This window comes from Aotus nancymaae, unplaced genomic scaffold (assembly GCF_030222135.1).
Source record: "Aotus nancymaae isolate 86718 unplaced genomic scaffold, 86718_ANA_hifiasm-v0.15.2.pri h1tg000036l, whole genome shotgun sequence".
Taxonomy (NCBI): domain Eukaryota; kingdom Metazoa; phylum Chordata; class Mammalia; order Primates; family Aotidae; genus Aotus; species Aotus nancymaae.
Window position 1 is genome coordinate 857,015 of NW_026988450.1, and position 71,765 is coordinate 928,779.

At 47.7% G+C, this 71,765-nt stretch overlaps 1 pseudogene; it reads right to left on the minus strand.

The window, feature by feature from the left end:
- Positions 1-20,119: 20,119 nt before the first annotated feature.
- LOC135278106 (5S ribosomal RNA) lies at positions 20,120-20,229 on the minus strand (annotated as a pseudogene).
- Between the last annotated feature and the right edge of the window lie 51,536 nt (positions 20,230-71,765).

Genomic DNA, 71,765 nt, shown 5'->3' on the forward strand with positions numbered 1-71,765 from the left:
GCAGCCTTGAACTCCTGGGATCAGGTGACGCTCCCACTTTTGCCTCCTGACTTGCTGGGACTACAGTCATGACAGTGTGTCTGGCTAATTTAAAAAAAAATTCTTGTTTGGGGACAAGGTCTCGCTGCATTGCCCAGGCTGGTCGGAAACTCCTTGGCCTCAAACCATCCTCCCACCTTGGCATCCCAAAGTGCTGGGATTACAGGTGTGAGCCACCGCGCCCAGCTCCAGGTCTCACCTTCTAGTAGGAGGCCAGGCTGGCCTTGGCGGAGGTGAGGATGGAGGCCCAGGAGCAGGGGGAGCAGCCAGGGTGGGGGGAGGGGTCAGAGCATGTGGGCTGGTCCTGAGCTGAGGAGGTACACACGTGGACACACTTCGTGGCACTGTCCAGGGTCAAGAAAGGGCCCTGGAGGACTGCACAGTCAGCTCGTGGAGGAGGGAGAGGCGCTGGGGTGTGGGGAATGAGAGACGCTCAGACAAGCGCCTTTTCCCGCATTGCAGATGTGGGCCCGCCTGTGCCTTGTACCTTTCTGTCTGGCGTGGGGTTTCATCTCCTTGAGAACTAGCATCCCTATGCTATAAACAGAGGAGGGCTCTGGAACACCAGCGGGCTCAGGAAACTCACAGGTCACTTTTATTTATGCTGTGACAAAATGGTCTCTTCAGTATTTTGAGCTGAAGATGAATTTGCACAGCATCTGGATTTTACTTTTGACTGCTTTGTGAAAGGGTCCCTGTCAAGGTCATGCAGCTGAGGCCTGGCCTCCAGCCCCAGCCCCTCCCCGCCTGCACAGTGCTGATGTTGCCTGGGAGCCCCCACGTCTCCCCGGATGCTGTGCATTTTAATAAAAACATTGGTGTAGTTTTTAGAACTCAAAAACACCATGTTGGTCTCTTTTTAAAAACTTTTAATAGGAGTCGCAAGAAATCTGGCTTAAAAATGGGGTGAAACAAGGTGAAATGTGACAGAAATAGCAGTGCCTGAAGATGCTGACACCCTCTCAGAGGCTGGACATCGAAGGGAAACATGCGCCGAGGTCTGCGCCGAGCTGTTACTTGTAAAGTGCTGGACGTGAGCGCTGGCCTTCCGAAGTGTCATCTGCCCAACCAAGAACAGAAAAGGCCTTTCTCTGGGGAGCTTTTCATAAGCTGAAGACCCACGGCAGGGCCGAGCGCACCGCACGACGTGGAGCGCGCGCAGGCGAGACGGTCTGGTGGGTGGTCTCCCCCAGGGACTAGGGAACCCGTGCTTCCCAGTACCGAGAGTCAAACATGGAGCGGATGCGACTTGGGAAAATCTTCTTTTTATTTTCCCCAGTTTAGTCACTAGGAGGAGCATGCACATAGCAAGTCTGTGTTGCTTTGCAAATCCTGATGAATTTCGGAAACTTTAAGATTAAGTCGAGTAAGTTCTGAGCTCCAGTGTTTCCCCATCTATGGGTGACTGTTTTAGAAACGGTTTCATTTGCTGTAAGAACTAGATGAGATTATGGTACAGAAGGTGCAGAAACCGTAGAGAAGAAGGCTGTAAGTTTTGCATTTGCTTTACGAGCCAGCCTTACTCTAGTGATGGAATTGACTGAAAGTTAATTGTAACTTGGGTTGCAGCCTCGGGCTCTTTACACATCTGTTCCCGACACCCGGGGTATTTGTGCAACTCCTCCTGGGCATGTTTGGAACTGAGAGAGAAATGTAGGTGTGTTGGGTTTCAAAATACGGTGTGTAGGAAGCATGCCTTGTTTTGATCAATCACTTTCCTAGTTCTTATTTAGGGGGATTGTTTTCTCTCAACTGAGTTTTATCAAATCTGGAAGTGACTTTTTTTCTGTGTGCAGTTTATGGAATTATCTTAGGGTTGAAATGTTTTGAAAATGTGGAAGATAAAAGTGACTTTTTTTTTTGAGACAAAGTCTCTGTCACCAGGCTGGAGTGCGGTGTCGTGATCTCAGCTCACCGCAACCTCCGACTCCCTGACTCAAGCGATTCTCCTGCCTCAGCCTCCCGAGTAGCTGGGATTACAGGCAACTGCCACCCTGCCCAGCTAATTTTTGTATTTTTTAGTAGAGACAGGGTTTCACCATGTTGGCCAGGATGGTCTCAATTTGCTGACCTCATGATCTGCCCACCTTGGCCGCCCAAAGTGCTGGGATTACAGGCATGAGCCACTGCGCCCGGCCTAAAAGTGACTTTTTAAGGTGGTGGGATAGGAAGTTACTATAAACTACTTTCATTAATTTTGGAATGGTTTTGTTAGGGCAATACTAACAATATTAATGACTTGAGAGTTTTTTTTTCCTTCAATTTTAAAATCAAGTGCTTTTTCTTGGCTGTGTCAGGTAGGGAGGAATTAGTACGGCACGTGGATTTTACTTTTGGTTGTTTGTTATGAGAGAGTTCCTGTCACTGGTCACTGTCATGCAGCTGCAGGATGAACTTGTTGCTGGAGCAGTTTCTCCTGGAGGTGGAGCTGGACAGGCTTCCCTCCCTGGTGTGCCCTGGGGAGACTCATCCCTGCCCCTGTTCTCCACGTGGCCTGTAACATTTGTATTTAATAAGTAGCAAAAATATATCTAAACACGAGAATGTCACTTTAATTGCATGGGGATCCTGCAGCTTTTTCTTTCTTTCTTTTTTTTTTTGGGAACGGAGTTTTGCTCTTGTTGCCCAGGCTGGAGTGCAATGGCATGATCTCGGCTCACTGTAATCTCCACCTCCTGGGTTCAAGAGATTCTCCTGCCTCAGCCTGCCGAGTAGCTGGGATTACAGGCATGTGCCACCACACCCGGCTAATTTTGTATTTTTAGTAGAGATGGGGTTTCTCTATGTTGGTCAGGCTGGTCTCAAACTCCTGACCTCAGGTGATCCACCCGCCTCTGCCTCCCAAAGAGCTGGGATTACAGGAGTGAGCCACTGTGTGCCTGGCAGCTTTTTCTTTTCTTTTCTTTTTTTTTTTTTTTTGAGACAGAATCTCACTCTGTCACCAGGCGCCAGGCTGGAGTGCAGTCACACGATCTCGGCTCACCGCAACCTCCGCCTCCCGGGTTCAAGCAATTCTCCCGCCTCAGCCTCCCAAGTAGCTGGGACAACAGGCGCACCCCACCACGCCCAGCTAATTTTTGTATTTTTTTAGTAGAGACTGGGTTTCGCGTGTTGGCCAGGATGATCTCGATCTCTTGACCTAGTGATCTGCCCGCCTCGGCCTTCCAAAGTGCTGGGATTACAGGCGTGAGCCATGGTGCCCAGCCAGCTTTTTCTTTTCTTTCTTTTTTTCTTTACTTTACTTTTTTTTTGTTTTGAGACAATCTTGCTCTGTCACCCATGCTGGAGTGTACTGGCACAAACACAGCTCACTGCAGCTTTGACGTCTCGGCTCAAGCAATCTTCCTACCTCGGCCTCCCAAGTTGCTGGGACTATAGGAGTGCACCATTGCATCCGGCTAATTTTTGCATTTTTTGGTAGAACCTGGGTTTTGCCATGTTGTCCAGGCTGGTCTCCTGGGTGGAAGGGATCTGCCTGCCTTGGCCTCCCAAAGTGCTGGGATTGCAGGCGTGAGCTACTGTGCCCAGTCCTATTTGTTTTTTAATATGAGGTTGTGTTGTATTGCAATATGTAATCAATTGATATAATTTTTAACTATGTATTTAAACATGTTTTCGAGTCTTGTATGACATTGCCTTAACTTACACATTCATTTTTGATATTCACAATATGCTTTTAAAGTACTTTATATGTGCTTTCAAAAATCATACTCATTATTTTCCAAATTACAATGAAAAAAGTAACACTGTGATTCAGTGGGACTCAGTCAATGCTACCTTTCTGATTTCAGGGATTGCTTTTATGTGCTGGGTGACAGGTATTGTTTTCTGTTGAAGTGAATGCTCCTCTGAAATATGTTACTGTACCTGACAAACTCAGACATTTTAACGTTCTCCATCCTGTGCAAACATCCAGATTTTCCCAAAGGCTTTTACTAAAATGTTTCCATTCCCAGTGGCTAAGTATGTGTGGGAAGGGGAAGAGCACAGAAACTTTTATAGCAGAGGAATGGTTTTTAAGAATGTTTTATTCTTGAAAGTAATAGCTTTTCTTCGTGACAGTAGATTCTGACACCACGACAGGAAACTTTTTTTTTTTTTTGAGACAGAGTGTGGCTCTGTCGCCAGGCTGGAGTGCAGTGGAGTGATCTCAGCTCACTGCAATCTCTGCTTTCCGGGTTCAATCAATTTCCCTGCCTCAATCTCCTGAATAGCTGGGACTACAGGAGCGTACCACCACACCTGGCTAATTTTTTGTAGTAGAGACGGGGTTTCACCATTTTGGCCAGGATGGTCTGGATCTTCTGACCTCGTGATCTGCCCGCCTTGGCCTCCCAAAGTGCTGGGATTACAGGCATGAGCCATCGTGCCCAGCCCTGACAGGAAACTTTTCTGTCTCGGAGCAGGATAGAACCCTGTTGCCTGGGACAGGGATTCAGCCTGGTTTGCTCTGTTTTCCTGGATGGGCTGGAGAAGGAAGTGGGGTATTCAAATCAGTGTTCCACAGCAAGCGGAAGTGAGGAGCTTTCTCCCACCTGGAGGAAGGGGTGATAGGGACAGACTGTGTAGAACAGCTCCCCATTCCCCACAACCTGGGCATAAGCGAGTCCTCTGCAAGTGAGTCCAGGCTGTGATTTGGCTGTTTTTTGTCATTTCTTGGGAACCTGTCGGTGGCCATGAGCCCTTTGGGAGCTCCTTCTTCCCTCCAGGCCCTGGGCCAGAGTGGAGGCTCTCCTGGGAGCAGCATAAGTGGAACGGAATAAAGGCAATTCTTCTGAAGTTAAGCGTTGAACTCTCCAGTGGAGATCACTGTGGCTGCTCAACGCAAAAGCCCTGTTGACGTCAGAGGCAGGCGGCAGCGACCAAGTAGGCGCCTAGATCCTGTTAATTCATCACGGGGCCTGTGACTTGATGAGAAGTGGTTTGGAGCCCACAAACAATGCTCTCAGCTCTTAGATGAGGGAAGAATGTTTCTGTGATGGTCAGATAACATGTTTTACATTACTCGTTCCCTGTAGTGAATGTCGGCTGCGATACAAAGGTTATGTTTTTCTTAAGGTGGTCTCTTTGCCATTAAACGAAGCTATGTGCCCCTGCCCTGCCCTCTCTGCTCCCACGGCCTGCTCGGCCGCATCTGTCTTGAGCAGAAATCTTTGCTTCCATAAATACGCCTTTCATTTCTGCTGTCGCTCATCTCTAAGGCCTCTGCATCCCATCTGATTTTCCATCTACTGACTCATTATGATCACACGAGATGGTCGTGGTGAACCCCAGGAGTTTAGGAGAGAGACAGCTTTTTCAGAAGAGTAAGATATTAAAAAGTCAAATCTCAAAGAGCAAGTGCGTTCCAGACCCAGAGTGTCCTGGGAGAGTTTCTGGTCTGTGGGTTTGGCCCCCACGGCCACAGGCGCTGCTGGGAAGTGCCTGCAGACCCCTGGCAGTCCCATTTTAGCCCCAGTGGTCTGCCCTAGATCTCGACTGTGCAACAATCAGTAGCCATGTTAGAGGAGGCTCGGTGCATCTATAAATGCCAACTTTTAGTCCCCAGGAAGTGGCTTCTTGTGGGCCCCTCCCAGACCAAGTCCAGTCCAAACCAGAGGGCTTTGGAAGATGCCTTGAGTGCTTACCTAGATTTTGACGAATCTGTTTCTTGTTGCAGTGAATACGCCTTTGAAATATCTTCCCGTGTCTGACAAATCCATCCCTTTGGTCTGTGCTGCTGGCAGGCTTGATGGCCTGCCCTGGCTTCTGCTGCCTGAGAGGGTAGCTGAGGGGCTTTGGCTGTGAAACCACGAGCCTGAGGTCCAGTTTTTGCTGGATGGAATTGTGGAGAGCTGAGGCCCCTTCTCTTCCTAAGCCATCCAGATTTATGGGCTGCGGCCCCAGGAGAAGGAGAGGGGGAGGTTTGGGCTGCTCTTTGGATAAGGGAGCCAACCCCCAAGACACTCGTTAGCTTGAATTACGTGGGTGATTTATTTGGGCTCCGGGCTTCTGGTCTGAGGTGGGGGCTCCTGGACACACACTTAGCCCTGCCCTTCTGGCAGAAGCGGGCCGAGCCCTCCCCAGCTGAACACACCACGTGCTGTGGATGAACGAGCTCAGGTTTGCAAAGGGTTCTAATACTCCCCAGTGAAAGGCGCCGCATGGGTCAGGGCATTCGAATGCGTGCTTTACCGGACTGCTTCAGAGACACAACGCGGCAGAGGTGCCGTGAACAAGCTTAAGGTCCAGGGCTCTTTGGAGTCCGACATGTAGCTGCCCGGGTCACCGGAAGTGACTGTCAGACTCTAGGAACACCAGGCCTTACCTGTTTTGTGGCATTCATCAAGTATGTCTATGACATAAACGCACATGGAAAGCTCGTGGGTGGAGAAGAATTTGTTGTCTTCAGTTTTGCTCTGTTGAGTCTAAGGTCACTGGAGGAGGAATTCACTGCCCTGCCTGGCCCTGGGCACCTTGGTTCTCCTAAGGAACGAGGTAAAACAAAACCAGGTGCTTAGAAGTCGATGGAGTTTATTTTGTTGGTTTAAGCAATGGGTTAATTTTAACATTCGGATTCTCTCATTTCTTTCTTTTTTTAAACAAAGCTTCAAGGTGTTTCCTGAAAAGGGAGAGTCCAGAAGCTGTTCTAACACTAATGAAATCAGGGACTGCTTCTCTGCTTTGTTGAAGTCAATAGATAAGTTTATCGTGCTGTTTTTACTAAAGAGCAGCTTTTGGATTTAACCTTGGTTCATGCTCATGACAGCTTTGTTGTTTTTAACTTTTTATTTTTTATTTTTTTTGAGATGGACTCTCGCTCTGTTGCCCAGGCTGGGGTGTGCAGTGGCACCATCCCGGCTCGCTGCAACCTCTGCCTCCTGGGTTCAAGCTATTCTCCTGCCTCAGCCTCCCGAAGAGCTGGGACCACAGGTACGTGCCACCACCCCCTGCCAATTTTTGTATTTTTAGTAGAGATGGGGTTTCTCCATGTTGGCCAGGCTGGTCTCGAACTCCTGACCTCAGGTGATCCTCCCGCCTCGGCCTCCCAAAGTGCTTGGATTACAGGCGTGAGCCACTGAGCCCAGCCCAAATGCTTGTTAATTCTTTACACTGGAGACATTGGGACTTTTCTAGCTATTTTGAAAGGCACAGTGGGTTGCTGTTGGCCACGGTCACCCTACTGATGGGCTTTGGGTTCAGGCGCCTGCTGCAGTGCTGGCCCGGTTGCCACGCTGACCAAGAGGGCTGTGCTGTGTTCATTTTCAGCATCCCTGGGGCCTGACCAGGGGCAGTTGAGGAGTGCACGCGCTGCGTCACATGAGCTCCGCGTGTGCTTTATTCTTTGTGTGTGACGTGGTACCATCCTCTCCAGGCAGTAGACAGTCTGGCTCTCTCTGAAGGGCATCTATGCTTCTGCATCCCCTGCCCCCATGGGTAGCCAGGGGCTCCTCCTCCTCTCTGTGCAGGTGTCCCTTTTGTTCTCTGAACTTTGCTGGAAGCCAGGGCTGATGGAGAACAGCCTGGCTTGGGCATCCACAGGACATGATTTGAGTTGGATGGCGTGGGGTAGGGCTGTGACATGACCAGGGCCAGAGAGAAAGGGCGCTGCCTCCTGTTGGGCCTCCATCTTGGGAACAGGAATTGGTTGGGAGGGAGAGAGACCTCTGCCCTTTGATCAAATATCTTTTCTCCTTCCATTTTCCTAGTGATCAACAGAAGGCAGTGCCTGTTCTCATAAAGGAGGGAAGGCCCCTGTGCTCCATGAAAGGAAGTCCATGCCAGGTGAGCACAGACACATCTGGATGGAGCTGGGGTGTATCTCTCCTTTGTTCTTCTCAAAACCTATTCTCTGGTGCAGAACTTATCACTCACACACGTGGGCATGGCAGACTTTCCTCTCCTCACCATTTAGCATCTCTAGCAGGTCACCGTTATTTCTCTCTGTGAATGTTAATAAAGCAGAGGAAGTGTATTCATGTGTTTCTGAAGACAGTCTTGAGGGAAAATAGGCAGGGTTTGCGGGGCCGTATGTTTCCGGCAGGTGCAGAGTCTTATTTCCTTGGTTAGGGAAGAGCACGTGATGGATAAGGGTGAATCAGGCATGCAAAGAGCCTCGCTGCCTGCTGCCTGCTTCCCGCCCAGGCCCTGCTGATAGTCGAGGGTCTGTTCTCGAATCAAAGTGGAGAAGTAGGGGGCACAGCTATGGCTGGGAGGCCTGAGCCACGCCAGGGGCTTTGGCCTGTTCTGCATTGTGTTACTTTCTTCCTCCATCCGTGTTTCAGGTCCAGAGCACAACCTCCTCTCCTAGTGCCTGTGTCTTGGCAAGGTGCTGACGTCCGCAGGGAGAGATGGAGTGTGGCCCCAGCCGTATGTGGTCCACAGACTTCGTGAGCACTGACGCGCCCTCGCCCCATCCATGCTAGACATTGGACTTCTGCCGGCTTTGAAATGCAATGCTGTTCCGATTCTGTTCTCTACTTGGCTTGTCATTTCTTTGCTTTATACATTTGAAAGATGCTCATTCTTTGGAAAATAAGAAATGTTTTTGGTAAGTTCAGAATCTGCCCTTGTATGGTTTATTTATTAATTGCTATTATTTTTTTTGAGAGGAAGCCTTGCTCTGTTGCCCAGGCTGGAGTGCAGTGGCGTGATCTTGGTTCACTGCAACGTCCACCTCTCGGTTTCAAGCGATTCTCCCGCCTCTCCCACCTGTGTAGCTGGGACTACGGGTGCATGCCACCATGGCTGGCTAATCTTTTTTTGTATTTTTAGTAGAGACGTGGTTTCAGCATGTTGGCCAGGTTGGTCTCGAATTCCTGACCTCGGACGATCCACCTGCCTTGGTCTCCCAAAGTTCTGGGATTACAGGCGTGAGCCACGGCGCCTGGCCCCCTTGCACGGTTTAGTAGCTTTCATGAGTATGGCAATCTGGAATAGTCACTTTTTGCCCCAATAACCAATAGGAGGAAATAGCTGAAGAGGACACATGCCTTCTCTGTGGACAACCAAGACAGGGTCTGAAACAAACTCCGGGCTGAGCCTGTGGGAAGATGCTCAGTTTCCACACAGACGTTCACCACTCCATGTTCCTCTGCAGGAGCTGGGGAGAGGAAGGGCCTGGGCTCCTGTGTTGGGTGAGCTGCAAGGCTAGAGGGATAGAGTTAATCATGTTACATAATTATCTACCAGGATATGTTCTTTTTTTTTTTTTTTTTCCCCTGAGAGGGCATTTGTGTCTTTCATCTGAAGCCCAAATATGTCAAAACCTTTTATTACCATTTTACAAACTTGGTTATTTCCCACTGTCTCCTGCAAATACCGTTCCAGCCCTATCTTGTATTAATTTAATCTTCACCTGCTTGAGCTATTTATTGTACTTAGACATAACAGTAATTCGCAATGAGGTCTTTGTGTGCTGGTATTTCTCCCGGAATGCCTGCAGCGCTCTCCCGGCCCAGAACCTAGCTGTCAGGTCCCACCCTTGGTGGCCCCCGCTGCACCCCCAGCTCTGTCCTGCACCCCCACATTGTGTTTATCCAGTCATCCATTGACTAACATGAGGGCCACCTCCACCTGGCTGTTGTGAATAATACTGCTGTAAACATGTGCGCACAAGTCTTGCCCTCAGTGCCTGCTTTCACTTCTTCTGGTATTAGAATTGGAATTGTAAAGTAAGTTCCCTAAAGGAAGGAGTAGTGAAGTGTGCCTATTGGATTGCCCATGGATTTAAAGTCCACTGCTCCCAGTGCACACCTCTTCCTGCCCTCCTATCAGTCTCCACCTCAATCTCACTGCTTCACTGGCTCCTTCTTGGAAGGAAGGATCCTTTTATATTTCTGGTTACCAAGATTCGCTTTCTTATAGAAGTGATAATCTTAATTGATATATTTTCCCCAAATGCCACACATTTCTTTCTTTCCTCCTTCCTCTCTCTCTCTCTCTTTCTCCTCTCTCTCTCTTTTTTGAGACGGAGTCTCACTCTGTTGCCCAGTCTGGAGTGCAGTGGCACGATCTTGGCTCATTGCAACCTCCACCTCCCAGGTTCCAGCAATTCTCCTGCCTCAGCCTCCTGAGTAGCTGGGATTACAGGTGTGCAACACCATGCCCTGCTAAATTTTTTTTTGTAATTTTAGTACATATGGGGTTTCACCATGTTAGCCAGGCTGGGCGCGAACTCCTGACCTCAGGTGATCCACCCACCTCGGCCTCCCAAAGTGCTGAGATTACAGGTGTGAGCCAGCATGCCTGGCCCAAATGCCACACATTTCTGATCATTCTTGAGACTGTTTAATCACCATGCTGTTTGTCTAAGTTTAGTTGCTGTCCTTGCCCTGGCCAGAGTGTTATAAACATGCATAGGTCACATGCATTTTGGATTTGACCCCTCCATCCTGCTTTCTTTTGGTTACTTGACCTTATTGACCTTCTAAATAATGAAAAAAGTGGCTCAAAAACATAATGGATGTTTGAGCACTGAAGACTTCCTTCTCAAGTCTTTGGAAGCCTCTTTGCATCCTGCGTGGTCAGCTTTGAGGACACGGGGTAGAAACAGATGCCGCTGTTTGTTACAAGCCTTTCCTTTTACAGATTTATGGGTGATTTTTTTTTTTTTTTTTTTTTTGAGACAGAGTCTTGCTCTGTCGCCCAGGCTGGAGTGCAGTGGCAGGATCTTGGCTCACTGCAACTTCCGCCTTCCAGGTTCAAGTGATTCTTGTGCTTCAGCCTCTTCGATAGCTGGGACTATAGGTGCGCGCCACCAAGCCCAGCTAATTTTTGTATTTTTAGTAGAGACGGGGTTTCACCATGTTGGCCAGGATAGTCTCAATCTCTTGATCTCCTGATCCTCCCGACTCAGCCTCCAAAAGTGCGGGGTTACAGGCGTGAGCCACCTTGCCCGGCCTATGGGTGAATATTTTTTAGGAGAAAAGCACTAAACCTCTGTGATGCGTTGGTATAGACTGGATTTGCCTTGTTCCATCCCCCTTTTGCCAACATGATTGTTTTTTCTTTTTAGGGAGAGGTAGAGGAGAAAGAGGAAGTGCCGGCGGGAGTCACTTGCGGCTCCTTGGAGACCCAGCCACATTTGCACGGAAGCAGCAGCCGCCCAGGCCCCACAGGCACAGAGCGCTCAAGGCAGAGCTCGGGACTCTGTCAGGGGAGAGCTTCAAATGCGGAGCTTTGAATAGTTGAAGGAGCCGCGAAGAATGTTTCACAGCCTTTGCTTTGGAAGCGCCTATGCTGTGATTTCGGGCGCCCAGCGGTTATCTTCCCAAAGGTCAGAGGGCAAACGGGCCATCTTGCCCGAGCAGACGCCGCAGTCCTGGTGCTCACACGAGGCGATGAAGGCCTCCTCGGGTTTCCCGCCGTCGATTCCCGGCACCAGGGACGCTACGGCGTGGCGGGGGTCTGGGGCCACAGGCACGGGCGACTGCGGGCGACCTCGCGCGGTGACCCGTGTGCGGAGGGGGCTGGCGGGGCGCGGGCGCCGGGACCCACAGTGGAGGAGCGAGTCCCTGGAGCTGACGTGACGCGGGCGTGAGGCGGGGCGGAGGCCACGAGCTGACTGCAGGGTCTCTCCACCGTCCCGTCATGGCCGGCCCCGTCCCAGAGCACCCCTTCCTCCTCCTCGCGGGCGGTCCCGAGAGCTTCCACTGGGAGGAAACGGGAAGGCTCACGGCGGACGCTGAATCTGAGGGCGGCGGCGGCCGGCCGGCCTCGAGGAGGAGCGTGAGGGAGGACCGGCCTGGAGGAGGAGCGTGAGGGAGGACCGACCTGGAAGAGGAGCGGGCGGGGGGGGGGACCGGCCTGGAGGAGGAGCGTGAGGGAGGGACCGACCTGGAGGAGAGCGTGAGGGAGGACCGACCTGGAAGAGGAGCGGGCGGGGGGGGGGGACCGGCCTGGAGGAGGAGCGTGCAGGGGGGACCGACCTGAAGGAGGAGCGTGAGGGAGGACCGGCCTGGAAGAGGAGCGGGCGGGGGGGGGGACCGGCCTGGAGGAGGAGCGTGAGGGAGGGACCGGCCTGGAGGAGGAGCGTGAGGGAGGACCGACCTGGAAGAGGAGCGGGCGGGGGGGGGGGACCGGCCTGGAGGAGGAGCGTGAGGGAGGACCGCCCTGGAAGAGGAGCGGGCGGGGGGGGGGGGACCGGCCTGGAGGAGGAGCGTGAGGGAGGGACCGGCCTGGAGGAGGAGCGTGAGGGAGGACCGACCTGGAAGAGGAGCGGGCGGGGGGGGGGGACCGGCCTGGAGGAGGAGCGGGCGGGGGGGGGGGACCGGCCTGGAGGAGGAGCGTGTGGGGGGACCGGCCTGGAGGAGGAGTGGGCGGGGGGGGGGGACCGACCTGGAGGAGGAGCGTGAGGGAGGACCGACCTGGAAGAGGAGCGGGCGGCGGGGGGGGGACTGGCCTGGAGGAGGAGCGTGCGGGAGGACCGACCTGGAAGAGGAGCGGGCGGGGGGGGAGGACCGACCTGGAGGAGGAGCGTGCGGGGGGGACCGGCCTGGAGGAGGAGCGTGCGGGAGGACCCACCTGGAAGAGGAGCGGGCGGGGGGGGGGGGACCGGCCTGGAGGAGGAGCGTGCGGGAGGACCGACCTGGAAGAGGAGCGGGCGGGGGGGGGGGACCGGCCTGGAGGAGGAGCGTGCGGGGGGGACAGGCCTGGAGGAGGAGCGTGCGGGGTGACCGGCCTGGAGGAGGAGCGTGCGGGAGGACCGACCTGGAAGAGGAGCGGGCGGGGGGGGGGAGGACCGACCTGGAGGAGGAGCGTGCGGGGGGGACCGGCCTGGAGGAGGAGCGTGCGGGAGGACCGACCTGGAGGAGGAGCGGGCGGGGGGGGGGACCGACCTGGAGGAGAGCGTGAGGGAGGACCGACCTGGAAGAGGAGCGGGCGGGGGGGGGGACCGGCCTGGAGGAGGAGCGGGCGGGGGGGGGGGGACCGGCCTGGAGGAGGAGCGTGTGGGGGGACCGGCCTGGAGGAGGAGTGGGCGGGGGGGGGGACCGACCTGGAGGAGGAGCGTGAGGGAGGACCGACCTGGAAGAGGAGCGGGCGGCGGGGGGGGGACTGGCCTGGAGGAGGAGCGTGCGGGAGGACCGACCTGGAAGAGGAGCGGGCGGGGGGGGGAGGACCGACCTGGAGGAGGAGCGTGCGGGGGGGACCGGCCTGGAGGAGGAGCGTGCGGGAGGACCCACCTGGAAGAGGAGCGGGCGGGGGGGGGGGACCGGCCTGGAGGAGGAGCGTGCGGGAGGACCGACCTGGAAGAGGAGCGGGCGGGGGGGGGGGACCGGCCTGGAGGAGGAGCGTGCGGGGGGGACAGGCCTGGAGGAGGAGCGTGCGGGGTGACCGGCCTGGAGGAGGAGCGTGCGGGAGGACCGACCTGGAAGAGGAGCGGGCGGGGGGGGGGAGGACCGACCTGGAGGAGGAGCGTGCGGGGGGGACCGGCCTGGAGGAGGAGCGTGCGGGAGGACCGACCTGGAGGAGGAGCGGGCGGGGGGGGGAGGACCGGCCTGGAGGAGAGCGTGAGGGAGGACCGACCTGGAAGAGGAGCGGGCGGGGGGGGGGAGGACCGGCCTGGAGGAGGAGCGTGCGGGGAGAGGGGGACAGGCCTGGAGGAGGAACGTGAGGGAGGAGGAGGGAGAGAGGGGCGGCGAGGGGGGTCAGAACCGCCTCCCCTCCCGCTTCCCCGCGACACGCAGTAGGACCGGCTGGCGAGCGGAGGAACGGAGACGTCGCTGTGGCTCCTTCCCTGCCGCCTCTCCCGGTGATTCCCGGAAATGATGGGGCGTGGCCCCGGGCGGGGGCGCCGGCCGGAAGCAGCTGCCTGAGCGCGGGCCCGGGCACGGCAGGGACGTGGCACCCCTTCCCCTCCATCGCTGCCCGTGAACATCACGTGCTTCCCGCCGAGCCTCTCGGTTTCCTTTCAGTTTTGAAAATGTGCATAACGTGCCCGTCACCACGTGTGTGATGCCGGTAAACCCCATTTCCACTGTAAGTAAACGGCCACCATCCCGTCTGAGGTCTCTGGGTCTCTCCGGAGCCATCCTCTTCTTCTGTGCCTTCCAAGTAACTATATTCTAAATTTTATGTTTATCTTTCCCTTGATTTTCTTCACGTTTATTCCACACCATTGTTGTTTTAGACAATAGCAGTTAGGTTTGTCTTATTTTTGAGTTTAAAACAAACAAAATGATACTTTATGTTCTTCTGTGATTTCCGGTTTCACTCATCACCCGTGTTTGTTGTGTAACTGTGATGTATCTACTTTTCCTGCCGTCTGGATTTCCGTTGAAGGTGTGTACCGTCCTTTTGCTGTGGACATTGGGTTGGCGTCTGGCTTTTCTGCTACTACAGAAAGAGCCACTGTGCACGTGCTCTTCCATCTCTTCCCGCACAGACACAGCAGGTCCCCACGGCCCTCATTTCCCCAGGGCTTGAGTTGAGGGGTCATAGAGCACGTGGCCTCTTCACATTTTCCAGACTCTGCCCAGTTGCTTTCCAAATGAGTTGTAACAAATTACTCTCCACTGGGCATGCGCACAGAGTTCCACATCCTTCCAAAGCATTGTTACTGTCGACGTTAAAATCTTTGCCAGTCTGTTTATATATACTATGTATTTTATGCTAAATATAATGTCTCTGTTATATTTAGTATATATTTTAATACACAAACATGATTGCCTATTTCTCTGTTTAAATTCTTTAGAAAGGTATTTTCCTCATAAAAATATTATTTATCTTTTGTTAGATTTAGTGTTAGCTGTTTTGTCTTTTTTTTTTTTGAGACGGAGTCTCACTCTGTCACCCGGGCTGGAGTGCAATGGCAGGATCTCAACGCACTGCAACCTCCACCTCCCGGATTCAAACAATTCTCTGCCTCAGCCTCCCTAGGAGCTGGGACTACCGGTGGCCACCACCACATCCGGGTAGTTTTTGTATCTTTAGTAGAGACAGGGTTTCATCATCTTGGCCAGGCTGGTCTTGAACTCCTGACCTCGTGATCCACCCGCCTTGGCTTCCCAAAGTGCTGGGATTACAGGCATGAGCCACTGTGCCCGGCCAGAATACATTTTCAAACTGTTTGTCACTGGGATATTTTTGCTGAGTCTTAGAGTATATGCATTCTTCACATTTTCTAGATTCTGCTCAGATTTTAAAAAACTTTCTATTTGAAATAATTATAGGTTCACAGGAAGCTGTGAAAATACAGGTAGATTCAGTGCTTCCTCCAGTTTCCCCTGGTGGGTACAGCCTTTGCAAACATAGTGCAGGATCAAAGCCGGGCTTGACACCGGTTTGAGGTGTGTGCAGTTCTGTTGAGCACGTGGCGGGTTAGGACAAGCAGCACCAAAGCCAGGCTGGAACTCCTCCAGCCCCACGACAATCCTCCTGTCCTGCCTTTTCACAGTTCTCCTCCCACCTCGGCCCCCCGTCATCACTCACCTGGTTGCTTATCTTTTCTTCATTTTTGTAGTTTCATCATTTCAAGGACTTTATATAATGGAATCATACAGCATGTGACTTTTGATATTGGCATTTTCCACTCAGCCTAATGCCCTTGAGACACACCCAAACTGCTGCAGGTATTAAGCGTTAGTTCTTTTTTCTGCTGAGTAGGGGCCACGGTACAAGTGCATCTCAGCTTGTCTAAACATCCACCTGTGTAGGACATGTGAGCTGTTGCCAGTTTTTGGCTATCACAAATAAGGCCGTCATCAACAGTTGTGCAGAAGCTTTTGTGTGGGTATACATCTCCATTTCTCTGGTATGAATGCTCAGGACTGGTTGTATAATAGGTGTATCTTTCTTCCTTTTTTTTTTTTGAGATGGAGTTTCACTCTTGTCGCCCAGGCTGGAGTGTAATGGTGAGATCTTGACTCATTGCAACCTCTGCCTCCTGGGTTTCAAGTGAATCTCCTGACTCAGCCTCCCGAGTAGCTGGGATTACAGGCACATGCCACCATGCTTGGCTAATTTTGTATTTTTAGTAGAGATGGGGTTTTACCATGTTGGCCAGGTTGATCTTGAACTCCTGACCTCAGGTGATCCACCTGCCTCATCCTCCCAAAGTGCTGGGATTACAGGTGTGAGCTACCGTGCCCGGCCGGCTGTATCTTTCATTGGTGACTATCCTTTTACATTTCCACTAGCAGTGTATGAGAGATCCAGTTTTTAATGCATCCTCACCTGTGTTTGGTATTGTCACTGTTTCTAATTTTAGCTACTATAATAGGTGTGTGGTGATTCTCATTGTGTTCTTTTTCTTTTCTTTGTTTTGAGACAGTCTCACTTTGTCACCCAGGCTGGAGTGCAGTGGCATGAACATGGCTCAGTACAGCCCTGACCTCCTGAGTGCAAGTGATTCTCTCGCCTCAGCCTCTTGAGTAGCTGGAACCACAGATGCATGCTACCACGCCTGGCTAATTTTTGTATTTTTGGGTTTCGCCATGTTGCTCAGGCTGGTCTCGTACTCCTGAGCTCAAGCGATCCACCTGCGTTGGCCTCCCAGAGTTCTGGGATTACATGCATGAGCCACTGTGCCCGGCCTCATTGTGTTCTTAATGTTCATTTCTCTAATTGCTAATGATGTGGAGCATCTTTTCACGTGCTCACCGTCCATATGTCCTTTTTAGTGAAATGTCTCTTCATATGTTTTGCTCAGTTTTAATTGGATTTTTTAAAATGACCATTGAGTTGTGAGAGTTCTTTATGTATTCTAGATAGGAGACCTTTGTCAGACAGGCAATCTGCAGATACTGCCTCCCTGTCTGTAGTTTGTCTTCTCATCCTCTTAACAGTCTTTTGCAGAGCAGCAGATTTGACTTTTTTTTTTGAGACAGAGTTTCACTCTTGTTACCCAGGCTGAAGTGCAATGGCGCGATCTCGGCTCACCGCAACCTTTGCCTCCTGGGTTCAGGCAATTCTCCTGCCTCAGCCTCCTGAGTAGCTGGGATTACAGGCACGCACCACCGTGCCCAGCTAATTTTTGTATTTTTAGTAGAGATGGGGTTTCACCATGTTGACCAGGATGGTCTCGATCTATTGACCTCGTGATCCATCCGCCTCGGCCTCCCAAAGTGCTGGGATTACAGGCGTGAGCCACCGCACCCGGCCCAGATTTGACTTTTGGTGAAGTCCCACTACTGATTTGTTTTTCTTTTATGGATTGTGCTTTGGTGTCAGGGCTAAGAAATCTTCCCAAGCCCTACCTAGTTTCTGAAGATTTTCTCTCTCTCTCTTTTTTTTCTTCTGAAAGTTTTGTAGTGCTGTGTTTAAATCTGAGATCCATTTTGAGGTAACTTTTATATGAAGTGTGAGGTTGAGGTTAATTTGTGGATTTCCAATTTGTTGAAATAACCACTGTTCCTCCATTGAGTCACTTTTGCACCTTTGTCAAAAATTCTTTGGCTGTACTTTTTTTTTTTTTTGAGACAGAGTCTTACTGTCTCCAGGCAGGAGTGCAATGGCGTGATCTTGGCTCACTGCAACCTCCACCTCCTGGGTTCAAGTGATTCTTCTGCCTGAGCCTCCTGAGTAGCTGGGACTACAGGCATGCACCACCACACTAAGCTAATTTTTGTATTTTTAGTAGAGATGGGGTTTCACCGTGTTGACCAGGATGGTCTTGATCTCTTGACCTCCTGATCTGCCTGCCTTGGCGTCCCACAGTGCTGGGATTACAAGCATGAGCCGCCGCGAATGCCCAGCTGTACTTCTGTGCATCTATTTCTAGCTCCTCTGTTCTGTTCCATTGATCTGTGTGCCTGTCACTCCACCAACAGCACGTGGTCTTGGTTAGCGGAGATAGTAAGTCCTAAAGTTTCATGGAGGGATTCCTTCCACTTTATTCTTCTTTTTCAGAATCTTTTTCTTTTTGCTATTCTAGTTCCTTTCCTCTCCATATGAATTTTAGAATAAACTTGTCTATATCTACAAAAAAATTTGCTAAGATTTCGACAGGATTTGGGTTGAAGCGATATGTCATCGTGGGAAGAATTGGTATCTTGATGATGTTGAATCTCATCTATGAACATGATGTGTCTATTTAAATCTTTGATTTCTTTTGTCAGTGTTTTGCAGCTTTTTGCATACAAATTTTATACATGCTTTGTTAGTTTTTTTCCCCCTAAGCATTTATTTTTTTTTGAGTGATTGTAAATGGTGTTGTATGTTAAATTTCAGTTTCCATCTGCAATTTTGCTTAACTCACTTTAATTAGTTCCAGGATTAAAAATATAAGTTCCTGGGCTGGGTGTGGTGATGCGTGCCTGTAGTCCCAGCTACTCGGGAGGCTGAGGCAGGAGAATTGCTTGAAGCTGGTGGAGGCTGCGGTGAGCCGAGGTCTCACCACTCTACTCCAGAGCAAGACTCTGTCTAAAAAAAAATAATAAAAAAAGTTCCTTTGGATTTTCTGTTGGCCATCATGACATCTACAAACGAGGACCGTTTCATTTCTTCCTTTCTGATTTGCATGCGTTTTTATTTCTTAGGTGAGCCCAGTCTAATCATGTGGACAAGATGGAAGAAGAGTCAGGAGAGACTGGAAGCAGGAGTGGCAAGACGCACAGGTGCTGGCTTTGAACATGACGTCCATTCTTCCCTTTCACGTAATGTTGCATGCCTGTTGGTCAGATTTTCTGGATTTCCTCCTTATGATACCTCTCACAGTGGGAAGTTATGCATCACCACACTTTAAAACTCTGAGTATCCAGGTGATGTACCCCGGGCCGATGAAGTGTGCACAGAGTGAACGTGAGCCATTTCCAGGCAGATGCTTTTGCAGCTGGTATGGGGATGGCCTCTATTCTTGGCCACAAGACTGGACGTGCTTTGGATAGAGATGCTCTGGGCTCCTGTTCTGGAGGAAGGTGTCATGGAGCAGTGCTGCACTTGGCGCTGGAGAGTGTGGCTGCTAGAAAAAGCTATCGTGGGTTGTTGGTCATGACCAATGCCCGCTTCCTTCTTGATATCCAGGTCGCTGTATTTCCACCTTGCTCATCCTGCTCCGTGTGATGGAAAGGCTGGTCTCTGTTGCCTGCATCTGTGAGGCTTCCTTTCCTTCTGGCTTCTCGTTAGGCTCAGCCAATGGGTGGCCCCGGTGGGACAGTGGAGAGGGAGGAGAGAGTGCCCAGGGTGTTTATCCCCTGGCTTTTCCCTGCCAGGTGGTGGGTTAGGGATGGCCGTGTTCCTCTCCCTGAGATCTCAGTGAGCCGGTAGGCACCACTCCCCTCGCCCCTCGGGCACAGAGGTAATGGCCTTCTGCTGTCGCTTCATCAGGTCAAACCTTCATCTCCCTTAACTTCACCACTTCATTAAACCCCTCAATTACTCCCTGAGACCTGACTGGTACCCTGGGGATTGTTGCAGCGTGGATGAAACAAGTGAGAATGAGCCCATCACGTGGTCGCTGCTCCTGGAGGGACCTTCAGAACCGGTCCCTTCAGTGGGAAGGGCAGGTGCTAGAGAGCATCGTGGGAATAAGGGTCAACACAGCACGTTCTGCCTGCTGAGGGTATGTGCTGCACTGCAGCGATCATGTATTTGCAAACAAATGTTTGACTTGAATTTGCAATCATTCTTATGATGTGCTGAGTCCTGAAAAAGGCTTGTTATCTCAAAATTATAGGAAAGAAAACTGCCAATTTGGGAACTTCATGACATCCTACAGGCCACCTACAAGGAGGCATGTAGCCATGTTCATAGCTGTGGTAAGCAGAATTTCTAAAATTACCCTCAGAGATGCCCCACTCCGCCCCCTGCAACTGCTCAGCAGGAGGAAATACCCCCTTGTTATCTCACGTCCTGTGGCACAGGCAGTAATGAGATCAGCCTGGGCTACCTGGGCGGGGTGGCTACTGTTATCGCAGGAGCCCCTAACAGCTGGGAGGGAGCTCAAGAAAGGGCTGTGGGCAGAAGTTGGAGAGATTCAAAGAATGAAGATTCCCTGCACCGCGCTGCTTCAGTAAGCTGAGAAAGTTTCCCATTTCGTCACGTGTCCCTGCCTGATCTGGTGACCAGAAAAGCTATGCAAACAAATGTAGGGCAAATTCAGGAGGGTGGAGGCTATTCTTTTTTTTTAAAAATTTATATTATATATATATTTTATATTTTAAGCCTACAGCACCCAGTTTTCCCAGGTGGCCTCCCATCCAAGATACTAACCAGGCCCGACCCTGCTTAGCTTCCGAGAGCAGGTGCGTTCAGGGTGGTATGACCGTAGATGGCTATTCTTTTGGCTGGCAGCAGCCTGAAGGACATGGTGGCTGTTGCTCCTTTAGACTGGAGAATCTCTGCTGTGAAACTGGCACCTGGAGTGTATTCGAGGCCCTCAGTCTCCTAGACAGGGCCATGTGGGGTTGCCACGCCATGCCATAGCATGATGGTAACTTTTCCTGAGTTTCCAAATAGGACTGACACTAGTCTCCCCGTGAGCTCTGGTGTCAACGAAGCTCTGAGCTACTTGACTCAGTGGAATAGAGAAAGCTCCTTTATTCATGGAAAGTTGCGCCAAGTCACCTGCACATGGGAAGAGTCAAATTCCAATTTCAGCTGAATGTGTCACGTGTGGTCACAATGGAGAATGAGGGACTCATTGCTACTACAAAATAATTCAAAAAGGCGTGTTCTTCAGACAGTGGGTGGATATGTTAGAACCTGGAACTTAGCATTTCTAATTTTTTTGGCTCAATATGAGTTTATGCTATTCATGCATGTGACCTATTTAGCAATCTGTGCTCTTTTAAAGGTCTGCAATGCTGGTGCTCATTTTCAATCATTTGTTCAAATTATTGTGTATTGCTTGATTGATGGTAGAACTTCCTCTTTCTTTGAGACAGAGTCTTGCTCTGTCTCAAAAAAAGATGGTATAATTAAAAGTTGCAAACTGAAGGAGATAGAGACACAAAAAATCCTTCAAAAAAATCAATAAATCCAAGAGCTGGTTTTTTGAAAAGATCAACAAAATAGACAGACCACTAGCCAGATTAATAAAAAAGAAAAGAGAGAATAACCAAATAGATGCAATAAAAAACAATAAAGGGGATATCACCACAGATTCCACAGAAATTCAAACCATCATCAAAGATTATTACAAACTACTCTATGGACATAAACTAGGAAACCTGGAAGACATGGATAAATTCCTGGACACTTGCCTCCTCCCAACCCTAAACCAGGAAGAAGTCGAAACCCTGAATAGACCAATAACAAGGTCTGAGGTCGAGGCAGCAATTAAGAGCCTACCACCCAAAAAAAGCCCAGGTCCAGATGGGTTCACAGCCGAATTCTACCAGACATACAAAGAGGAGCTGGTACCATTCCTTCAGAAACTATTCCAAATAATCCAAAAAGAGGGAATCCTTCCCAAATCATTTTATGAGACCAACATCATCCTGATACCAAAACCCGGCAGAGATTCAACAAGAAAAGAAAACTACAGGCCAATATCCATGATGAACATAGATTCAAAAATCTTCAATAAAATACTGGCAAGCCGATTGCAACAGCACATCAAAAAGCTTATCCACCATGATCAAGTAGGATTCATCCCGGGGATGCAAGGCTGGTTCAACATACGCAAGTCTATAAATGTAATTCACCACATAAACAGAACCAAAGACAAAAACCACATGATCATCTCAATAGATGCAGAGAAGGCCTTCAACAAAATTCAACGGCACTTTATGCTAAAAACTCTCAATAAACTAGGTATTGATGGAATGTATCTCAAAATAATAAAGCTATTTATGACAAACCAACAGCCAATATCATACTGAATGGGCAAAAACTGGAAGCATTCCCTTTGAAATCTGGCACTAGACAAGGATGCCCTCTCTCACCACTCCTATTCAATATAGTACTGGAAGTTCTAGCCAGAGCAATCAGGCAAGAAAAAGAAATAAAGGGTATTCAAATAGGGAAGGAGGAAGTCAAATTGTCTCTATTTGCAGACGACATGATTGTATATCTAGAAGACCCCATCGTCTCAGCCCAAAATCTCCTGAAACTCATAAGCAACTTCAGCAAAGTCTCAGGATACAAAATCAATGTGTAAAAATCACAAGCATTCCTATACACCAATAACAGACTTAAAGAGAGCCAAATCAAGAACAAACTGCCATTCACAATTGCTACAAAGAGAATAAAATACCTAGGAATACAACTAACAAGGAACGTAAAGGACCTCTTCAAGGAGAACTACAAATCACTGCTCAACGAAATAAGAGAGGACACAAACAGATGGAGAAACATTCTATGTTCATGGTTAGGAAGAATCAATATCGTGAAAATGGCCATACTGCCCAAAGTAATTTACAGATTCAACGCTATCCCCATCAAGTTACCAATGACCTTCTTCACAGAACTGGAAAAAACCACCTTAAACTTCATATGGAACCAAAAGAGAGCCCACATAGCCAAGTCAATTCTAAGCAAAAAGAACAAAGCTGGAGGCATCACTCTACCAGACTTCAAACTATACTACAAGGCTACAGTAATCAAAACAGCATGGTACTGGTACCAAAACAGACATATAGACCAATGGAACAGAACAGAGGCCTCAGAGGCAACACAACATATCTACAACTATCTGATCTTTGACAAACCTGACAAAAACAAGCAATGGGGAAAGGATTCCCTGTTTAATAAATGGTGCTGGGAAAACTGGCTAGCCATGTGCAGAAAGCAGAAACTCAACCCCTTCCTGACACCTTACACTAAAATTAACTCCAGATGGATTAAAGACTTAAACATAAGACCTAACACTATCAAAACCCTAGAAGAAAATCTAGGCAAAACCATTCAGGAAATAGGTGTAGGCAAGGACTTCATGACCAAAACACCAAAAGCATTGGTAACAAAAGCCAAAATAGACAAATGGGACCTAATCAAACTCCACAGCTTCTGCACAACAAAAGAAACAATCATTAGAGTGAATTGGCAACCAACAGAATGGGAAAAAATTTTTGCAGTTTACCCATCTGACAAATGGCTGATATCCAGAATATACAAAAAACTAAAACAGATTTACAAGAAAAAAACAAGCCCATTCAAAAGTGGGCGAAGGATATGAACAGATACTTTACAAAAGAAGACGTACATGAGGCCAACAAACGTATGAAAAAATGCTCATCATCACTGCTCATTAGAGAAATGCAAATCAAAACTACATTGAGATACCATCTCACGCCAGTTAGAATGGCGAGCATTAAAAAATCTGGAGAAAACAGATGCTGAAGAGGATGTGGAGAAATAGGAACACCTTTACACTGTTGGTGGGAGTGTAAATTAGTTCAACCATTGTGGAAAACAGTGTGGCGATTCCTCAAGGACCTAGAAATAGAAATTCCATTTGACCCATCAATCCCATTACTGGGTATATATCCAAAGGATTATAAATCGTTCTACTATAAGGACACATGCACACGAATGTTCACTGCAGCACAGTTTACAATAGCAAAGACCTGGAACCAGCCCAAATGCCCATCGATGATAGACTGGACAGGGAAAATGTGGCACATATACACCATGGAATATCATGCAGCCATCAAAAATGATGAGTTTACGTCCTTTGTAAGGACATGGATGAACCTGGAAACCATCATTCTCAGCAAACTGACACAAGAACAGAAAATCAAACACTGCATGTTCTCACTCATAGGCGGGTGTTGAACAATGAGAACACATGGACACAGGGAGGGGAGCACTACACACTGGGGTCTGTTGGGGGGAAATAGGAGAGGGACAGCAGGGGGTGGGAAGTTGGGGAGAGATAGCATGGGGAGAAATGCCAGACATAGGTGAAGGGGAGGAAGGCAGCAAATCACACTGCCACGTATGCACCTGTGCAGCAATCTTGCATGTTCTTCACATGTACCCCAAAACCTAAAATACTATTAAAAAAAATAAAAATAATAAAGGTATGTGAAAGACAAAAAGTAAAAAATAAAGTTTTACCCACCAAAAAAAAAAAAATTTTAAAAAAAAGTTGCTTATACACACGTAGAGACTTTGGACAGCATGAACCACGCATTTGAGGAATTAAAAAAATACAATAAAATATACAGTAAAAAATAAACAGAAGTATAAGTTTTTTTGTTTTGTTTTGTGACAGAGTCTTGCTCTATTACCCAGGCTGGAGTGCAATGGCGTAATCTCAGCTCACTGCAGCCTCCGCCTCCTGGGTTCAAGCAATTCTCAATTCTCCTGCCTCAGCCTCCCGAGTAGCTGGGACTACATTTGCGCACCACCACACATGACTTATTTTTATATTTTTAGTAGAGACGGGGTTTCACCACGTTGGCCAGGCTGGTCTTGAACTCGTGACCTCGTGATTCACCCACCTCAGCCTCCCAAAGTGCTGGTATTATAGGCACGAGCCACCATGCCTGGCCTGTGGTAGAACTTTTTAAAAGATGATATAATTAGGTTGGGCATAGGGGATCACACTTGTAATCCCAGCACTTTGGGAGGCTGAGGTGGGCAAATTGCTTGAGCCCAGGAGGCGGAGGTTGCGGTGAGCCGAGATCGCGCCATTGCACTCCAGCCTGGGTAACAAGAGTGCAACTCTGTCTCAAAAAAAAAAAAAAAAAAAAAAAAAAAATATATATATATATATATATATATATATATATGGCATAATTAAAAGTTGCTTATAGATACCCAGAGACCTTGGACAACATGAACCTGTGCATTTGAGGAATTAAAAACATACAACAAAAATAAATAGAAATATAACTGAAAGCCCATTTGCTCTTGTTCACCGTGAGAAGGAAGCTCTGCCAGGTGGCGGTCATGCATTAAGGACAATTGCACAACAGAAATAAGCTGCAGCACGTTTCTTTGATCCACTCAAATAAATCAGTTTGTGGTAATAAAGTGTTTCCTTTCCTTTTGAAAAAGTCATGAAAACCATGTCACCTGTAGAATCTATTGTTTCACTAATCTCTTACAACTTTCTTGACTATTCTTGGGAAGAAAAGCTTTTCCTCTTGAAATAGCCCCTTTCTTACTTTAAGCCCTAACAACTTGCAAATGTCAGTGAAAGAACAATGGCCTTAGCTGGGCACGGTGGTGCATGACTGTAATCCCAGCACTTTGGGAGGCTGAGGCGGGTGGATCACGAGGTCAGGAGTTTGAGAGCAGCCTGACCAACATGGCGAAACCCCGTCTCTACTAAAAATACAAAATTAGCTGGGCGTGGTGGTGCATGTCTGTATCCCAGTCACTCAGGAGGCTGAGGCAGCAGAGTCACTTGAACCGGGGAGGTGGATGTTGTGGTGAGCCGAGATGGTGCCATTCTACCCCAGCCTGGGCAAGAAGAGTGAAACTCCGCCTCAAAAAAAAAAAAGAAAAAAAAAGAACAAAGGCTTTTCACAGAGAAGCTGCCATGGAGGAAAATCGGTGGAGGTGCAGCTGTTTGATGAGGGCTTTCTTGGTGGCATGCCAGCAGTCACCCTGCCCTTTCCATGTGGCGGGCACAGCCTCAGAGGCAGTGAAACTGCCTCCCTAAGTGGCTTTTCCTAGGTGGGAAGACAGAGTTTTGAGGCTGCAAGGAAGTTGGCAAAGCCTGGAAACCATTGCTGGACTCTCAGTAAGACTTGGAAATATATTTACATTTCCAAATTGATGTGGTCCAAAGGCTACCACATCACATCACCTGTCCTTGGCTATAGGGAAGTTGGAGCCTGGGAGAGTGTGTAATGAGGAGTAGGAAAGGGATGAACGATCCAGTAAATGCCTGTGGGAAGTTGCCTCCTCAGTGGGGTGAAAATGTTAGAGTCCTGCCTTTCACCAAATAACACGAGTAAATTCTAGACGAAATACATTCTGAAAATGGAAAACTAAACTTGAAAAAATGCTAAAAGAAAATGTAAGGGGATATTTTCATGACTTTGGGGTCAGAAAGGATTTACTAGGCAAGACTCAAAATCCAATAGCCATAGAGGAAATGATAGAGTTGACCAACGAAACCAAAGCAAAACAGAAACCCAAACCACTTCTTTTTTTTAATTTTTAAATTTTTAGTAAGGATCTATCACTTTTGTATAAAAGTATAATCTACAAGAACCTATATTTAATCATTCCCTTCAAACATCTGCCCAGAAATAGATCCTAAATCTAGAAAACGTGCTTTGAGAAAAACATGATTTTGGAATTTTACCAACAGATGTGAATTCCAGGTGAGGTTTCAGTTACTCACTGGGTGATCTTGAGCAGGTAACCTCTTTTAATGCCTAAGATTTTTACTTCTAAAAAATTAGAAATAATAATACCTATGTCATAGAGATGCTATGTAAGAGACAACATGTGTAATTGTTGGTGATCAATAAATGTTCCTTCCCTTTCCCTCCTTGAACCAAACCACTTCTGATTACTGAATGAAAGCAAAGTTCAAGCACAAGCCAAAGAGCCAGAGAAAACACCTGCCACACATGTGCCACAGAAAGGATCATAGCCGGAATAGTTGAAGAGTTCACACCCATCAATGAAAGAAGAAGATAAATGATGAAAGTAGCAGCAAAGTCAAGCCCAAGGGGAAAAAAAATTACTCCTAATGACCAACACTGCAAAGATGTTCACCCTCACTAAAAATGAGGGGAACGTAAATACAAACATCTGTGAGATGCCATGGTTCACTGGTTAGACTGGACAACGTTCAGGAGGCTGAGCCTGTATCTGAGGAGGTGGGGCCCAGGGAAAGGTGCCCTCTCACACTCTCCGTGCATTCAAGTGCGACTGCTTGGTGCCATTTTGGCAATGGCCATCAAAATTTGGCAGGATCTGGAAAAGTTAAAAATGTTCATTTTGGACCCAGTAATTCTATTTTTGGAATATGTCTTATAGGAATACTTGCCTATGGACACAAAATGAATAAAGAATAATATATATCTTGCATTATTACACAGTGAAAATTGGAAGCAAACTTTGTGCTCATTAATAGGGGAATAGTAAACAATTTTTGGTACATATATGGATCTTGTGAAATATTACAGGGCACTGCAAAACACAAGTTAGATATATAGATACAGACGTACAGTATTCTCCAATATATATTTGGTGAAATTCTTATTTATCTCAAAAGCAACAAGATAAAATCTCTATGTACAAAGGATCTAGCAGATTACAGGCACTCAGCATGTGCTTGTTGAATGAAATCTATGTAAATGCATAGAAAAAGTTCTGGAAGGTCATGCAGCCAAGTGTCCTCAGCAGTAACCCAGAGAGAGGGGACAGGATTTGGGAGAGAGTGAAGAGGACTTGGACATCATGCATTTCTCTATTGTTTGCATTTTAATTTTGTGACAGTTTTAAGGAAGTTGCAACCTTCCAACAGGAGGTGACTTCACTGTTGTTTACACAGTAAAGATGGTCATGGTAAAGCAGGAAGAGCCGCACGATAAACCTCTCGGACACCGAACTGGGAAGGAAGGCGTGTTTATTCAGCCGGGAGCAGCAGTGGCATAGTTGCCTAACAGCCGAGCTCCCCAACAAAGAAAGTCACTGCCCTTTTAAAGGCTTACAACTCTAGAAATTACATGTGAAAGGGTCTTGATCCATGAAGTAGGTGTGCAGTACGTGACTTAGGTGGGGGTTTGATCCTGTTTAAGTAAGAATAATGCCTTCAGAAAGATTCCTCCATACCACATCCATGATCCACAGAGGGGATTGTGGTTAGTAGTAGGGGTCTTATCCTTAACCCGGCTGGTGGTGCCAACCAGTCCCTCCTCTGGCTAACTTCTAACTTCTCCTTTTGAGATGCAATGTAGAAGGTTGAAGGTGATTAAGGATCTCCTTTCTCACTGGTGCCGGTGACTTCAGAGCAAATGTTGTTTCCCTTCCTGGTGTTTGGGAAAGAAGCCTCAGAGCTGGAAGGCTGGGGAATGCTGGCTGCAGCTGAACGCCCAGGAAGGACGCGGTTTACCTGAGTCAATCCCGCTCACTCATCTCTTCACTCCACCACCAACAACAGTCTGGGTTTTCCTCCCACTGTCCCCAAAATGGTTTTGCTCAGATTACCAAAAACTTCCTAGCGACCAAGTCAAATGGGCATATTTTAGTTCTCATATCACTTGACTGCTCCTCTTTGCAATATTCTCTTAACTTCCATAAAATCATGTAATTCTGGTGTTTTCTTCATCTGAGCTACTTTTTCTCAGTTTCTTTGCAGTTTCTCTCGCCACATGAGGCATACATTCTAGCAGGGGAGGCAGAAAATAAGTGTGCAGGCCAGGCGCAGTGGCTCACGCTCAGGTATTTCTTTATAGCAATGCAAGAGCAGCCCAATACACTCTGTTTCTAACAAACAAACAAACAAACAAAAAACAGAAACAAAAATTAGCCGGGCGCAGTGCTGTGTGTGCTTGTGGCCCCAGCTACACAGGAGCCTGAGGAGGGAGGATCCCTTGAGCCTGGGAGGTTGAGGCTGCAGCAGGCTGTGATCGTGCCACTGCACTCACCACTGCGCTCAGCACCGCGCTCAGCACCACACTCAGCACCGCACTTACCACTTCATTCAGCGCTGAACTCAGCACCACACAGCACCACGCTCAGCACCGCACTCAGCACCGCGCTCAGCACCACGCTCAGCACCGCACTTACCACTTCATTCAGCGCTGAACTCAGCACCACACAGCACCACGCTCAGCACCGCACTCAGCACCGCGCTCAGCACCACGCTCAGCACCGCACTTACCACTTCATTCAGCACTGAACTCAGCACCACACAGCACCACGCTCAGCACCGCACTCAGCACCGCGCTCAGCACCACGCTCAGCACCGCACTCAGCACCCCGCTCAGCACCCCGCTCAGCACCACGCTCAGCACCCCGCTCAGCACCGCGCTCAGCACCCCGCTCAGCACCGCACTCAGCACCCCGCTCAGCACCCCGCTCAGCACCATGCTCAGCACCCCGCTCAGCACCACACTCAGCACCCCGCTCAGCACCCCGCTCAGCACCATGCTCAGCACCCCGCTCAGCACCGCACTCAGCACCGCGCTCAGCACCCCGCTCAGCACCGCACTCAGCACCGCGCTCAGCACCACGCTCAGCACCGCACTTACCACTTCATTCAGCGCTGCACTCAGCACCACACTCAGCACCACGCTCAGCACCGCACTCAGCACTGCACTTACCACTTCATTCAGCACCCCGCTCAGCACCCCGCTCAGCACCGCACTCAGCACCCCGCTCAGCACCCCGCTCAGCACCGCGCTCAGCACCCCGCTCAGCACCGCACTCAGCACCCCGCTCAGCACCGCGCTCAGCACCCCGCTCAGCACCCCGCTCACCACCGCGCTCAGCACCCCGCTCAGCACCGCGCTCAGCACCCCGCTCAGCACCCCGCTCAGCACCGCGCTCAGCACCCCGCTCAGCACCCCGCTCAGCACCGCGCTCAGCACCCCGCTCACCACCGCGCTCAGCACCCTGCTCACCACCCCACTCAGCACCCCGCTCAGAACCGCGCTCAGCACCCCGCTCACCACCGCGCTCACCACCGCGCTCAGCACCCCGCTCACCACCCCGCTCAGCACCCCGCTCAGCACCGCGCTCAGCACCCCGCTCACCACCACGCTCAGCACCCCGCTCAGCACCCCGCTCAGCACCGTGCTCAGCACCGCGCTCAGCACCCCGCTCAGCACCGCGCTCAGCACCCCGCTCAGCACCGCGCTCAGCACCCCGCTCAGCACCCCGCTCAGCACCCCGCTCACCACCCCGCTCAGCACCCCGCTCACCACCGCGCTCAGCACCCCGCTCACCACCGCGCTCAGCACCGCACTTACCACTGCACTCCAGCCTGGGTGGCAGAGCCAGTCCCTGTCCAAAAAAAAAACAAAAAACAGCCAAGCCCTGGGACACAAGAATCTGAAGGCTAGGAAGAGGAAGGGGGCCAGCAAATACGCACGAGCTCAGCAGTCAGGCGAGTGAGGAAAACAGTCTCCCAGGAAGGGCGCAGTCATTGGTGGTTTCAAATGCTGCTGAGAGAGCAGGTGCTCACAAAGCAAAGGATAGGCCGCTGTGTTGGGGATTTTGAGGACATGGGTGGCCTGAAAAAGCTTTTTCATGGAGAGATAGAGACAGAATTCTTACTGGAGTGCAATGAGGAGAAAGTGGGAGGTGAGGGATTGGCCATAATTTGTTGGGGTTCAGTCAAGGAAGCAGCAGCACTGTGTGTGGAGTGGAGTGAGGTCGTGGGGGCAGGGAGTGTTCTGTAAAACTGTGGAGAGGCTCGGGAGGCGAGGGCCCGTGGGAGGGAGGCTGCGGGGTGGGGAGGGGAGGGGAGGGCGGGTGGATGGAGAGAGGGGAAGGGAGGGCAGGAGGAGGGTAAGGAGGGGAAGGCGTGTGGCAGTGTGGGCAGAAAATGAGCACGGTCTCACCAAGGCCACAGGGCTGGGGTGGGCTGTGGAGGTGTCGGGGTGCTGTTTCCTCCGCCTCAGGAGAAATATTCCACCAGTGACGTTTCCGCCTCCCTGGCCCCTCCACTGGGCTGTTTTCTTTCTTCCTTTGTTTTTTGAGATGGAGTCTCTCGCTCCGTCACCCAGGCTGGAGTGCAATGGTGCGATCTCAGCTCACTACAGCCTCTTCTTAGGCTCAAGCGATTCTCTTGGCTCAGCCTCCTGAGTAGCTGGGATTACAGGCACCCGCCACCATGCCCAGCTAATTTTTTTGTATTTTTAGTAGAGATAGGGTTTCCCCATGTTGGCCAGGCTGCTCTCAAACTCCTGACCTCAGGTTATCCACCGGCCTCAGCCTTCCAAAGTGCTAGGATTACAGGCATGAGCCACAACCCCCAGCCCCATTTTCTAATCTCCCTTTAAAATTCCACTCGTGCTACACCTCCCTGAAGCCTTTCTCGAACTTTCCGGTGCTTCCTTCCACCTGGCTGATGGGTCCTGTGTGTGGTCAGGGAGCCCTGTGCGTCTTAGCAGCCCCCACCACTATTGGCGCTGCTCCCCGTGATTAGAAGTCTCCCCAGATGTTTGTAGGATTGGCGCAGATGCTTCCTCCCGAGCTCCTGGAGGGCGGGTACCGTGCGGCTTCATTAATAGGGCCCTGAACGCGCTCTGATGGGGTAGCAGGGAGGGGCAGTCAGTGGCATAAGGCCGGGACCTCCGGCTCTGCGTTCTCACCCACTGCTCCTTTCACTTGTGCTAAAATGACCCCTTAATGTTCATGGAGCCCTACTTCCCAGGAATCAGAAATTCCGGGACTCAGCGAGCACATTCACGCTTGGCTTCTTCAAATCCTTCGTGATACTATGTTTTGGGTCCTTCATCATCTTTGTGAATTATTTTCGTGGAAAGCCCCTCCCAACACTTTAACTGATGTCCTTGGCAAAGGTTTCTCATTTGATCTGCCCTTTGCAGCGTGAAGCGCCAGCACACGCTGTGGCATCAGAGCTGCCAATGTGTAATGCTCTCGTGCGGCTTCGAGGTCTGTGCTCTGGGTAAACCGTGGAGAGACCTGTCAGAGCAGTAGCTTGTAAGTCAGTTATGCCTGGTGTGTGTGTTTAAACAAGGCTAGTAAGGGCACAGCCTGAAGCCCTCTGACCCTGCAGGTGGCAGCGGTGCGTCCTCCCTGAAGCAGGAACAGCTCTGCTCCCAGGGTTCTCTGAAGGCTGCCCTTTGCCTCCAGAGCTTCTTGATGTCACAGAGGAAGCAAAGGCCCCTTCTGTGATCCTGAGGTGCCAGTTTGGCCAGCGAAGACAAAGGGACATTTTAATAAAGTCTCCAGACATTTGCTTAGCCTCAAAATTACTTCTCCAAATTTGCACATTGTGCAACATTGCAGATCTTCAGATGTATTTCTGTGACTGGGAACTGGCTCCAATGTGCCTTATGTTGTAACTTTTCTTTTTGTCATGGGGAGGGAGCAGGAAAAGGATTAGTTGTCTTTTTTCCCCTTCCAGAGAACTGCCAAAGTAATTTCGACTCTTCCTGATGAAGTAAGTTTTAAAATTGTGGCTCTCCTGAGGTTCATTTGGAAAAAGACGGAGCGATTCTGAGAAACCAGTGGTGGGGGCTGCCAAGACGCTCATTTCCCTGGCTATGACTCTGTTTCCTTGCACCAGGGTCGGCATGGGGAGCCGGTGTGCAGACTCGGAGTGTTTCAGACACTTGTCCTTGCTGCCTGGCTCAGTACCTTCACTTTCAATTGCTGATTGTAATCCGGATCTAAGAGAACTGTTCCGTAGACTCCTCTCCGCCACCCGCCCTGCGCTTAGGATGCCTTTTGTGCCGGTGGGGGAGGCTTTCCTTCTGTTGGGTGGCGCCTGGGCAAGCTTGGCTCAGGCTGGTTTTAGAGGTGCTATTTCTGGGAACTAGAGATTGCCACACCCCAGTATTGCATCTCGTTAGCCACATCCCAGGGTTTGGAGATAGACAGGGAAGGGGCATGGAGGAGGATCAGAAAGGATTACTCACGGGCCATAGGAACCCTAGAATGTCAGAGCTGCACGTTGCTTTTAGACAGAATTGTGGAGTACAGGGGCAGAAGTGATGGAGGCCGCCTGACACGGAGGCGGGGCAGTTCAGGTGGTGTGTACCGACCCCAGACCCCGCCTTGGGAGCAGCTTCATACTCCTTGTGGATATGGGTAATGCAGCAATTTTGAAATGGAAGTTTAGGGATGTTTGGAAAAGAGCAGCCCCGAGGCCACCTTCCTGGGCGCTTCCTTACCACTACCAGAGGGTAAGAACATTTAGCCTCCAAGTCTCTGGAGTCTCCGTTCTGCTGTATGCAAAACGTGGCTATGGCGAGGAAGTAATGGGATCGTATGCTGAGCAAGGCCTAACAGTTGCCGGTGGCCGAAGTAAGTGCATGCACCACCATCTACACAATTCTTTTATTTGAAAGCTGAGCACAGCAAAGCCTAGATGAGCTTAGGAGATTTGCCCAACAGCACAGCTCTCAATGGCAGACTCAGGAACAGACCATCTCTCCTGACCTTTTCCCATTTCGTCTGCTGCACTTAAAATCTTTTGTTTATATCCTCATAAAAGAGTAAAGTGAAATGTTTTAATTAAAAGTTTTTCATAGCCTGGGCAACATGGTGAAACCCTATCTCCACAAAGAAGACAGAAAAATAAGAATTAGCTGGGGGTAGTGGCGCACACCTGTAATCCATCCCAGCTACTCAGGGGGCTGAGGTTGGAAGATCACCTAAGTCCAGGAGGCGGAGGTTGCAGTGAGCTGTGATTGCACCACTGCATTCCAGCCTAGGTGACAGAATGAGACCCTGTCTCAAACAAAAGTTTTTTCCCCCATGGTTGCCCCTTTCAACTTCAAAGTAGTTTAAGTGTGGAAATCAGAGATTTCACGGTGAGCATCTGCAAGCAGGAGGTGGTGGCGTGGCCAGTCCGCCCAGGTTCTGATGTTGTGGAGACACCGTCCTTGTGGAAACCTTCTCTGGGGTTGCTCTGTGCAATTTCCCGAAGTGTGGGCTGGGAACAAAGGAGGAAAGTCACTGTCCCTTTCCTCTCGTTGTTCATGCCTCTGGGGAAGGCAGATTAGGAAGTAAACTGTTGACAACGTTGCTTAATGAATCAGTGCAGACACAGTACAGGGCCTGACTGTGGCCAGCGCTCCGTGAGTGGCAGTGGTTAATTTTGAGTGCCTTGCACACGGGCGCAAGCTATTGGTGCAAGACAGGCTGGCGCCAGGCACCCAATGTTGGCTTCACACAATGCCATCTTCCTGGTGTGCTAAGGCCATGTGGGAAAACAAAGTTGAGCAGTGGCGATGGATAATATCCTTGCTGCACGCTTTGGGGATTGCCAGGAATTCTCATACTGAGCGTGGAAGTGAAGAACACAGACTCCAGAATCGGATTTTCTGAGCCTGAGTCCTGACTCGGCCGCTTCCTGGCTGTGTGGTGTTGGGAAGGTTACTGAACTCCCGAAGCTCCATTAGGTCATTTGAACAAGGGTAAAAATAGCGTCTATTTCAAGGGATGGGATGAGATAACAGTTGGAAAGTTCCTAGAAGTGTCGACCAGCACAGAATAAGGAAATGGTTAATGCCAGCCGTCGTTGTTACTATATTCGTTATATCTCTGGACCCCTCCCTGTATAGCCAGATAGGCAGGGTAGGTGGCGGTGCTCTGTTTTATTGGTGGCCGTGGCCATGTGACTTACACAAGGTCGTGGAGCTAAAAAGGAGAATCACAGTCTCCTGAGCCCCATTTTAGTGCCTCACATATTTTGGCGTTTTGAGTCTCTAAAGACAGGAAGTAGTTGGTGTGTAACCCCACAAAGGTAAAATGAAACCCAAAGGGTGAGGGTTGCGTTTCCTCCTCTAGCACTAATGCCTGACCGCACCATTCCTGGGCTGTGAATCCTGAGGACAGCTCTGGCTTCTCCCAGGCTACATACGCTTTCTGCTCATCGATTTGTCTGTTTCCATGAGACTCAGTTATGAAACTAGTGCCACAGGCTATTCCATGAAAATAAATGGTATTGTGGTCAAATAATTTGGGAAATAGAGCTACCAGATTTCGATTTAGAAATGCACGATGTATATTGGTATACCGAAGGTTTGTGCACAGGATCACATTCCACACTACATCTATTGTTATTCCACCCAACTAGTGCTGAGGGGAGGATGCTTTGGGAAACACGGTGAGGCTGATTTATCTCCTGTGCTAGAACCTAGGTATGCAGTTTCTCCCATTCATCCGCTAGTCTGTAGCTAGTGGTGGAATCCCTGCCTCACGCTGGGCAGCTGTACCCTCATGGGCTCGCGGGCATTCAGTGAGTAATCCGATAAAATAAATATACAATTAGAAACAGAGAGAACGACTTAGAACACTATTCTGTAGTATCACTCAGCAGGGAGATGGATGTGTTCGGGGAGAGAGTGGGAGGAGCTTCGGGGAGAGAGCCTGCTGGGAGGAGAAAGGGACGTGTGCAGAGGCAGGGGACTGGGAGGGCCACCGCAGAGGGGAGTGGAGGCCGGTGTGACAGCAGCGGCATCGGGGTGGGGCTGACATGCAGGCCAGGCCCTGCAGCAGAGCCTCATTTGCGTGGTTAAGAACCATGGGGAACCAATGAACTGGCCAGGGCTGGGACTGTGGTGGGGTGAGTGATGGACTTGCCTCAGGCACAAATTTAAGGAGTCCCCAAAACTCAATAATCAAGATAAACAATGCAATATTTAAAAAAATCAGTATTAGTGCCAAAAAATCCAGGATGAACAAAATATCAAACTTCTAGGCGAAGAGAGGATCTCACAGTTCCATGACAGGCCTGTGGCAAAAGGGAAGACGTAGCCCCAAGTATGTCCCCCTTATCTGTGGTTTGCCTTCTGCAGTTTAAGTTACCTGCAGTCTGAAAATACTAAATGGAAAATTCCAGAAATAAACAACTTACACGTTTTAAGTTGCATGTCATTCTGAGTAGCGTGATGAAATCTCAGACTGTCTTGGGTTGGGATGTGAATCATCTCTTTACCCAGTCACTGATCTCATCTGCTCCTTGACAGCCAATCATCATGGCTTGATGACCCAGGATTGCCTGGAGCAGGTGAGTCTCCTCACGGATGTCCAGAAGGTCAGAAGAAGCCCACACCATTCTCCGAGCTTCATCTCACCTTACAGGCATTTTGCCATCACAAGAAGAGGGCGGAGCACGCTACAAGAAGATAATTCGAGAGGCAGAGAACCACATTCACTTTACTTTCATTACAGTATATTGTTAGAGTTCTCCTTTTTTTACATGGAATCTTGCTGTGTTGCTCAGGCTGGAGTGCAGTGGTGTGATCTCGGCTCACTGTAACCTCCACCTCCTGGGTTCAAGCGATTCTCTTGCCTCAGCCTCCCATGTAGCTGGGACTACAGGCACGTGCCACTATGCCTGGCTAATTTTTGAATTTTTAGTCAAGACAGGGTTTCACCATGTTGGCTACGTTGGCTCGAACTCCGGACCTCAGGTGATCCGCCTGCCTTGGCCTCCCAAAGTGCTAGGATTATAGGCGTGAGCCACTGCGCCCGTCTTGTTAGAGTAGTTCTATTTTGTTATTAGTTACTGTTAATCTCTTACCATGTCTAATTTATTCATTAAACTTTATCATAGGTATGTATGTACAGAAAAAAACAATATAGGGAATTTGGGGGTCTTGGAATGTATCCTCCTGGATAAGGGGGCTCCTGCATACCACGGGGTTTCACCATGTTGGCCAGGCTGGCCGTATTACTTCTATTAGTAGCAAAACATTATCCCCTGTTCCACAGGTTTCTTTGTGGCAGGAATATACGGAGCCTTCATGTCTTATCTGCAGGTTGAATCTTCACAGAAGACTGTAATGTGCAGTATTTCCCAGCAAACTCAACTCAACCGCACATCAAAGGATCACACTGTATGATCAAGTTGGATTTATCCCTGGGGATGCAAAGATGTTTCAACATACAAAAATCAATTACTGTGACATACTACATTAATGGAAAGAAAGACAAAATCACACTTCACAAAATTCAACATCCTTTCCCGATAAAAACCGTCAATGAGATAGAAATAGGAGAAAATTACCTCAATATGATAAAGGCTATGAAGGAATAGTCCACAGCTATCGTGACGCTTAACGTTGAAAAACTGAGGGGGAGCGTGTGTGCACGTGTCCGGATCTCCTCACCGAGGCACCGACCGGCTCTCCCCGGCCAGCGTGCAGGCAGAGTCCTCGGGACGGCTGCATGGACACCGGGCAGCAAGGGGGCCCTTTAGTGAGGACGACTGTTAGAGCACAGCCACTTACCGAGGACGCCTACTCTCACCGCTTTTATTCAACGTGGTACTGGAAGTCCAAGCCAGGGCAATTAGGCAAGAGAAAAATAAAATACATCCAAACTGGAAACCAAAAAATACAATTACATCTGCACATGGCAGGATCTTCCATGTAGAAACCCTAGAGACTCCACTGAGAAACCGTTAGAACTAGTATATGAATTCAGCAAAGTTGCAGAACACAAAATCAATGCATAATAATCACTGGCACTCTTTTCTGTTGAGAGAGTCTCACTCTGTTGCTCAGGCTGCAGTACAGTGGTGTGATCTTGGCTCACTGCAGCCTCCGCCTCCTGGGTTTAAGCGATCCTCTGCCTCAGCCCCCTGAGTAGCCGGCACTACAGGCATGCACCACCACACCTTGCTAATTTTTGTGTATATATACATTTTTTGGTAGAGATGGGGTTTCACCATGTTGGCCAGGCTGGCCGTATTACTTCTATTAGCAGCAAAACAATACCCCCTGTTCCACAGGTTTCTTTGTGGCAGGGATTCACAGAGCCTTCACGTCTTATCTGCAGGTCGAATCTCCACGGAAGGCTGTAACATGCACTATTTCCCAGGCCGTGTGGTCGCTGAGCTCTTGTCGCCTTCCCCTTGGGCCCACTTCATGACACATGGAGAATTTGCTTCTCTCTGGAAGCCCAGCAATCGACCACCTTGGAGAGAGAAATCTCAGGCCCTCTGCAGGCTTAGCTGGCGGACCACCCTTCACCTGGAGACCCTGACAACATTCGGGCTTGCAAGACTGTCCAGCCCCTTGGAGTGGATGAAGTATTATTTGTAGATACTTTGAACCTGATTACGGTCAAGTCTTGCTAACCTGGAATGGTTCAGTCTCTTCAGTGACTTAAACATTTTCTTTTTTGAGACAGAGTCTGGCCCTGTCGCCCAGGCTGGAGTGCAGTGGCACAATCTCAGCTCACTGCAACCTCTGCCTAATGGGTTCAAGCAAATCTCCTGCCTCAACCTTCAGAGTAGCTGGGATTACAGGTGCACACCACAGCTGTTTTTGTGTCTTTAGTAGAGACAGAGTTTCACCATATTGGCCAGGCTGATCTCGAACTCCTGACCTCTTGATCCGCCCAACTTGGCCTCCGAAGTGCTGGGATTACAGTCATGAGCCACTGTACCTGTCAGAATAGCTAATGGGTGCTGGGCTTAATACCTGGGTGATGGGTTGATCTGTGCAGCAAACCACCATGGCACACGTTTACCTATTTAACAAACCTGCACATCCTGCACATGAATCCCTGAACTTAAATGTTGAAAAAAAAAATTAAAAAATTACATAAAACATGGGAAAAGGTTGTCGTTTTACTTAATAAACACATAGCCTGTACTCTATCTCAGGCTAAGTCCTCTAAAATATTAATTCACTTGATTTCATCATCACAACAGAACGATTATTACTCCCCATTTTGTCCCAAAGTGAGGCACAAAGAGTTTAATAATTTTCCCAACGCCCCACAGACTTGAGAGAGTGAGACTCTCTCAACAGAAAAGAGTGCCAGTGATTATTATGCATTGATTTTGTGTTCTGCAACTTTGCTGAATTCATATACTAGTTCTAACGGTTTCTCAGTGGAGTCTCTAGGGTTTCTACATGGAAGATCCTGCCATGTGCAGATGTAATTGTATTTTTTGGTTTCCAGTTTGGATGTATTTTATTTTTCTCTTGCCTAATTGCCCTGGCTTGGACTTCCAGTACCACGTTGAATAAAAGCGGTGAGAGTAGGCGTCCTCGGTAAGTGGCTGTGCTCTAACAGTCGTCCTCACTAAAGGGCCCCCTTGCTGCCCGGTGTCCATGCAGCCGTCCCGAGGACTCTGCCTGCACGCTGGCCGGGGAGAGCCGGTCGGTGCCTCGGTGAGGAGATCCGGACACGTGCACACACGCTCCCCCTCAGTTTTTCAACGTTAAGCGTCACGATAGCTGTGGACTATTCCTTCATAGCCTTTATCATATTGAGGTAATTTTCTCCTATTTCTATCTCATTGACGGTTTTTATCGGGAAAGGATGTTGAATTTTGTGAAGTGTGATTTTGTCTTTCTTTCCATTAATGTAGTATGTCACAGTAATTGATTTTTGTATGTTGAAACATCTTTGCATCCCCAGGGATAAATCCAACTTGATCATACAGTGTGATCCTTTGATGTGCGGTTGAGTTGAGTTTGCTGGTATTTTGTTGAGGACTTTTGCATCCAAGTTCACTAGATCCTATAGTTTTCCGACAGTGTCTTTGTCTGGCTTTAGTATCTGGGTAAGCTTCACACAATGAGTTTGGAAGTATTTCCTTTCCTCCTGTGCAATTTTTCGGAAGTTTAGGAAGGGTTGGAGCTAATCATGCTTTAAATGTTTGGTAGAATTCACCCATGAAGGCATCAGGCCCTGGACTTTTCTTTTTGAGGGGTTTTTGATTACTGACTGAATCTCCTTACTAGTTATAGGTCTGTTCGGATTTCCTATTTCTTCATGATTCGGTCTTGTAGGTTGTATGTTTCCAGAAATTTCTCCATTTCTTCTAAGTGAGCAAAGAACATGAACAGACATACACGCAGCCAACAGACGTGTGAAAAAAGCTCAACACCACTGATCGTTAGAGAAATGCAGATCAAAACCACAATGAGCTATCTCATACTAGTCAGAATGGCTATTACTAAAAAGTCAAAAAATAAAGGATGGTGGCACCGTTGTGGTGAGAAGGTACACTTTTACGCTGTTGGTGGGAGTATAAATTAGTTCAACATTGTGGAAGACAGTGTTGCGATTCCTCAAAGACCTAGAGGCAGAAATACCATTTGACCCAGAAACCCCATTACTGGGTATACACTTAAAGGAATATAATTCATTCTGTTATAAAGATACATGCACTAATATGTTCACTGCAGCACTATCCACGATAATGAAACATGGAATCAACCCAAACACCCGCTAATGATAGACTGGATTACAGCAAATGTGGTACACATGCACTATGGAATACTATGCAGTCATAAAAAGGAACAAAATTATGTCCTTTGCAGGGACATGGATGGAGCTGGAAGCCATTACCCTCAGGAAACTAACGCAGGAACAAAAAACCAAACACTGCATGTTCTCACTTATAAGTGGGAGCTGATTGATGAGAACACATGGACGCATGGGGGTAAACAACATACACCGGGCCCTGTGAGGTTTGTTACGTAGGTATACACGTGCCATGGTGGTGTGCTGCACCCATCAACCCGTCATCTACATTGGGTATTTCTCCTAATGCTTTCCCTCCCTTATCCCCCAACGCTCGAGAGGCTCTGGTGTGTGATGTTCCCCTCCCTGTGTCCACGTGTTCTTACTGTTCAACTCCCACTTATAAGTGAGAACACGCAGTGTTTGGTTTTCTGTTCCTGGGTTAGTTTGCTGAGAATGATGGTTTCCAGCTTCATCCATGTCCCTGCAAAGGACATGAACTCATCCTTTTTTATGGCATATATGTGCCATGTTTTCTTTATCAAGTCTGTCATTAATGGGCATTTGGGTTGGTTCCAAGTCTTTGCTTTTGTGAACAGTGCTGCAGTAAACATACATGTGCACGTGTCTTTATAGTATAATGATTTATAATCCTTTGGGTATATACTCAGTAATGGGATTGCTGGGTCAAATGGTATTTCTGGTTCTAGATCCTTGAGGAATCGCCACACTGTCTTCCACAATGATTGAACTAATTTACACTTCCACCAATGGTGTAAAAGTGTTCCTGTTTCTCCACATTCTCTCCAGCATCTGTTGTCTCCTGACTTTTTAATGATTGCCAGTCTAACTACCGTTAGATAGTATCTCATTGTGGTTTTGATTTGCATTTCTCTAATGACCAGTGGTGTTGAGCTTTTTTTCTTGTTTCTTGGCCGCATAAGTGTCTTCTTTTGAGAAGTGTCTGTTTATATCCTTTGCCCACTTTTTGACGGGGTTGTTTATTTTTTTCTTGTAAATTTAAGTTATTTGTAGATTCTGGATATTAGTCCTTTGTCGGATGTATAGATTGCAAAAATGTTCTCCCATTCTGTAGGCTGCCTGTTCACTCTGAGGATAGTTTCTTTTTCTGTGCAGAGGCTCTTTAGTTTAATTAGGTCCCATTTGTCAATTTCGGTACCATTACTTTTGGTGTTTTAATCATGAAGTCTTTGTGCATGCCTATGTCCTTCATGGTATTGCCTAGGGTTTCTTTTCAGGTTTTTATGGTTTTAGGTCTTATATTTAAGTCTTTAATCCATCTTGAGTTAATTTTTGTATAAGGTATAAGGCAGGGGTTCACTGTCAGTTTTCTGCACATGGCTAGCCAGTTTCCCAACATCATTTATTACATAGGGAATTATTTCCCTATTGCTTGTTTTCTTCAGGTTTGTCAAAGTTCAGATGGTTGTACATGTGTGGCTTTATTGCTTAGGCCTCTGTTCTGTTCCATTGGTCTATATATCTGTTTTAGTACCAGTACCATGCTGTTTCAATTACTGTAGCCTTGTAGTGTAGTTTGAAGTTAGGTAGTGTGATGCCTCCAGCTTTGTTCTTTTTGCTTAGAATTATCTTGGCTATTCAGGCTCTTGGTTGGTTCCATATGAAATTTAAAGTAGTTTTTTTTCTGATTCTGTGAATAAACTCAATCTATGAATTACTTTGGGCAGTATGGCCATTTTTATGATATTGATTCTTCCTATCCCTGAGCATGGAATATTTTTCCATTTGTTTGTGTCCTCTCTTACTTCCTTAAACAGTGGTTTGTAGTTCTTCTTGAAGAAGTCCTTCATATCCCTTGTAAGTTGTATTCCTAGGTATTTTATTCTCTTTGTAGCAATCGTGACTAGGAGTTCACTCATGATTTGGCTCTGTTTGTCTATTATTGGTGTACAGGAATGCTTGTGACTTTTGCACATTGATTTTATATCCTGAGATTTTGCTGAAGTTGCTTATCAGCTTATGGAGATTTTGGACTGAGATGATGGGGTTTTCTAAATATACAATCATGTCATCTACAAACAGAGACAATCTGATTTCCTCTGGTCCTATTTGAATACCCTTTATTTCTTTCTCTTGCCTGATTGCCCTGACTAGAACTTCCAATACTATGTTGAATAGGAGTGGTGAGAGAGGGGATCCTTGTCTTGTGCCAGTTTTCAAAGGGAATGCTTCCAGCCTTTGCCCATTCAGTATGATATTGACTGTGGGTTTATCATAAATAGCTCTTATTATTTTGAGATACTTATCAATACATAGTTTATTGAGAGTTTTTTTAGCATAAAGGGCTGTTGAATTTTATCAAAGGACTATTCTGCATCTATTGAGATAATCACGTGTTTTTTGTCATTGGTTCTGTTCATGTGATGGATTATGTTTATTGATTTGCATATATTGAACCAGCCTTGCATCCCAGGGATGAAGGGAACTTGATCATGGTGGATAAACTTTTTGATGTGCTGCTGGATTTGGTTGGCCAGTATTTTAATGAGGATTTTTGCATTGATATTCATCAGGGATATTGGCCTGAAATCTTTTTTTGTTGTGTCTCTGCCAGGTTTTGGTATCAGTATGATGCTGACCTCATGAAAAGAGTTAGGGAGGAGTCCCTCTTTTTCTATTGTTTGGAATAGTTTCAGAAGGAATGGTATCAGCTCCTCTTTATACCTCTGGTAGAATTTGGCTGTGAATCAGTCTGGTTCTGAGCTTATTTTGGTTGATAGGCTATTAATTACTGCCTCAATTTCAGAACTTGTTATTGGTTTATTCAGGTATTAAGCTTCTTTCTGGTTTAGTCTTGGGAGAGTGTATGTGTCCAGGATTTTATCCATTTCTTCTAGATTTTCTAGTTTGTTTGCATAGAAGGTGTTTATAGTATTCTCTGATGGTAGTTTGTATTTCTGTGGGATCAGTGGTGATATCCCATTTATCATTTTTTATTGTGTCTATTTGACTTTTCTTTCTTTTCTTCTTTATTAGTCTAGCTAGCAGTCTATTTTGTTAATCTTTTCAAAAAATAAGCTCCTGGATTCACTGACTTTTTGAAAAGTTTTTTATGTCGCTATCTCATTCAGTTCTGCTCTAATCTTAGTTATTTCTTGTTTTCTGCTAGCTTTTGGTTGTGATGTTAGGGTGTCGATTTTAGATCTTTCCTACTTTCTCCTGTGGGCATTCAGTGCTATAAATTTCCCTCTAAGCACTATTTTAGCTGTATTCTAGAGATTCTAGTATCTTGCGTCTTTGTTCTCATTGGTTTCAAAGAACTTTTTATTTCTGCCTTAATTTTGTTATTTACCCAGTAGTCATTCAGGAGCAGGTTGTTCAGTTTCTATGTAGCTGTGTGGTTTTGAGTGAGTTTCTTAATCTTGAGTTCTAATTTGATTGCACTGTGGTCTGAGAGACTGTTTGTTATGATTTCCATTTTTTTGCATTTGCTGAGGAGTGTTTTACTTCCAATTATGTGGTCCATTTTAGACTAATTGTGATGTGATGCTGAGAAGAATGTATATTCTGCTGATTTGGGGTGAAGAGTTCTGTAGATGTCTATTAGGTCTGCTTGATCCAGAGCTGAGTTCAAGTCCTGGATATCCTTGTTAATTTTTGGTCTCGCTGTTCTGTCTGATATTGACAGTGGGGTGTTAAAGTCTCCCACTGTTATTGTGTGGGAGTCTAAGTCTGTTTGTAGGTCTCTAAGAACTTGCTTTATGTATCTAAGTGCTCCTGTATTAAGTGCATATATGTTTAGGATAGTTAGCTCCTCTTGTTGCATTGATCCCTTTACAATTATGTAATGCTTTTCTTTGTTGTTGTTTTTTTTTTTTTTTAATTTTTGTTGGTTTAAAGTCTGTTTTATCAGAGACTAGGATTGCAACCCCTGCGTTTGTTTTTGCTCTCCATTTGCTTGTTAAATATTCCTCCATTTCTTTATTTTGAGCCTATGTGTGTCTTTGCCCATGAGACGGGTCTCCTGAATACAGCGCACCAATGGGTCTTAACTCTTTATCCAATTTGCCAGTCTGTGTCTTTTAGTTTGGGCATTTAACCCATTTACATTTAATGTTAATATTGCTATGTGTGAATTTGATCCTGCCATTTTGATACTAGCTGATTGTTTTGCCCGTTAGTTGATGCAGTTTCTTCATAGTGCCGATGTTCTTTACAATTTGGTATGTTTTTGCAGTGACTGGTACCAGTTTTTCCTTTCGATATTTAGTGCTTCCTTCAGGAGCTCTTGTAAGGCAGGCCTGGTGGTGACAAAATCTCTCAGCATTTGCTTGTCTGTAAAGGATTTTATTTCTTTTTCATTTATGAAACTTAGGCTGGATATGAAATTCTTGGTTGAAAATTCTTTAAGAATTTTGAATATTGGCCCTCACTCTCTTCTGGCTTTTAGGGTTTCTGCAGATAGATCTGCTGTTAGTCTGATGGGCTTCCCTTTCTCTCTGGCTGCCCTTAACATTTTTTCCTGCATTTCAACTTGGTGATTCTGATGATTGTGTGTCTTGGGGTTTATCTTCTCAAGGAATATTTTTGTGGCATTCTCTGTATTTCCTTAATGTTGGTCTGTCTTGCTACATTGGGGAAGTTCTCCTGGATAATATCCTGAAGAGTGTTTTCCAACTTGGTTCCATTATCCCCATCACTTTCAGGTACACCAATTAAATGTAAGTCTGGTGTTTTCACATAGTCCCATATTTCTTGCAGGCTTTGTTCCTTCCTTTTCATTCTTTTTTCTCTAATCTTGTCTTTATGGTTTATTTCACTAAGTTGATTGTCAATCTCAATATCCTTTCTTCCACTTGATCGATTTGGCTATTGATACTTGTGTATGCTCCACAAAGTTCTCTTGCTGTGTTTTTCAGCTCCATCAGGTCATTTATGTTCTTCTCTAAACTGATTACTCTAGTTAGCAATTTGTCTAACCTTTTTTCAAGGTTCTCAGCCTTCTTGCATTGGGTTAGAACATGCTCCTTTAGCTCAGAGGAGTTTGTTATTAACCACCTTCTAAAACCTACTTCTGTCAGTTTGTCAAACTCATCTTCCTTCCAGTTTTGTTTTCTTGCTGGCAAGGAGTTGTGATCCTTTGAAGGAGAAGCAGCATTCTCATTTTTGCCCTGGTTTTTCCTCATCTTTGTGGATTTATCTACCTCTGGTCTTTGCTGTCAGTGACTTTGGATGGGGTTTCTGTGTGGACGTCCTTTTTGTGGTTGTTGGTGTTAATGCTTTCTGTTTGCCAGTTTTCCTGCTAACAGCCAGGGCCCTCTGCTGCAGGTCTGCTGGGTTTGCTGGAGGTCCATTCCAGACCCTGTTTGCCTGGGCATCAGCAGCAGAGCCTGCAGAACAGCAAAGATTGTGGCCTGTTCTTTCCTCTGGAAGCTTTGTCCCAGAGGGTCACCCACCAGATGCCAGCCAAAGCTCTCCTGTATGAGGTGTCTGTTGACCCCTGCTGGGAGGTGTCTCCCGGTCAGGAGGCAGAGGGGTCAGGGAACACTTGAGGAGGCGGTCCGTCCCTTAGCAGAGCTTGAGCGCCGTGCTGGGAGATCCATTGCTTTCTTTGGAGCCAGCAGGCAGGAGTGTTTAATTCTGCTCAAGCTGCACCCACAGCTGCCCCTTCCTCCAGGTGCTCTGTGCCGGGGAGATGGGAGTTTTATCTATAAGCCCCTGACTAGGGCTGCTGCATTTCTTTCTGAGATGCCCTGCCCAGAGAGGAGGAATCTAGAGAGGCAGTCTGGCTACAGCGGCTTCGTGACAGTGCTGTGGTGGGCTCTGCCCAGTTCAAACTTCCCAGCAGCTTTGTCTACACAGTGAGGGGAAAATTGTCTACTCGAGCCTCAGTAATGGTGGATGCCCCCCACCAAACTCCAGCAACCCAGGTCAACTTCAGCCTGCTGTGCTTGCCATGAGAATTTCAAGCCTATGGATCTTATCTTGCTGGGCTCCATGGGTGTGGGATCTGCTGAGCTCGACCACTTGGCTCCCTGGCTCCATCCCCCTTTCCAGAGGAATGAATGCAGGTGCCACTGGGGTATGAAAAACAAAACCCTCCTGTAGCTAGCTCAGTGTCTGCCCAAACGGCTGCTCGGTTTTGTGCTTGAAACCCAGGGCCCTGGTGGTGTAGGCACTCAAGGGAATTTGGGGACCACAAAGACCGTGGGAAATGCATAGTACCTGGCCTGGAGTGCACCATCCCTCATGGCACAGTCCCTCATGGCTTCCCTTGGCAGGGGAGGGAGTTCCCTGACCGCTTGTGCTTACCCGGGGAGGCGACACCCCACCCTGCTTCTGCTCACCTTCCGTGGGCTGCACTTACTGTCTAACCAGTCCCAATGAGATGAGCTGAGCACCTCATTTGGAAATGCAGAAATCGCCCGCCTTCTGCATTGATCTCACTGGGAGCTGCGGACTGGAGCTGCTCTTATTGGGCCTTCTTGCTAGCCACCACCCGGCTTTGTTCTTTTAGCTCAGGATTGACTTGCCTGTTTGGGCTCTGTTTCCTTCCATATGAATTCTAAAACAGTTTTTCCTAATTCTGTGAAGAATGTCAATGGTAGTTTAATGGGAATAACATTGAATCCATAAATTACTTTGGGCAGTATGGCCATTATTGATTCTTCCTATCCACGAGCATGGAATGTTTCTCCATGTGTTTGTGTCCTCTCTGACTTCTCTGAGCAGTGGTTTCTAGTTCTCCTTGAAGAGGTCCTTTGCTTCCTTTGCTAGCTGTATTCCTTATGTATTTTATTCTTTTTGTAGCAATTATGAAAGGGAGTTTATTCATTTTTTGTTTCTCTGCTTGCCTGTTGTTGGTGTATAGGAATGCTGGAGATTTTTGCACATTGATTTTATTTATATCCTGAGACTTTGCTGAAGTTTATCAGCTTAAGAAGCTCTTGGGCTGAGACTATGGGGTTTTCTAAATAGATGATCATGTGATCTGCAAACAGACATTTGACTTCCTCTCTTCCTATTTGGATGCCCTTTATTTCTTCCTCTTGCTGGATTGCCCTGGCCAGGACTTCCGATACTATGCTGAATAGGAGTAGTGAGAAAGGGCATCCTTGTCTTGTGCCAGTTTTCAAGGGGAATGCTTCCAGCTTTTGTCCATTCAGTATGATGCTGCCTGCTCTTCCCACATTTTAGATTATGTCTTTTTTGTTTGTTTGTTTTTTTGAGACAGAGTCTCGCTCTGTCTCCCAGGCTGGAGTACAGTGGTGCAATCTCAGCTCACTGCAACCTTTGCCTCCCGGGTTCAAGTGATTCTCCTACCTCAGCCTCCTGAGTAGTTGGGATTACAGGCATGTGCCACATCGCCTGGCTGATTTTTGTATTTTTAGTAGAGATGGGGTTTCACCATGTTGGCCAGGCTGGTGTCAAACTCTTGACTTCAGATAATCCACCTGCCTTGGCCTCCCAAAGCGTTGGGATTACCGGCGTGAGCCACCACACCCAGCCTAGATTACTTCTTTTGAATGGATTCACAAAAGTGGTACTCCTAGGGTGAGGGCTGCACATACTTTAAAGGCTTTCGGTGCATCCCTGCAGTTGGTCCTGATGCCTCCTCCCTCTAGCAGCTTCTCAGCACGTCCTCCTGCTGCTACTTCTGTTTTCTGCTTCCTGGACAGCATTAGCATTGGGGACTGGGAGTTAAAAATATTTTGTGCAAATTGGATGCATAAAATATAGTACCCTCTTATTTTAAGTATTTCATTAATTAAAACATCTTCCAAATGTTCATGAATACTTTGTGTTTACGCTTTTGCTAATTGTCAGCTGCTGTGCTTTGTCCACCTTAGAAAAACTGAGTTCGTCCTGGTGCGGTGGCTCACACCTGTAATCCTAACACTTTGGGAGGCCAGGGTGGGAGGACTGTTTTAGGACAGGAGTTTGAGACCAGCCTGGGCAACACAGTGAGACTTCCATCTCTACAAAAATAAAAGTTAAAAAATTAGCCAAGCATGTTTGTGGTCTCAGCTACTTGGGAGGCTGAGACAAAGGATCACTTTGGCCTGGAAGTACGAGGCTGCAGTGAGCTGTGACTGTGCCACTGCACTCTAGTCTGGGCAGCAGGGTGAGACCTTGTCTCAAAAAGAATAGAGTTCCAAGGATTTTTCTGGTCTATTTATATGAGGCTTTATACGTGAAGGTTATTGACCTGCGTGTTTATTGATGCTTTTTTTTTTTTTGAGACAGAATCTTACTCTGTCACCCAGGTTGGAGTGTAATGGTGTGATCTTGGCTCATTGCAACCTCCGCCTTCTGGGTTCAGATGATCCTCCTGCCTCAGCCTTCCAAGTAGCTGGGATTACAGGCACCTGCCACCTTGCCCTGCTAATTTTTATATTATTAATAGAGATGGGGTTTCACCATGTTGGCCAGGCTGGTCTCGAACTCCTGACCTCAAGTGATCTGCCCACCTCAGCCTCCCAAATTGCTGGAATTACAGGCATGAGCCACCATGCCTGGCTTGTTTCTCTTTCATTTTGAATGCTGTTCTTATAGGAACTCTGACCTCCATATTCTGAAAGCTATTTGCCTGTTTTTTACCCGTAATGTCAAACACTGGGCTGCTTGGTTCTCTTTAGAGTCAGGCCCACATCTGTCAGCATCAAAGGCATGGCCCCAGGTCTCGCTGACAGAGGCAAGACCTGTCTTGGGGCCGTATGTGGCTGCTAATCAAGGAGGGGAGGAAGAAGGGGTCTGCGAAACAGGGATAGAGTGCAAAGTAGGACTACATAGAAACAGTAGCCATTGTGCATATTGTTTATTTCAGTAATTTCTAAAGGAGCTTGAGGCCCTTGGGGAGGAATAAATGAGTCCTGAGCAGCTGTAAGACAAACCATGAGAACGCCTGGGAGAGCCGCTAAGCCGGCGCTGCAGTGCGCCCGGAGTCCGCTAGGTGTCAGGGCAGAACCTGCTGCTGCGCTCCGCGGGGACAGGCTTCCATTCACTCCCACCCAAAGTCCACGGCGCGCTGCTCAAGGACACTCATTTTTGAGAAGAAACAAAGGTCTCGATATGATAAAACACAAACACGGTTAAAAGCTTGTCCCCTAGTTCACAGACCGCAGAGACTTTTCCTATACCGCCGGATAGGACTCACGAAGAATTCAGAACGTTTGTCTGGGCATTTGAGGGCACCTTCCATCAGGAAGCACCCGTGACCGTGCACAGGTTGGTAAGATGCTTTCTTCTGTCTTTGCGGCCGGCCCACGAGACGTCCACCCGCCTCTTCACTGTGGGCCGCCCTTTTCGCCCCGGCCGCATTCAGCTCCAGAATCCTCGCCCCTTCCTTAGTGCCGGGGCCACGGCCTAGCACCACGTCCTCTGTCCTAGAAGTTACCTGGGGACCACACCTGGGGGGGGACACCCAATTCCTGAAACCCCCTTCTGGTCCCAGCTCGCTCATTAGATGCTTGGTTGGTGCGTTTAAATCCGAGCGACTGTTTCAGGCTCTGGAGCCGCCTCCCCGCGGGGTCTCTGCGAGGGTCCGGCTCCGGTCCACGCTCTGGCAGCACCGCGATGGGAGCCCTGCCATCTCCACCGTAAAGGCTTGCTGGGTAAGGGGACTGTGTGCGGTGTCCGCGGGGCCGGACTCACCCCTCTTCTTTGCCAGGGAGGCCACGCGACAGCTTAGGGGACGAGTGGCCTTTCTGCTCCCACCTGCAGCGCACCCACGTCGAGCAGTCACAGAAGTGTGTGTGTGCCCGTGCGTGTGTGCGTGTGTGCGTTTGTGTGCGTGCGCGCGTGTGCGTGTGCGTGTGTGCGCGTGCGTGTGTGTTTGCATGTGTGTGTTTGCGCCTGTGTGTGTTTGCGTGTGTGTTTGCGCCTGTGTGTGTTTGCGCGTGTGTTTTGCGCGTGTGTTTGCGCGTGTGTGCGTGTGTGTTTGCGTGTGTGTTTGCGCGTGTGTGCGCGTGTATGTGTGCCTGTGTGTGCGCGTGCGCGTGCGCGTGTGTGCGTGTGTGCGCGCGCGCGCGCGTGTGTGAAGTCAGTCCAGGAACGCTGCGGTGACAGAGCTTGCCTTAGGCATGGCGGGCTGCTCTAACAGAATACCGCAGCGCGGGCCTGCAGCAGCAGACGTCGGCTTCTCGCAGTGATGAGGGTGCAGCCCTCGTGCCGGGTTCTGGGGAGGGCGGACTGCAGACGCGTCTGTCCGCACACGGCGGGGAGCAGAGAGAACAAACTCTGTCTCGCTTCTTGTGAGGCACGAATGCCACCGAGAGCACTGCACCCTCAGGACCTCGTCACCTCCCAAAGGCCCCCTCCAAACACCATCACCCTAAGTGGGGCTGAGGGTTTCGGCATATGGATTTCGTTGGGGCGTAAACAGGCAGCAAAGTTCACTCTGATAAAGCAAGCACACGGTGGCCGGGGCGGAGTTGCTGGGGTCCTCCCGCCCTCCACCGAGTCCTGGAAGTGTTTTGGGAAGCCCACGGGCAATGAATCAGGGGGCTTTCCACCTGCCTTTACTCATAAAAGCACTTTCGTGTCAAGCTTTTGACAGTAGCTTAATGAATACGATTAATGATTGAATTAATTAGGCAAATTTTCATTCAGACGTTCACTTTTTGAAGTGAAGGAGAAATCCACTTTCACCGTGAATTGGATGTAAATCAGGACATTGGCCTCTGGAACTATTTTGGAATTTTTTTAGCCTTTCACCTCTCACAGAGATTATCTTTTTGTTTTAAGGAACAGGGAAGATGTGAACACCTATGATGGGAGTTGCCATGGGCTGAATGTGGCCCAAGCGGTGTGTGTGTCTGTGTGACGTAGTGCGGTGTCTGTGGTGTGGTGTGTGTGTGGGTCATGACCTAGTTCTTCTCAGAGCCCTTGCTTTTTGAGTTAGCTTTGCAAATCTGAAAATGGAAATTAGAACACGTGTTCTGTGTCCAGCACAGCACAGTTGTGCAGATCAGTAAGATGATCTGTGTGGAAGTGCTATGTAAACAAGCAGCTGTAGTTTATACACGCTGCCAACGGCATCTGAACGTTAGTCACCGCTTGGCAACATCCCATCCCAGTTTACATCTTCGATTTCCTTCGTGCTTTTTATTTCAACGGCCGGGGCGGGAAGCTATCAGTCAGAGAACACATCCACTTCCCAGTCCCCCTGCCTTTGTCTTCTCCTCATTAGGCGACCCTGGATATGCCTCTCCGTGTGTACTAAGGGGTCGGTAAAGGGGTCTGTTCATTTTGTGGCTTCCTCCTCTCCTCTTCAAAGCTAGGAAGTCGCTTCAGTGAAGAAATGAATTACGCATCAGTGTGTCAGTGCTAAGGAGAGAGTGAGGGGGTCAGCTCCACACCCCGAGGGGCTAGAGGATTATTTGGAAATTTAGTGTGGAAGTTACTGGGCTGGATAGGATAAGGGAGGGAGGAAGGTAAGGTTTTGGGGTGTGTATGTGTCACGTAAGGTGCATGTGAGTGGTGTGCACGTGTATTTATGGGTGTGGTGTGGTGTGTGTGAAATATGGTATGGTGTATGTTTGTGGTGTGGTATGTGTGGTGTGGTGTATGTGTGGTGTGACTGTGGTGTGGTGTGTGTAATCTGTGCGTGATATGGTGTGTCTGTGGTGTGGTATGTGTGGTGTATGTGCAGTGTGTGTATGATATGGTATGGTGTGTGTATGTGTGTGTTGTGTGGTATGTGTGTGATATGGTCTGGTGTGTGTGTGGTGTGGTATGTGTGGTGTGGTATGTGGTGTGGGTGTGGTGTGGTGTGTCATGTGTTATGTGGACATGTGTGTGTGTGATATGGCATGGTATGGTGTGTGTGTGATATGGTCTGGTGTGGTGTGTGTGTGATGTGGTGTGTGTGTGATGTGGTATCTGTGTGTGATATGATGTGTGTGTGATGTAGTATGGCCTGGTGTGGTGTGTGTGTGATGTGGTGTGTGTGTGATGTGGTATGGCCTAGTGTGGTATGTGTGTGATGTGGCCAGGTGTGGTGTGTGTGTGATGTGGTATGGCAGTGTGTGGTGTGTGATGTGTGTGGTATATGTGTGTGATGTGATGTGTGTGTGATGTGATGTGTGTATGATGTGGTATGGCCTGGAGTGGTGTGTGTGTGATGTGGTATGGCCTGGTGTGGTGTGTGTGTGATGTGGTATGGTGTGGTGTGTGTGTGATGTGGTCTGGTGTGGTGTGTGTGTGATGTGGTATGGTGGTGTGTGGTACAGTGTGATGTGTGTGCATGGGTGCATGGTGTGGTGTCCTGTGAGCATGTGGTGTCAGCGGAAATGATCGTATGTTTCCTGGGGACAGGGTCCTCAAGGCTTGGGCTCCTGGATTCCACCACCAGCAGGGGCTCTGATAACGCCCAGGCCCCTGTCACCCCAGCCACGGCAGCAAGGCCCTCTGTGGCCACTGGACTTAACACTGCTTTGGCAACACTGGTTGTATACTAAGCACAATTCAGTGTTAGGTGTCCTGTAAACACAGGGTGGCCCCGAGGGAAGACGGCCCCATTTTCTGTGGGCGTCAGGAAGGAGCTGGGCTGTGGACAGGAGTGTGGGTGGGGCTGCTCCTCGGCTGGAAGGGCGTGTGGAACAGCGCGGACGGTGTGCAGAGCATGAGCGAGCCTGTGTCTGCGTGGCTGAGGTGAGTCCTGCCGCGGGCCGGTGGCGAGCTGCTGAGAAGTGTGTGAGGACACGTATGGGCCCGATGGACTGGGAGGGCGAGGCGTGGTGTGGGGCCACCGAGGCTGGCTGTAGTGGGGAAGGGCTTGGCAGCGGCCAACTTGCCGACTTATACACGTGGGATGCTCGAGGCCGTGGGGACGAGGTCTCGCCTGACTCCAAGGTTAAGCAAACGTTATATCCCAGCTCAGAATGATGTGTTATCAAAACACACTTAAATCACTCCATTGCTCTACTATTTAATTTATATTTGTTTAATCCATGTTCTAAATCTCTTGATTCTTCACTGGTAAGCTTCCAGCAGACAGAAACCATTTGTCCCGTGGTTTTGTGCAGCAGTGACGGAGGGCCCTGTGTAGGATCACAGCCTCCTTTTCATCCCGACTTGAGCACTCATTTGGGTAAAGGCAGCTGATTTCTGAAATGTTCGCTAAAATACTGTGGTTGGTTGGATAATTTTCTGTGGCCAAAAAGATCATCTCTGAGGCCCCACCTAGGTTACTAATATCCTTATGAAAATGCGTGAGAATTTCCTATGCAGCTGTTAATTTTTAATCAAAATACTTTGTTTTTAATTTTGTTATTGAAAATAGATGAAGCAATTAGAACCTTTTGGGGCCTAATTGCTTGCCAAATACAACTTTGCTTCCAAACTGAAATGGTCTTGGAGCTGTACGGCCACAGTGTTTGCAACCAGTTAGCTATATTTATTTTTAGCTTTTAAAACAGCCAAATAGTTTGCCCTCAATTTTCGGAGGAAAAAGAATCCTTCTGGGCTAAAGCCTTGTGTGCCAAGCATCTCTATGCTGGTCCCTTCCCGTCTGAACCCAAATAGTGGAAAACAAAGGTTTCTAGTGATTCGCTCTGAATAACAGTGTGGCTGGTGTCAGTGCTTATTAAATGCCAGGTTCTTAAATTATAACTAAGGATGTATTACAGGCTGAGTAGGTTTAGTCAAGCACATGAAACCAGGAGGCATCACCACACTGTGAGCAATTAGGTGGGGTCAGAGCCTGAGATGAGCTTTCTGATGTGAGATTCTGTGGCTTCGGGTTGACCTTGGATGTGGGAACTTGAGCCAAAGAAATGATTAATGTGATTTCAGGTCTGGTTGAGTGGAGGAAAGGGGCACATGTCCCAAGTCCTGCGTTCTAGACATGCTGTCTCCTTTAATCGGATGTAACCGGCAGTTACCAGTACTCTCTCCTCGTTGGACCGTGTGGCCCCGCAGGCTGAGGGCGAGTCACCGGTCCAGGGGTCGCAGCTTTGGGCAGCAGCAGTGCTGGGACTCGCACTTGGCCCGCCCAGTCAGGGCTCCCGCCCTTCCACGGCTGATGCTGTCTGTATAAAGCAGTAGTTTGATAAGGTTTTGAAAAGTTTTACTATGCTTTGAATGGAGATGGATTTAATTCTAGTTGGCTGTAGAGTTAGCAAAGTAGGTGTGTTTTTATTTTTAAACAACTCAAAACTTTGCCTTTGTTATGGCCGAGTGGAAGCGGACGTTGACCTTCAGCCTGTGGGTCTGCATGCATCTACCCAATTCCAGATTCTTGCTGTGTTAAGTCACAGGCCAGCTCTCCCCGTGTTTCACCCAGTGTGGCCAGCGCAGGTCACCCCTGGACGCCCTGCTGCTGGAAGCAGGTCACAGGGACGTCCTCTCTCTTCATGTCCTGGAGTGGCATTTATTTCTGGCTGTGTCAGAAAATCTCCAGAACAAAACTGTGGCCAGAACCAAGGAGCAAGCAGCCTCCTTTTGATGTAGTTTGTGCTGGATGAGCTTGCGAGTGTGAACGGGCTGCGGGAATTCGCCGGTGGTGTGCCGTCTTCCCTTCTTAACCTTCCTGCCGTCTACGCTGTTCTACTCATGAAATCTACAGCCTTGTCAGTCTCTGGGGAAACTTCAGGGAAGAGGGTGTCATGCTACACTCTGGTAGAGTAAGAGCGTGGGCTTGAGCATCTAATGCTCCTGGCTTTGAATTCTAACTCGGTGGCTTCCTGGCTGTGTGACTCGGGCAGCTCCTCTGAGCCTTCGCTTTCTCACCTGTAAAGGTAATAATCCTAACCCCTGCCTCCTAGGATTGCTGTGAAAAATAAAATGTTTGTAAGGGTCTAAAGATAGCATCCAGTACTTATAATTCAGCGTGATTATGCATTATTTAGTTTTAAAATTTTGGGGTATTACACATCCTTGAGGCCAGGCCGGCAGCTTATTTCTCGAAGGCATCGTATGCAGGGGACAAGGAAGCTAGTCCTTTGAGGTTTTAATGCTACTGCTGGCTTCTTCCGGGACTGAAAGGAGCTCCTTTTCTCCACTGGTGCCCACCTGTAGCGTCTGTCACATTCATCCCTTCTGGGGTTAGGGGCTGTGTGAGAGTACGTCACCATCCTGGAATCGCCCTGTGGGGTGGCTCCATGCTTTCCTATGTCCAGTCCCTGGACACCAGAAGGAAAACTTCTGAGAGGTTCTCACCAAATGTGGAGGAACTGAGACCCCACAGAGCCAGGCCCTGCTGTGCTAGGGAGACCTCTGAGGCCCAGCAGTGAGGGACAGAGCGATGTGTACCTTCTGGAGGGGGCCTGCGGGCTGGAGAGCCGGGGTTGCGGTGACAGAGGAATACCGGTGTTTGCAGAAAGCTGGGGCCCATGCTCACCTGGGACCCTGGGCTGGTGTGACCACAGAACCCTGCCCGGGCTGCCTGAGGGGCCTGGTTTCTGCGTTTGCATGAGGATTTCTTGGAGGAGAAATCCTCAGAGCCTTCCAAGCTGCTGAGCCTGGGCTCTCTGGAGGGGCAGAGACTCAAAGGAAGGCCAGGCGTAGTGACCGAAGCAGACCCGTCTGCTCCTCACATGCAGAGTGTTTCACTATTGCTGAGAAGGTGTTTCAGGGCATTATTATTCTTGCTACCAGCAGAACTGGGATGAGCTACCCTCTGCAGGCACTGTGTTCTGGGCAGAGTGCTAACTGCCATGCACATGTATGGTGACATGGATGTGTGCAGTCTCATTGACTCCCACGGGGAAGACATTTCAAGCCCCGTTTTCTAGTAAGGAGGACTGAAGCAGTGGAACGGGCAGAGACGACGGGGCCAGTGCAGGTCTGCACAGCGGACAGCCGGTGAAGCCAGCTCCAGGGGCGGCTTCCTCAAGGCGCCGGCTCTGAAACGCTAACGCCGGGTGGCCAGGACCTTCTATAGAAGGTGTTAGGAGGAGGGAGAGCGGAAGCACCCGCTCTTACTACGTGTGAGGCCTGGGTTTAGCTTCTCAGTCTTGGTGTTCTCATGGGGTGTCTGTGAGGAGGGATGCTTTCATATTTAAATTCTATAAACAAGCATTGTTGGACATTTATCACAAATAAAACTCTGGTTTTCTTTCTTTTCCTTCTTTCTCTTCTGTTGAGAATGAAAGTAGAAAATGCCTAAAGACAAATTATTTCCTCCTAGCAGTTTCCACTGAGATTACCTGATGCCTGTAATGTAGATGAGGACCTGAACTGCATTCTCAGTCACCTCTGTGTGCGTGTGTGTGTGTGTGTGTGTGTGGTGTGTGTGTGCATATGTCGACATTTGTGTGTGTGTATGTTGACATTCGTGTGTGTGTGGTGTGTGTGTGTATATGTTGACATTTATGTGTGTGTATGTTAACATTTGTGTGTGTGTGGTGTGTGTGTGTATGTTGACATTTGTGTGTGGGGTGTGCGTGTGTGTATGTTGACATTTGTGTGTGTGGTGTGTGTGTATATGTTGACATTTATGTGTGTGTATGTTAACATTTGTGTGTGTGTGGTGTGCGTGTCTGTGTATGTTGACATTTGTGTGTGTGGTGTGTGTGTGTATATGTTGACATTTATGTGTGTGTATGTTGACATTTGTGTGTGTGTATGTTGACATTCGTGTGTGTGTGGTGTGCGTGTGTGTATATGTTGACATGTGTGTGTATGTTGACATGTGTGTGTGTGGTGTGCATGTGTGTGTATGTTGACATTTGTGTGTGTGGTGTGCATGTGTGTATATGTTGACATTTATGTGTGTGTATGTTGACATTTGTGTGTGTGTGCCTGTGTGTGTGTGTGTGATTTAATGTTTGAGTTGTTGCCATGCCCCTTTGATGGGTCATGTTTACGGAGGTTGTTAATAAAATGTCTAAATATTTGTCACGTAATAAAGCTGAACCGAAATGCATGAGAGTAAAATGTTGCAATATAGTGGAAGTCTGGGACAGATAAACAGTCAACAAGAAGAAAACAGCTAGAGTTCAAAATTACGGAACAGGCACTCAGGAGAAGAACAACGGTTTGAAAGAGGGTGGGAGAAGCAGTTTTAAAAAACACTGTGGTGCTCCTGGTCCCATCCCAGACCTCCCCGTGTCTCTGCACTGCCTCTGCCGAGCACCACACCTTCGGGCTATTAATCTCGCTGTTCCTTTTTTCTACACAAAGTGGTCCCCTGCCACTATAGGAGACTGACTTCTATGAATGCAGGATCTTTCATCTGAAAGCAAAATATTCATCTGAACAAGACAGGTTTGGATGAAAGGAGAGGCAGGGGCCCTTTCAACCTTCTGCTTATGACTTATGACATCACAGTCCTATTTTGCAAACGAAGTCTTATGCCGTCTCAGAAACCTCAAGGAAGAGGCCATAGTTAGGCTTCAGCTCCTGGTTAGGACCCTCCAAAGCCTGAACACCAGGACGAATTCCTGAGACCACCACAGAAACGTGTGCTGTTCTCCCAGAACCACCCTCGCCCTGTGCTCCGCCCTGCCTGTCGCTCTGTCCTGGCCGCTTCTGATGGCCTCCCTGTAGGTGGGACTGAGCTCCCGCAGCCAAGCCAGACCCCACCGCCTTCTTGTGGAGGGCCGTTTTATCCACAATTGTCCTTGGTACAATGTCAGTTTCCATGTTGACATCACAGTGCCTGTTGTACAAGAGCCTACTGAACACTTCTACTGGAATTCTTTTCCCTGCCCCGACCTTGGACATGTCTGAGTTCTAACTTCATCGCTCCTGCAAGCTTTTAGGGCTGCAGGGTGTGAAGGATCTTCCCGTGGCTTCCCCTGGGCGCTGCACGCAGCGGCTGGGTGGGCTCTGGGCCCGGGCTCACTCCAGCTTTCACCTTCTCTTGGCCAGTGTTCACCTCCAGGTGCTGCCCATGGGAGGGGCAGGGACCAGGTCACCGATGGTCCCGGGACTCCCGTAGAGGACCCGCTGCCCTGCAGTGCGTGCAGCTCGGAGGCTCTGTCACCAGGCCGCAGGCCCGCTCTGCACCACAGTCTGCACTTGGGAAGGGATTGTGGACCTATTGTTCATTTCTTGGCCATTGAAAAAAAACAAAAAAACACAAGGTGCTGGGATTACAGGCGTGAGTTGCCTCGCCCGGCCTCTTTATCAGGTTTCTAAGCACACGAGAGTGAGTCCTTCTCTTTGTAATGTGATCACAGGCGAGATGCCCTGCAGCTTTTTCTTTGGTGATCACCTTGGCTATTTTTCTACTCTGTGTATCACGGTGATAAAAATTTATGCGATTCAAAACTCTTCTTGTTTATTTTTGGTATTACGTGGAAACACTCTTTACTGCACACGAACATTGTTTTATATCTTTTTTGTTCCTCCCTCGAATGTTGTTCCAATAAGATTTTTCAAAGGTTATATGTAGAAATAAAATTTTTATGAGTATGAATCAAAAAAAAAAAGAAAAACATGCATTTTGTTCAGGAAGGCCTTGGCATCTCTTATTTTGACTAAGTGGGCAAATTAATTTTTCTCTTTTGTACCACACGTTTGTTTTAAGTAAAGGCCTTAATGAGAGCTGGCCGTCTGGGTCTTTGCCATGTGAGCCTTGAGAAATAGACACACATTTTTCAAGGATGTAATCAAGAAGACTTCAGTTACATGCACGATTGATGCTCGGAATAAAAAACCATAAAGAAAACAATTAATAAATCTGCTAATTGCCTTTGGTGACATGTGTTTAATGAGATCTTATTAGCCTTGACTTATTTTATTTACATTTGACTGACTTACGTTTCAGTCCTTAGCCAAAGGCAAACTGAAAAACATCGCACTGCAAAGATGGAGAGGACTAAGAAAACTATTTTTTTTTTTTAATTAGGCTTGAAAAAAGCTTTTTCATTAAAAGAGAACTTTTAATGCATAAGAGTTTGTGTTTTGCTTTGATCCAAAGAAACTACTAACAATTTTTTAAAAATAGAAAGTGGTTATTACACTGTATGTTCATAATAAAGTATCCAAAGGCTACCAATGAACAGAGAATTAACTAGGTCAAACCAGAAAAGCAGTCACATGGCTCTGCTTCCCAAGGTCCAGGAAATCTGAGAGAACCACTTATAACAGCTTTCCATTTTGTGGTCTTTTAACTTAACCTTAAATTACAATTCACAATAACACGGAGACTAAAGTTGGGGAGAGCGAGGAGGAGGAGAAGGGGATAAATTAAGAACAACCACCACCGTTTTCTTGCAATTCTTGCTATCAAAACAGTTTCACTAGCAGTCTGAAATACCACGATCTGAAAAATTATTGTTTTTAAATATTTCTCAAAATATGCTTTACTTTATAGATTTAATTATCGTGGGATATCAGTTTCCCGTTGCTATTGTAACAAATTACCACACACCTAGTGGCTTAAAGCAGCACAAGTTTATTAGCTTACATTTCTGTGCACCAGAAGGCCAGCGTGGGTGTTACTCGGCTACAATGGAGACGTAGCCTAGACTGAGTTCCTCTCCACAGGCTTGAGGGGAGAGCCCAGGGCTCTTCCAGCTTCTGTGGCTGTCCGAATTCTTGGTTCATCGCATCACCTAGATGGGCTCTTCTGCTCCCCTTCCCACATTTAACGACCTGTGATCACATAGGACAACCCGGTAGTTCAGGATAATCTCCCTTCTTAAGGCCAGCTGATTCGCACCCTTAATTCCATCTGCCACCTTCATTCCCCATGGCCATATGATGTCACATATTTGCGGGTTCTGGGAATCAGGGTACCGGCCACCTTTAGGGACATTATTCTGCCCCCCTCGTATGGTATTGCTTAGGCTTTCAATGAATAGAAGTGCAAAAGGTAAAACACGCTTGCTCAAAGCCTTTAGGTATTTATTCCTTTCTCAGGATTTTACATGACATATGTGCTTATGATGTTCAGAGGTTTCTCACCTCTGAACCAGAATAGCCATTCTATCCTGGTGGGTTTACTGAGTAAGGTGAATGTTATGTCTCATTCCCCCCGATTAGAGAGTTAGACGTAATCAGAGGCCCTACAGAAACTCATCCTGGGACTGCAGGCTCCTCTCCAGGGCTGTGAGGCAGATGAGAGCTGGACTCCAGGCAAGGCAGAAACACACCTCACTTGACAAGTTATTTTGTGGACATCAAGAAAGTCACTCAAAAGTTTATATGAGGCCGGGCGCGGTGGCTCAAGCCTGTAATCCCAGCACTTTGGGAGGCCGAGGCGGGTGGATCACGAGGTCGAGAGATCGAGACCATCCTGGTCAACATGGTGAAACCCTGTCTCTACTAAAAATACAAAAAATTAGCTGGGCATGGTGGCATGTGCCTGTAATCGCAGCTACTCAGGAGGCTGAGGCAGGAGAATTGCCTGAACCCAGGAGGTGGAGGTTGCGGTGAGCCGAGATCGCGCCATTGCACTCCAGCCTGGGTAACAAGAGCGAGACTCCGTCTCAAAAAAAAAAAAAAAAAAAAAGTTCATATGAAAAGGTAAAAGACCTGGGATAGTTAACACAATGTTGAAGAAGAGCAGATTCAGAGGACTGATATTACCCCATTTCAAGATTTACTATAAAGCTATAGCAGTCAAGTAGCTGTGGTATGGCCAAGGAATAGACAAATACAACAGCAGAATGGAACAGAAAGCCCACAATCAGACCCACACAAGTTTAGTCAACTGATCACTGACAAAGGGGCAAAGGCAATTCAATAAGTCTTTTCAAAAAATGTTGTCAGAACAACTGGACGTCCACATGCAGAAAATGAGTCTAGACACAGGTCTTACACCTTTTGCAAAAACTAATTCCAAATGAATTATGAACCTAAACGTAACATGCAAAACTATAAAATTAGAGAACACAGGAGAAAATTTAAGTGACCTTAGGTTTGGTAATGACCTTTTAAATGCAACACCAAAAGCAAGCTCAATGAAGTGATCTCACTGACAGTCATAAGACTGTTCAGAATTTCTATTTCATCTTAAGTCAGCTTTGGCAAATGTTTCATTTCCTACAAAATAAATTACTCTCAAACTTAGTCGCTTTCAATAGTCACTTTTATTGTATTTCTTGATTCTGTAAATCAGAATCCTGGCAAGGCACTGTGGAAATAGTTTGTTTCTGTTTCATGATGTCTGGAGTTTTCTTTTGGCAGACTCCATGGCCAGAGGTTGGAGTCATCTGAAGGCATCTTTACTCACTTATCTGATAATTGATGCTGGCTGTCAGCTGAGATTTCAGCCTTGGCTTCTATAGAGCGTGGTGGCTCAGAGTACACTTCTTTTTTTGAGACAGAGTCTCGCTCTGTCACCCAGGCTGGAGTACAATGGCATGGTCTCGGCTCACTGCAACCTCTTTCTCCCAGGTTCAAGCAATTCTCCCGCCTCAGCCTCCCGAGTAGCTGGGATTACAGGCATCCACCACTACGCCTGGTTAATTTTTATATTTTTAGTAGAGATGAGGTTTCACCACATTGGCTAGGCTGGTCTTGAACTCCTGACCTCATGATCCACCTGCCTTTACCTTCCAAAGTGCTGGGATTACAGGTGTGAACCACCATGGCCGGCCTCAGAGTAGACTTCTTAAAAAGTAGCTCAGATTTCCAAAAGCAAATGTCCCAGTGAACAAAATAAAAGCTTCACTACCTTTTACGGTTTATCTTTGGAAGTTGCACAATATCAGTTCCCATGAATTATATGATTATATGCAAGTAATTAAACTCGGCTGAGATTTATGGGGAAACATAACAATAGGTTATATTTTTCCAGAAATTTGTCCATTTTGTTATTTTAAAATTTATTGGTATAAAGTTATTGTTAGAATTATGTTTTTCTTAATTTGTTCACCAGCAGTAGAAAAAAGTTATGTTTATCTTTTAAATCTCTGCTCAAATTATAACTATCTGCATTTATGTTACATATTTGTGTCTTTTTTCTTAAAGTCAAGAGATATGTAATTTTTTTAACAAACTTATGTATTTGTTGATTCTACCGTAACTTTGCTTTCTATTTTGTTGCTTTCTGCTCCTTTTTTTTTTAAACTCCTTTGGGTTCATTATGTTTTTCCTATTTTTAAATAAATTAAAAATTATTTTCTAGTGACAGGGTTTTGCTCTGTTACCCAGGTTGGAGTGTAGTGGTATGATCATAGCTTACTGTAACGGCAAACTCTTGGGCTCAGTAATTCTCTTGCCTCAGCCTCCTGAGTAGCTAGGACTGCAGGCACATGCCACCACACCTCGCTAATTTTAAAATTTTACTGTAGGAAGGCTCTCACTACATTGTCCAGGCTGGTCTCAAATTCCTGGGCTCAAGTGATCCTTCTGCCTTGGTCTCCCAAAGTGTTGGGATTACAGGTGTTAGCCACCATTCCCACTCCTGTTTTTCCTATTTTTTCTCACTTTTGGCTATATACGTAATTCTTGGTTGACTATTATTTTCTCTTAACACATTGCAGTTATTCCACTTATCTCCTGGTCTCCATTGTTGTTGAAAAGTTTGCCTTTTAAAATTTCAGCTGCCCTTCCGTTTAAGTGATATAGCCCTTCTTGCTCTGTACATTCATGCTGTTCTCAATTTTGGTGCTCTCTAGTTTCACTGTGAGCGATCTCTTTATTAAGTTTTCTCAGGATGTGTAGCGCTTCTTGGGTCCATGAATTCACAGTTAATGTGATTTCTGGAAAATCTGCAGTCAACCATTATACACTCAAAATTCTCTCAATTTTCTCTTTTGGGTGTCACTTAGTAGGTATTAGATCTTCTCATCTTCTATATGTCTTTAGCTCCTTTTCATATTTTAATTTCTTTTTCTCTCTTTGCTACATTCTAAATTCTTTGAATGTGTCTTCCAGTTCATTAATTCTCTTGTCAACTGTGTCTAACCTCAAAGTTTAGCCCAATTATTTGAGATTTCAAAGCCAACAATTACACATTTTATTCCTGGAGGTTAGTATTTAAAAATCCTGTCTGTGCCTTATTAATAGTTTATTTTTATATACTTATTTTTATAATTTCATCCTTCATTTCCTTAAATATTTCATGTAAGTTTCTTTAGCATGTTGTATCTCTTGCTGAGTAGACTTCTGGTGTGTTTGGTAACACACTGAACATATCAGTGGGTTTCCAGGGAAGCAACAAGCCTGACCTGGGGAAGCTTTCTGCCCAGGAGAATTTATTTCTACTTCTATGAATAGCTTGGGGGCATCCCTACTTGGGGTCTACTTCAGCCTTTCCTGAAGGTTTCATGTTAGAGTGGATATTTGAAACTGGGCTTCCTCCTCAATGCTCTTCCGTAGGTTAATATTCCTGTAACTGTTCAGCCTTATAACCAAGGACTCAGGTAGCTCAGCTCCACTGTGGGTCCATGCTGCTTAATTCCCACATTTACTCTGCCCTCTGCTGTTCTGCTCATGCTCCCTGGTGTTCTTGCTCCAACAATTCCACCTGCCAAATCCTTTAACTCTTATCTACTCCAGCGCCACCCTCTCCACTCTTCCTCACAACGGGCTCTGGCTCCAGCTCTCATTTGTTGTTGTTGTTGTTTTTAAGTTGTTCTTGAAGACCTCTTCCACATTTTGGAAGAGTAGAAACACCTCAAATAGTGTCATACCTGTTTCTGTGGACTAGTTGTGGATAGAAATTTTCCGTAGCATACCTAGCGACTCATGAGACCAGAAATGGAGGCCTACTATGTTTTCAGTGTTGGGTTTTAAATTTTTCTGAATAGAATTTCCACTTACTAATAAAATTTAAAGGTATGGAATTGAGCACATCCTCTTTATCAAAATCAAAAGGAAGGGACTTAGAGATTTCTCGTGGTGCATAGAATTTATCTTTTCATGGCAACTCCATAGACGGGCCTTGGCCTCCTGTAATGCTGGTGGAAAAGAATTCTAAGGCCTTGTCTAGACTTAGTGGAAATAGACCATGATTAGCTAGCACTGTCCTCTAAAGATACAGGAAGGTGGAATGACAGCACATGAGCTTCATAACTCATCCTTGAATATTATTTAGTCCAAACTAACGGATTTCACAAATGAGAGAAATGAATTCAGCTCAATTATCTGACCTTCCCAAGGCCACATAGTGAAAGTGGCTACTAGGATGACTAAGATGAAGGCTTTAAAACTCAGTCCAGTGCATGTTCCTCTATGCTACACCTTACACAAGAGTTCTCCTTCCATTTCCCTATATTTGTCAGTGATACTGTTGATCATCCAGGAATTCCTGGTCAAAACCTAGAAACTGTGCTGTTCATTCCAGTCTTTTATTCTCCAGCAGATGAATCTGTTGCTTTAGTCTTTGAAATAAACCACAGCTTTCCTTTTCTTTCCTGTCTTTTTGCATCGCTGTAGTCAGGGACGTCATCAACTCAACCTAAGTTTCTGTGAACGTTGTTGCTCTTACTGTCTCCAGACTTGTTCTAACCGTTGTGAGACGTGGAAGGTGGCTGGGCACGGTGGCTCACACCTGGAATCCCAGCACTTTGGGAGGCCGAGGCGGGTGCATCACCTGAGGTTAGGAGTTCGAGACTAGTCTGGCTAACATGGTGAAACCCCATCTCTACCAAAAATACAAAAATTAGCTGGGTGTGGTGGCATGTGCCTGTAATCCCAGCTACTTCGGAGGCTGAGGCAGGAGAATCGCTTGAACCCGGGAGGTGGAGGTTGCAGTGAGCCAAGATGGCACCACTGCACTCCAGCCTGGGTGACAGAGTGAGACTCTGTCTCCAAAAAAAAATGGAAGGTTTTATGTTATTGTTAAATTTTAAAGCTGTGTTTCACATTTTTCCACAAGAGCAGCCCATTTAAACTGTAAGCCTTGCAATTTCTGATTCCATCACCCAGAGCCTTGGCTGCCACACTCAGAACTTTTCTCTCCTGGCTCCTAATGTCTGGCGTTTTGTCAATGGGGCTGCATGGTGGCCAGGCCAGTGTTAGTGGCATAAAAAGGTAGCAGGGCTAGTGGCAGTGACCTGTGCTGTCGGGTCAATTGTAGATGACGATAATAGAACTAGCTACTCCTTTAAAGAAGGAGTTTAGGGTCTAGAACTAAATTTATAGCCCTTTATTTTTTTTGATATGGACGTGTGAGCAGATTTTCCCATTTCCCAGTTCAAGTGACCTGCCCACATGTTTTGAGTAGCAACAGGGAATGTGAGGTTCCAGTTATTTTACTCCCACTCTTTTCCTGTCTTTCTGGGGAAAAATGCCTCCGGACTGCATAGTAATACACGCATTTTAAACAAGAAAGAGGACAACAAGGTTAGTAATGTAGGAATGGTGGCGTGGTAGTCTTAAAAACAACCAAGAAGTCACATAGTTATCTGCAAAGAAAAAAAAAATAGATCAACATATAGTTAAATTCTTTGGAAACGTTGTTTTAAATGAGACCCAAATGGGCTTAGGAATGAGACATGAAATGCTGTTGGTTTGGAAGAATACAAAGAGATTAGGGATTGGTGTTTTTGGTACAAGAATTAAAGGTGCATTACCAGATTTCTTTTCACACATGGTTTGAAAGCATATTTTAGAGACAGCAAGACCAGTCTCCAATGACTAAATCTGCTTATGTCTAAGGCACGGTGAAATCATCTCAACTGCAACTCCAGGGCGATGTCCCGGGAGTGCATTGCTTTTCTTTCCCTTCCGAGTCCCAGCACATGCCTTGGCCCAGGTAACCCCTGGCCCGCTGGCCTGGCTCCTGGCCATGCCATGCTGTGCATCTCTGTGGCTCTGTCCCTGACCCTATTTCTCCTTAGCCTATGGAGCTTGGTGTCTGCATTCTGTGGCCAAGTGTGGCTCAACTCTTCCCCGGGGCGTGGACTATTCCTGATCTAACAGTGGGTTCACAGCACAGCTCAGCTTGGCTTGTTTGTCCTGCCTGAGATGACGCTCAGCACACAGTGGGGTCCACTGCAGGGTCCTGGGGTGCTCTGTGGCTCCAAGCGTTACTTCACACCACCATAAACACCATCCTCCCATGTAAAGTTCAGCTGGAGTCTTTGGTTGCCAGGGAATGCTATTTAATGAAGGTAAAGAGTGCTTGAACACGTCGACAGCTTGGCAGCCTGTAAGCTTCCATATTCACTGGAGAAAAAATTCTTCCACAGGCTACTTTTTAATGGGACAAATTTACTTAAGAGCTGAGAGGAGATGGTGCCAGTAGTCTTGTTTTGTTCCCGTCCAATATTAGCCTTGTCAAAAGACTTACAGAGTTTCCTGGGCATTTCTGTATTACACTCCATATAAAGTTCTCTTGGGGAGCCGAGAATTTTGGCTGGAGTGTATAGACGGCTCATTATATGGGCGTGTGTGCAAGCGTGTTTGTTTCTGAGTTTTAGAGGGAGCCCTGTAAAAAGGCAACACGATAATGATGAAGTTCTTGTTGTTTCCTTCTTACTGTTGATGAAATTCATCGTGCAGCCTCTTGCTGAAGTCTGGGTGTCTCGTTAGGTTTGCATTAAGTGGAACGACGAAACACACGTTACACTCAATACCATTTTAATTAATACATGCCTTTTAGTTAGAGTGGGTAATACACATTTGCACTGGGTTAAAAATTATTTTCCTCGTGATACATCTTAGAAGGAACTATGCCTTTTAAATGAATGCCTATCAGCTGGCCATCTCTCCCATGAATTCCTGAAAGGTGCTGAGAGGTTCTGCACGAGTCTAACTTTTCAAGCACTCTTTATAAAAGGCTGTGTACGTTTGTTTCTCTCTGGTTGAGGACTGGCGCTGGCTCTCTGGGAGCACGGTGGATGCAGCGGGTCCTCCTAGTTTCGGCCCTGGGACCTACTGCTTCTCCCAGGTCTTCAACTGGTCCTGGTTTGTTTTCCATGTTGATCATCTGTATGACTGGATCTGAGTGTGTACGCTAATGACATTGATCTGAACTACTGCTCAGGTCTGCTGAGATGCTAGGTGACACTTCAACAGGGAAACATGTCCGAGACAGACCACGTGTGAGTGAAAGGAAAGTCCAAGAGCCACTCGCAGAGGCAGGGGCTCAGAAGCTCCAGGAGGCTTGCCTGGGTCTGAAGATGGCTGCAGGGAGTAAGTGCTGAATATCTGGATCTGAGAAGAACTACGCTTTTCCAGGGTAGTGGGTCAAAACTAGTTTTAGCCCTATTTCCTTTTCATTCATTCATTGATTCATTCAACCAATACTTACTGGATCTGTACTGTGTGGCAGGCATGCTACTTCTCTGGATCCTGGGGCATGAGTATGAATGGGACACAATCTTCTCTTTCCCTGAAGACCACTGCCTATTGATGGGGAAGGCGAGGCGTGCAAACGGTTTTAGTCCTTCGTTCATGAAGTACGTATTTGCTGACGCCCATTATATATCAAGCACTGTTCTAGGTGTGTTGATAGTAGATGAGAGAACAAAATAGGCAATTCTTGTTCTTGCCTTTATGAAACTTATTTTCTAGTTAATAATGACACTGTCAGACACTGCCAGGCTGCCTGCCTCCGTCAGGAAAGGATTCACAGAGGAGGGAGCAGCTCAACTACACTGCCGGTGATTAGTAGGTCTACTTTCTGTCTCTGTGGATTGCCTATTAATGGGCATTTCGTATAAATAGAATCATATACTATGATGTCTTTTGTGGCTGGTTTATTTCATGCAGTACGGTGTGTTTGAGGGTCACCCACAGCGTGGCATGCATCAGTACCTCATTTTAAAGAATCACTTGGCCAGACACAGTGGCTCACGCCTGGGACCCCAACACTTTGGGAGCCTGAGGTAGGTGGATCACTTGAGGTCAGGAGTTCAACACCAGCCTGGCCAACACGGTGAAACCCCATTCTACTAAAAACACGAAAACATTAGCTGGGCATGGTGGCACACACCTGTAATCCCATTTACTTGGGAGGCTGAGATTCATTTGAACCTGGGAGGTAGAGGTTGCAGTGAGCTGAGATTGTGCAGTGCCACTGTACTCCAGCCTAGGTGACAGAGTGCGACTGTCTCAAAAAAAAAAAACTCACTGAGGGAGTCGGGCGCGGTGGCTCACGCCTGTAATCCCAGCACTTTGGGAGGCCGAGGCGGGTGGATCATGAGGTCAAGAGATCGAGACCATCGTGGTCAACATGGTGAAACCCCGTCTCTACTAAAAATACAAAAAATTAGCTGGGCATGGTGGCGCGTGCCTGTAATCCCAGCTACTCAGGAGGCTGAGGCGGGAGAATTGCCTGAACCCAGGAGGCGGAGGTTGCGGTGAGCCGAGATTGCACCATTGCACTCCAGCCTGGGTAACAAGAGCGAAACTCCGTCTCAAAAAAAAAAAAAAATCACTGAATAATATTGTATTTTTTTTCGAGACAGAGTCTCGCTTTGTTTCTCAGGCTGGAGTGATGTGTGATCTTGGCTCATTGCAACCTCTGCCTCCCAGGTTCAAGCAATTCTCCTGCCTCAGCCTCCTGAGTAGCTGAGACTACAGGCATGTGCCACCATGCCTGGCTAATTTTTGTACTTTTAGTAGAGATGGGGTTTCACCACGTTGGCCAGGCTGGTGTTGAACTCCTGACCTCAAGTGATCTTCTGGCCTCGGCCTCCCAAAGTGCTGGGATTATAGAAGTGAGCCACCACGCCTGGCCTTCCATCAGTAAGAGCACGAATTCTATTCATAAGGACGTCACCCTCATGATTTAATCACCTCTTTTTAAAAAAAATTATTAAAAAACAAAAGCAAATCAGAGTTTGTTGAGAGCAGGTACGTTTCAGTAGCTCTGATTAGAAGAAATTGACTTATAAATACCATTACTCAGGAAAACAATGTGTACAGAAGTCTCAGCAAAGGGAGACGAAGGCAACTTGAAAAGAATCCAACTTCAGCAGACCTGAATGACTAGAAATGTCACGCAGGAAAATCATACAAAACACAACAAAAAGCCATTTGTGAGAAAACTGAGTGCCCCAGGCCTGGGAGTGAGCACTCGAGTTTTCAAGTTCTTGGAGCACAGCCCATGGTTTTCTGGGGCAGGGAGGCTGGCTGGAGCACGAGGGGCCCACTGCCTACTGCGTGGAACTAACCCACGCCCTGGGTACAGGCTAAACACGTGGAAGGAGGCCACCAGATGAGTCACCCACATGAATCCTGGAAGAGAGAAGTGCTGTCTGCAGAGTGTACAGACCAGGCAGGGACCGCTGGGCCATGATGGCATAGAGATGGTTACTCTGTGCCTGCCACTGAAAACCCTAGACTAATCTACGCCCTGCAGTTCCCGCACCCAAATTACCACTAACTAGAGAGGTAGAAGAGAAGGTAGACGCTGCCTCCAAACCAATTTTTAGTCTTTGGTAAATACTGCGAACACAAAACACTGTTCCACAGGCAGTTAGAAAAGAAGTGCTGGGCATAGCGGGGGGAAGATCTCAAGTTCCGTTTAATGCTCTTCCCAGCGGTGGGGGGAGGATGAGGAGGAGGAGGAGGAGAAGGACAGGGAGGAGGAGGAGAAGTAAGAGAGGAAGGAAGAGGAGGAAGAGGAAGGAGGAGGAGGAAGTGAGGGAGGAAGAGGAGGAAAAGAGGAAGGAGAAGGAGCAGGAGGAAGAGAAAGGGAGGAAGGAGGAGGAGGAGGAAGAGAGGAAGGAGGAGGAGGGGAGGGAGGAGGAGGAGAAGGTAGCATTGGAGGGGAGGTGCCCGTTCTGCTGCTGTAGTCACTGGACCCGTCTTGCTCTGCTGCCTGGGCCTACGTGTCCACTGTCCCCCACTTTCTGGATGTTCCCTCTCAGGGCCCAGAACTCTCACTTCTCCAAGCCCTAACCTCCTAGTCTCAGGCATACATAGAGTAGAAACACTGGATGCCCTCTGAGGAGGGCGAGCAGGCAGTCTTCCTGAGAACATGGGGTTCTTCCACGTCACCCCTGTTGCAGGTGGGGTCGGGCTAACAAGAGGTTGGATTACAAGAAGCAGAAGGCAGCTGCCCTGAGAGCAAGAGGACAAGTCAGCTGGGAGGGTGACAGCAAGCTTCCGGTGCATGGAGGCAGCAGGCAGTGGTCGGGGTCCCCTGGAATGGGAGGCATGGACAGCACAGCTGTATCTACGTGGTACAGGGACAATATATCTCCCCCTCCTGAATTCCCCAGGGGAACATCACTTCCAGCTCTGGAACTTCACACTCCAACCATCAAGGAGCCTCAAGTAAAGGGTCTCTTTGGGGTCCCAGAGTACCCACTGAAGGCGCATCTGTGAAGGCTGGCTTCTCATCTGTGGGTCTGTAGGCTGCTGCAGATTTGGGCGAGACTGCTGGAGAGCTGCTTTGAGCTTTCCAAGGCTCCTGGATCCGGCTGCGCAGTGTGGCCCCTGGCAAGTCACTGGCTCTGGGCTCCTGGGCTCCACAACCTCCCGGGCTCAAGGGATCCTCCCTTTTTGGCCTCCCAAAGTGCTGGGATTACAGGTGCGAGCCACTGCCCCAGGCTGTTCATTAATTTGTTTGGATTTCTATGGATTTCCTAATAAACAAATATGAGTGGAGAGAATAAGATCAGAAGTTGTCCCCCCTCATCCACAGTTATGCTTTCTGAGGTGTCAGTTACCTGTGGCCAACTGTGGTCCAAAAATATTAAATGGAAAATTCCAGAAATAAATAATTTATGTTTCAAATTTTGAGCTGTTCTTAGTGTGATAAAATCTTGCATCATCCCCACTCGGTCTGCCCTGGAACATGGCTGCTCCGCTTGTCCTGTGAATCCACGCTGTATACCTTCTTCATTTAGTAGCCACTTGGTTATCAGGTCCACTGTGGTGGTGAGGGACTGTCCTAAGGAAAATTGCCTGTGTTTCAAAGGCAGGAATTTCCCTGCGCCATGGCTCCATTCAAGCCCCCATCTGGGGACCAGAGGGGTTTCATATGTAAAGTTCTTTGTCTAACTTTCCCACGCCGGCTAGGTGGAAATTCCACGTGAGCGCCTTTGTTCAGAAAACCTGCCAAAAGCCCTGGGAGGACGGGCTCTATTGTGGGCCCAAGCAACCAATCTGGGATCAGAGTCGAAGATCAGTCACTCCAGAGGAAGTTTGAAGGAGCTCCTCTCGTTGGATGACAACATGAATGAGGTGGGAGTAACTCCAGAGTTAAAATCCCCCTGCTCCCTTACCTGTAGGGATTTCCCTCTCTGGGATCCCCTCCCACAACAATGTGGGGGCTGTCTCTCCCTCTCTCTCTCTTTCTCTCTACCTAATAAATTGCTCTCTGCTAAACTCTTTGGGTCCAATGTTTATTTGAATGATAGGCTCACAGTACTTCCAGGACCCCTTCTCCATTCCTGGGGCAAGTGATGCCAAGAACCTGGACACACCTAGTTACATCTTTGGTGAGCACAGGGAGGGAGCTGAGCTCCTGGGTCCCGTCACCCGGTTACAGTGGTATCACAGTAATAGTGATACAGTGAGTGTAGTGGTGCTATCTCAGCTCACTGCATCCTGTGCCTCCTGGGTTCAAGCTATTCTCATGCCTCAGCCTCCTGAGTAGCCGGGACTACAGGCATGCCGCACCACACCCAGCTAATTTTTGTACTTTCAGTAGAGATGGGGGTTTCACAATGTTGGCCAGGCTGGTCTTGAACTCTTGACCTCAGGTGATCTGCCTGCCTAGCCTCCCAAAGTGCTGGGATTACAAGCGTGATTTTACTTAGTGACAGCCCTGAAGTGCAAGATTGTTGATGCTGGCAATTCGGATATGAAAAAAGAAAAAAGCTGTCAAATGCTTTCTTTAACTGGAATGGTAAAAGTTCTCTACTTAATAAGAAAAGAAAAAAATTGTATGCTGAGATTGCTAAGATCTATAGTAAGAAGTGCGAAAGGAAAATACCTTGGACCCCAAAATCACTAAAGTAAAGGGGAAATTCAAGCTGGAAACTGCTTAGGGCAAACCTGCCTTCAATTCTATTCAAAGTCATCCTTCTGCTCACTGAGGTGGACGCATATCTGATTGCCTCCTTTGGAAAGACTAATCGGAAACTCAAAAGAACGCAACCATTTGTCTGTCACTTACCTGTGACCTGGAAGCCCCCCCCCAGCTTCCAGTTGTCCCACCTTTCTGGACCAAACCAGCGTTCACTTTACATATGTCAATTAATGTCTCATGTCTCCCTAAAATGTACAAAACCAAGCTGTGCTCT